General features: G+C 36.3%; 1 protein-coding gene across 3 annotated transcripts; it reads right to left on the bottom strand.

Annotated features, from left to right (window-relative positions):
- Window positions 1-62,761: 62,761 nt before the first annotated feature.
- LOC142340908 (uncharacterized) lies at window positions 62,762-69,271 on the bottom strand. Of its 3 annotated transcripts, none has more exons than XM_075391680.1 (3): window positions 69,134-69,271; window positions 65,690-66,524; window positions 62,762-63,388 (listed from the first exon to the last, which is right to left on the bottom strand). In XM_075391680.1, exons 2-3 carry the CDS (start codon window positions 66,318-66,320, stop codon window positions 62,883-62,885), a joined length of 1,137 nt encoding a protein of 378 aa, XP_075247795.1. In that variant the 5' UTR covers window positions 66,321-66,524; window positions 69,134-69,271; the 3' UTR covers window positions 62,762-62,882. The 3 variants fall into 3 exon arrangements, with proteins under 3 accessions (XP_075247795.1, XP_075247796.1, XP_075247794.1); XM_075391681.1 differs by having other exon boundaries at window positions 65,690-66,507; window positions 69,130-69,241; XM_075391679.1 differs by having other exon boundaries at window positions 65,690-66,507; window positions 69,134-69,226.
- Window positions 69,272-72,089: the final 2,818 nt, after the last annotated feature.

The following is a 72,089-nucleotide window of genomic DNA, read 5'->3' as shown; positions in this document are numbered from 1 at the left end:
CTGCTGAAAAATTTGCTATTCTAACGTACGAATGATATCAATTGCTTCATACTGCTGGAAGATCTGCTAGTCTCACTTACGGGTGATTTCAATTCCCTAATACTGCTTTTACATTTGCTATTCATACTGCTGGAAGATTTGCTTTTCCAACGTACAAATGATTTCAAATGCCTCATACTGCTGGAAGATTTGCTAATCTAACGCAGGGATGATTTCAGTTGCCTCATACTGCTGGAATATTTGCTATTCAAACATATAGTTGATTTCAGTTGCCGCAAACTTTCGGAACTTTTGCTATTCAAACATAAGAATGAGTTCCTTTGCATCATACTGCTAGAACATTTTCACTTCAAACACACAATTGGTATCAGTTGCCTCAAACTTTTGGACTTTTTGCTGTCCAAACATACAAATGAGTTCAATTGCCTCATACTGCTGGAAGATTTGCTATTCTAACGTACGAATAATTTCAATTGTCTCACACTGCTAGAAGATTTGCTAGTCTAACGTACGGATGATTTCAGTTGCCCCATACTGCTGGAAAATTTGCTATTCAAACATACAATTGATTTCAGTTGCCTCAAACATTTGGAGCTTTTGCTTTTCAAACATTCGAATAATTTCAGTTGCCTCACTTTAATGGAATAATTGCTATTCAAACATACGAATGATTTTTATTGTCTCATACTGCTGGAAGTTTTGCCATTTAATTGAACGGACAATTTCAGTTGACTCAAGCTATTGGAAAAACTGCTAAAACAAACGAATGATTTCAATTGCCTCATGCTGCTGGAGGAGTGGTTATTCTAATGTACGGTTGATTTCAATTGCCTCATACACCTGGAAGAGTTGGCATTCTAACTTACGGATGATTTGAATTGCCTCACACTGCTCAAAAATTTGCTATTCAAACGTACAGATGATTTCTTTTGCCTCATGCTTCTGCAACTTTTGCTTTTCGCAGTACGGATGGTATCCTCATACTGCTGGAAGATTTGCTATTCACTCGTACTGATGATTCCTATTGCCTCATACTGCTGGAACATTTGCTTTCACACATACAAAAGATTTCAAATGCCTCAGGCTGGTGGGATATTTGCAATTCTAACGTACGAATAACTTCAATTGCCTCACACTGCTGGAAGATTTGCTAGTCTAACGTACGGATGATTTCAGTTGCCCCATACTGCTGGAACATTTGCTATTCCAACATACAATTGATTTCAGTTGCCTCAAACATTTGGAGCTTTTGCTATTCAAACATTCGAATATTTTCAGTTGCCTCATTTTGATGGAATAATTGCTATTCAAATATACGAATGAGTTCAATTGCATCATACTGCTAGAACATTTGCCATTCAAACATACAATGGGAGTCAGTTGCCTCAAACGTTTGAAACTTTTGCTGTTAAAACATACAAATGAGTTCAATTGCCTCATACTGCTGGACAATTTGCTATTATAACGTACAAATAATTTCAATTGCCTCACACTGCTAGAAGATTTGCTAGTCTAACGTAGGTATGATTTCAGTTGCCCCATACTGCTGGAAAATTTGCTATTCAAACATACAATTGATTTCAGTTGCCTCAAACATTTGGAGCTTTTGCTATTCAAACATTCGAATAATTTCAGTTGCCTCATTTTGATGGAATAATTGCTATTCAAATATACGGATGATTTTTATTGTCTCATACGGCTCGAAGATTTGCCATTCAATTGTACGGACATTTTCAGTTGACTCAAGCTATTGGAAAAACTGCTAAAACAAACGAATGATTTCAATTGCCTCATGCTGCTGGAGGAGTGGTTATTCTAATGTACGGTTGATTTCAATTGCCTCATACTGCTGGAACATTTGCTATTCAAACATACAAACGAATTCAATTGCCTCAGACTCCTGGAAGAGTTGGCATTCTAACTTACGGATGATTTGAATTGCCTCACAATGCTCAAAAATTTGCTATTCAAACGTACAGATGATTTCTTTTGCCTCATGCTTCTGCAACTTTTGCTTTTCGCAGTACGGATGGTATCCTCATACTGCTGGAAGATTTGCTGTTCACTCGTACTGATGATTTCTGCTGCCTCATACTGCTGGACCATTTGCTTTTCACACATACAAAATATTTCAATTGCCTCAGGCTGCTGGGATATTTGCTGTTCAAACTTACGGATGATTTCAACTGCCTCACACTGCTAGAAGATTTGCTAGTCTAACGTACGGATGATTTCAGTTGCCCCATACTGCTGGAACATTTGCTATTCAAACATACAATTGATTTCAGTTGCCTCAAACATTTGGAGCTTTTGCTATTCAAACATTCGAATATTTTCAGTTGCCTCATTTTGATGGATTAATTGCTATTCAAATATACGAATGAGTTCAATTGCATCATACTGCTAGAACATTTGCCATTCAAACATACAATGGGAGTCAGTTGCCTCAAACGTTTGGAACTTTTGCTGTTAAAACATACAAATGAGTTCAATTGCCTCATACTGCTGGACAATTTGCTATTCTAACGTACAAATAATTTCAATTGCCTCACAATGCTAGAAGATTTGCTAGTCTAACGTAGGTATGATTTCAGTTGCCCCATACTGCTGGAAAATTTGCTATTCAAACATACAATTGATTTCAGTTGCCTCAAACATTTGGAGCTTTTGCTATTCAAACATTCGAATAATTTCAGTTGCCTCATTTTGTTTGGAATAATTGCTATTCAAATATACGGATGATTTTTATTGTCTCATACGGCTCGAAGATTCGCCATTCAATTGTACGGACATTTTCAGTTGACTCAAGCTATTGGAAAAACTGCTAAAACAAACGAATGATTTCAATTGCCTCATGCTGCTGGAGGAGTGGTTATTCTAATGTACGGTTGATTTCAATTGCCTCATACTGCTGGAACATTTGCTATTCAAAAATACAAACGAATTCAATTGCCTCAGACTCCTGGAAGAGTTGGCATTCTAACTTACGGATGATTTGAATTGCCTCACACTGCTCAAAAATTTGCTATTCAAACGTACAGATGATTTCTTTTGCCTCATGCTTCTGCAACTTTTGCTTTTCGCAGTACGGATGGTATCCTCATACTGCTGGAAGATTTGCTATTCACTCGTACTGATGATTTCTGCTGCCTCATACTGCTGGAACATTTGCTTTTCACACATACAAAAGATTTCAATTGCCTCAGGCTGCTGGGATATTTGCTGTTCAAACTTACGGATGATTTCAACTGCCTCATACGTACAAAAAAATGTGTGGTGAAGGCCCTTATTTTTCCCAAATCGAGGTCACAGACGTATGTCCAGACAACAACAGACAAGTCCCGTCCATTTTTTATAAACAGTCAGGACGAAATTCTGTTGCCTGAAAGTTGTGTGGCCAAAAGTCTCGGAGGTCTGGCCATAGGTCTAGGTGTTTTCTGGACATAGGTCTAAAATTTTGGGCATAAGTTTGAAAGGTTTGATGAAGAGACTGGAAACTATCTGAACATGATTCTGGGAGGTCTGGCCATTTTGTTTTCTTTTAATTTATTATTTTTGTTTGGGCTAACTGAGCTGACTCGGTTATCTGTGTTGTCTGGTAATTGGCCTGGGTTATCTGCACATAGGCGTTCAATTTTCTGTTTTGCCTATAAGTTGTCAGGGTTGTCGGATCATAAATCAGGCACCTCGGCCCGGGCATTAGGTAGTGGATTTATTTACCACCCAAAAAACAAGCATTAAGTTGCCACGGACAACCCTTGCTTAAATAAAGACATTAATTTAAACAAAGAGTTTCTGAGGAGCAATATATCAAATCCAGATGGAACATGAAGCGTGCAGGGTTAGGTCCAAGTTGCTCTCCAAACCGATACCCGACAAGCATTTCTGGCATTTTTTAGAGACTTCCAGATTACTTTCAGATATCAAATTGTCTTTACAAAACCAAAAGTCGTGTGAGATCTTACAATCTAAAAAAAAACTGTGATATCTTACAATCTTTAACAGACGAATAATCTTTAATAACCAAATTATTTCCAGATACATGTTTAAGGGCCTGCTCAAAATGAAGTCTTGGAGCATTTGAGAGCTGATTTAGCACATGACAATAGCTAAATGCCATAATTTCTAGTGCGCAACTGATATTCGTTATGGTTATATTTAGTTCAGTGAATTCGCCCATGCTAAATTTTCTCCAACAAAGTCTGAAAAACTACTTTTGCTCCGAAACGCTGTGTTAGCAGCACTTGTTCGTACTTTTGTATCCTATCACTGTTAATTACTACAGCACGACACCAGCTCTTTTTAACTAACCTACCTTCTATGAAATTATCATTAGTTTCAAAACATTAATTTTAGCTCAAATCGCAAACACCCAATTGTGATGTTTGCCAAGCTCGCATCGCGTTGAGTAAAACAAGATTTTTAGCGCGCCCAGCTCAATATTTTAATTAAAAAAAACAAGAATTGCGCTGAATAAAAAAAATTCACCGAATGTAGCCTGCATCTTCTCAGACTTTAATACAGCGGTCAGTTTTTGGCGGTCAAGCTTGCAGTTTTTAGCGGTGTATTATTTTTTCCACTGCATACTGGAGGTTACGATTAGACCATTTTAGAATCACCGCTAATTAAAAAAATGCTACAGTTTCAACGCTTCAACTTGATTTAAATCACTTATTTTTAGTAATCACATCCAAGATGAAAAAGTTAATTTTTCCAAGGCAACAAATATTGGACTAAAGTTTCTTGATGATTTAAACACTAGGTATGATGGGGATTCGCCATATACATTTTAGCTTGGTTTTCTTATTTCCTTAGCTTAAAACGTACAATTTTTGAAATTGTTCAATCATCTCTTAGCAACGAAAATAATGAAAAAATTATTTTTTTGCTAAACGTACAACGATTAAATAAATGATTTAAACTTTTGGTAGACTGGGAGTTCATCATTCATATTTCGGCTCAGTTTCAACTACTCTTTCACTAGATTGAAAAATACTTATTTATAAAAAAATCTATGGCTTAAATGCAATTAAAAAGAGATGAGCTTTTTAAGAGAAAAATTTATACAAAAAAAAACATTTTCTCAATTCATTTGTTGACCAATTTCCATCGAAGACCAAAATAGAAGCCAGTAAACTTTTGAGCTATCATTTGATATCCAACTCGCCATGATCGTTTTTCACAAAGAGAGAACTAAAAACGTTAAAAATTTCATCCGAAAAAAAAGATATTAGTGCTACTACAACAATTATTGGTTAAGGTTATTAAAATGCGAAAACGGTGAATCTTTTTTCAGCATTCTCGCATTCACTTCAATTCTTATATCTATCTTTTTACATTATTCCTAATAAATTCTCTTTAAGACCAGATCGGTGTTATTCCTCAAACTTTATTTCACCCAAAAACCACGACGAGCTAGTGTAAAATGTGAAAAGAACCGAGGACCGAAGAACAAGAATGCCTTTAGATTTATTTAGTCATCTGCTGGTCTGCCAGCACGCTCTGAGAGATTCTTTTTGTATATGAAGAGGAAGTATTACCGAGAGGTCGTAATCTTTCTCTTCGATGTAAACATTAAGCTACACCCACACCCTCTGCGTCATCTGTACCTCAATATTGTTTCACTTTTTTGCTAAACATTGGAAATATTTATCCTAGATACTTTTATAGTTAAAATTCAAATTTTTAGGGTACCACAGACTACCGTACGTGGTATAATGTTAGAACGCTCGGTGCGTGTTTACCTGCAATCATATTCTGGGAAATTTGCATTTTTGGGCAAATCTTTGAAAAAATTTTAGGAACATTTTAGTTGTTCTTGTGCTCGACTTTGGCCCAACACATGAAAACTGGATTTCAATTCTTTTCAAAGTATCTAGTTAACTTCAATTGTTTGCTCTCTAGTTTTCTTAACTGGAGATATATCAACATATATCGACAACTCAATATGCGTTTGCTCCGCATATCGACAGCTCAATAAGCTTGCAGTTTTTAGCGGTGTATTATTTTTTCCACTGCATACTGGAGGTTACGGTTAGACCATTTTAGAATCACCGCTAATTAAAAAAATGCAACAGCTTCAACGCTTCAACTTGATTTAAATCACTTATTTTTATTAATCACATCCGAGATGAAAAAAATAATTTTTCCAAGGCAACAAAAATTGGACTAAAATTTCTTGATGATTTAAACGCTAGGTATGATGGGGATTCGCTATATACATTTTAGCTTGGTTTTATTATTTCCTTAGCTTAAAACGTACAATTTTTGAAATTGTTCAATCACCTCTTAGCAACGAATATAATGAAAAAATTATCCTTTGGCTAAACGTACAACGATTAAATAAATGATTTGGACTTTTGGTAGACTGGGAGTTCATCATTCATATTTCGGCTCAGTTTCAACTGCTCTTTCACTAGATTGAAAAATACTTATTTATAAAAAAATTATGGCTTAAATGCAATTAAAAAAAATTATAAAAAAAACATTTTCTCAATTCATTTGTTGACCAATTTCCATCGAAGACCAAAATAGAAGCCAGTAATTTTTTGAGCTATCATTTGATATCCAACTCGCCATGATCCTTTTTCAGAAAGAGAGAACTAAAAACGTTAAAAATTTCATCCGAAAAAAAAGATAGTAGTGCTACTACAACAATTATTGGTTAAGGTTAATAAAATGCGAAAACGGTGAATCTTTTTTCAGCATTCTCGCATTCAATTCATTTCTTATATCTATCTTTTTACATTATTCCTAATCAATTCTCTTTAAGACCAGATCGGTGTTATTCCTCAAACTTTATTTCACCCAAAAACCACGACGAGCTAGTGTAAAATGTGAAAAGAACCGAGGACCGAAGAACAAGAATGCCTTTAGATTTATTTAGTCAACTGCTGGTTTGCCAGCACGCTCTGAGAGATTCTTTTTGTATATGAAGAGGAAGTATTACATAGAGGTCGTAATCCTTCTCTTCGATGTAAACATTAAGCTACACCCACACCCTCTGCGTCATCTGTACCCCAATATTGTTTCACTTTTTTGCTAAACGTTGGAAATATTTAGCCTAGATACTTTTATAGTTTAAATTCAAATTTTTAGGGTACCACAGACTACCGTACGTGGTATAATGTTAAAACTCTCGGTGCGTCGAGTTTACCTGCAACCATATTCTGGGAAATTTGCATTTTTGGGCAAATCTTTGAACAAATTTTAGCAACATTTTAGTTGTTCTTGTGCTCGATTATGGCCCAACATATGAAAACTGGATTTCAATTCTTTTCAAAGTATCTAGTTAACTTCAAATTTTCGCTCTCTAATTTCCTTAACTGGAGATATATCAACATATATAGACAGCTCAATATGCGTTTGTTCATTAAATTGTCTGTTTAAGATATGTCACTTAACTTCCCCTCTCTGGTGCCTTCAAAACATTAACTCATTAAGAAAGAACGCTTATTTCCAACACCTAATAAACTTGTATAAATTGACCTAAATTATCTAACTGACTCGCAGTAACTGCTTATGACAATTTCCTGCGTTCTACATAATCTGAAGTGGTAAATATATTTCAAATCAAAGTGCTCTACATTAATTAGGTTACTTGAGTTCATTTTTTTAATTTATTGTTTACTTTCTGATAAAATTCAAAGACATGTTTGAAAATATATACATACGTTTTAAAATTTTGCAGTATCAAATATGCGAATAACTTGAAGAGCCCTGGAGCTTTTTTTTGTTTTTGACTCACGTATGAAAAACTTCGAATTTTTAAAATTTCTTTTATAGTGCACTGTCAGAGTGGAAACTTTGACAGGTCTATGCAGCTTTGTTAAGGAGAATGCATTGCTCAATTTGGAATACGTCATTACAATTTAGGCTCAAAAAAATTAAATATCCTATCAGAGCTTGTTTTGAATGCAAAGTAAGCGAATGTAAATCAGGCAGCGTCTAAGCGTAAGCGTTTATAAACATAAAAATAAAAGCAACTGAGCAAGTCCGGAGAACGCAGATGTTAACGCATATCGGACTCTTGATCACATGGTCACTCGCTCAGAACCCCGATTATGACCATTTTGGCAAAAGAAAATCAGTACTCTCCTACATGTGGCTCTCGCCATAATTAGTTGAACAACGAAAACAAATCAAACGCGCAGCAGTTAGATATACACTTATTAGAATAATAGAAATTATTTAAAAATGAATTTTGACAACAAAGCAAGGCCAAATTACAAATCAAGGCCAAAAACGACAAAGCAAGGCCAAAGAGTTTCTCAATAAAAGTGCCACACTGATTGTCAGCAGCGAAAAGAACTTTGCAAAAATTGAAAACGTAACTCAGCACGTAGCGTATCTTAACTGAAAAAGCGCTCAAACCAATGGGCTGGGTAGCTTTTTACTAAACTGCTTGAAATTTGCCTATTGACTAAGTTATCAACTTTGGGATAAAGTACTACCTGATGGTATGATTGAGAAATTGAGTGATTGGAGTTTGAACTTGACAATTTGAGAAACCATAAAGATTCTAGAAGTTTTGCGTCCAGAAGATTCCACTTACCCAAGATTCACATTTTCGGAGATAGAAGAAAAGTTTCGATTATAAAATTATAGCTTTTAGTCAAAATTATTTAAAATCACCGCTTATCTTCTCCATAATACACCAATGCGCGCTCTTTTCTTTTCATCAGACGTGTAAATTATTCACTCCAGACAAACACCGAAATGCAGAAACCAGTCTTAATTTCTTTTGTCCAATCTCAGCTCTTCCCTGCTGAAAACACGCAATTTCCTGAAATAAAATTCCATTGACATTAGGAACCCAACTGCAATGTTTGGTCTTCTCAGCGGTACAAATGGCTTGCTGAGATTGAGCGGCCACTTTGGGAGCCCAGAAGAGGCACAGGACGACACTAAGCACTCTGTTATACTTGAAAACCGTCATTTTTAGGTTCCCAAAAATCGTTCTCCACCAAGGCAATAGATTTTTACCGCGTATTACGGCATGAGCGTAACTAATAATCTGATGAGCCTATGAGTACTGATGTACCCGTTGAACGTTTGTCTAAAGTAGACTGTTTCGGACCTATCTATGTGTAAGTAAAACAAATCAAAAGCGCTGTTGCTACCAACTCGGTTGCTGAACTACACGTGCCTTATATTATGAGGTTGTGTTTTCAATAGACACGAAATCTTGTCTGATGAGAATCGTTACGTTAATTGCTCAAGAGGAAAAAAACTAAACCGCAGGTCACTTTTTGTGGTACTATAATCTACCATCTGCCCCACAACTTGGCTTGGAATAAATGGACAGAAAAGCTTAAGGAAATTTCTATTTAGTTTTCATTAATCAACGACTGACTGATGAACTTTTACATACCACAGTTCACGAAGTGAAGATACCTTTGATGAAGCAAATGATCAAGCAATTACACCTATAAGCTACGACTCAACAGAAATTGGTGTGGGTTTGCTCAAACATTTTCTCCTCGCAAACCGGGAAAGCACGTTGCATTCACTCATCGAAGAAGATGAAGACTTCAACTACTGAACGAGATAAGTGCGTGGTCAGAACTACGCAGATGCGATTTGGAAGATATGGTTTGCTACGCACTTTGAATTGCGGAAACAAAAATTAGGTCATAATATGTGATGCGGGTGGACATACCTTTCACTGTGAACTCTGCCACATGGGCAAGATAGAAAATCTCCGTTGTGGCACCGACGGCATTGAACAATTGGTTGAGATAATATACAGCACTATTAAGCATTTGCAGCCTGTTATAAAACTCATTTATAGTTTTGATTTTTGAGAAACCGGTGAAAGCATTGAATACAGAAAAGCAACCCATAGAACTAATTAAATCTAGTGCATATAAACTTACAGTATTTATAACCAACATCCCACATTTGTTGCACAAAGTCAAAAAACTTTAAATTTTCAGAGAAGAGCCAAAAAGTATTAAATGTCTGATTATAAAGCCTCTTTACATTTATTAGATCTCAAATGTGGCAACAAAAGTGTCACACTGAGTGTCAACAGGGGAAAACTTTGCCAAAAATGAAGACTTAATTCAGCAGGTAGTCCATAAATTAATTGCAAAAATTCTCAAACCAAATTCCTGTGTAGTCCTTCAAAAAATGCATAAGTTTTGCTTAAAGATGTATGGGGAATAAGTTATCCCAATTGGGATAAGGTACTACCAGATGATTTTAATGAGAAGTTTAGTTCTTGGAGTTTGGACTTGCTCAAATTGAGAAACCATAGAGATTCTAGAGGTTTTGCTGTCAGAGAGTTGCACTTCGCCAATTCCCTTGTTCATTTTCGGAGATACATTACAGGAGTGTTTTTAGCACTGTAGCCTTCCTGAGAACCAAAATGAAGTACATGTTCAATTAGCAAAATGAAATCACCTCTGTTACAGAACAAGTGGTAGTTGAAACAATAAAGATTTTGACCATATCCAAATTTGCATTCCAAGCATTTCTTCTTGCATTGGTGCAAAAAATAAACATCCCTGCTGCTTTAAGAATGACTATAAACAAAACCTTCATGTGAACCAATAGTACCGCAGTGCTTCAGCTGCTGAGTTCTATCGACTAACAGCCCATCTTCGTTGCTAATAGAGTTGCTGAATTACTGAACTCCACAACTATTGAACGATGATTCCACGTGCTGTGACGTCTGTACCCAATCGCTTAGAAACTGAAGTCGAGAAGCACGAAATCACCCTGGCGTCAAATATTTTCCCTGGCAAAATATATTTTCAACCAATTCAAATTATGGATTATAAAAGTGTAGCTCGTACTCCAAGTTATTTAGAATCACTCCTCATTGCCTCCATAGTACATCAAAGCAAACTCTTTATCTTTCATCAGACGTCTAAATTTCTCGCCCCCAACAGACTGCGAAACGCAGAAATCAATCTTAAATTTTGTTGTCCAATCTCAGTTTTTACCTGCTGAAAACATGCAATTTGTAGACATAAAATTCCATTCGCATTAAGAGCCCAATTGCAAGGTTCGGTCTTTTCGGCGGTACAAGTGGTTTGCTGAGATTGAGGGGCCGCATTATGAGCCCATGTGAGGCAGACAACGACGCTAAGCACACTGTTATACTTGATAATTGTCATTTTCAGATTCTTAAACTTCTTTCTTTCATTATGGACAATCAAATTTAATTCTGTATTACGGCCCTAATTTTTCAATTTCTGGGGTAGACTGTTTTCGACCTTTCGATGTGTGAGTAAAACGAATGAGAAGCGCTGGGGCTGCCTATTCACGTACTCAACCACACGTGCCTCTCATTGTGAGGTTGTCTTTTCAATAGACATGAACTCTTGCCTTATGGGAGTCGATACGTTTATCGCTCGAAGAAGGAAAACCCGCAGATGCAATTTGGAAGAAATTGTTAGCTATCCACTTTGAATTGCCGCACTAAATGATCAACTACTACGAAAACATAGCTTCGGTCAGAATACCTTGTATGGCTGGTCTTACTTTTCACTGTAAACTCTTCCATTTGGGCAGTACAGAAATTTTTCGTTACGACATTGACGGCATTGTACTGTAGGCTGAGATAAAATATAGCACAATTAAGCATTTGTTGCCTGTTGTGGAACTCATTCTTAGTTTTGATATTTGACATTCGGCAACTGACAAGGCTGCAACTGCCGTTTCTTGAATCTTGTAGATTCGACAGTTTTGAACAAAGATTTACTGAGTTACGTATATTCCGAGTTTATGTTCGGCGCTGTAGCGCTCGAACAGATTTCATTTTCCATAAAAAACGCACTCTTTTCCTGTTACGTTGTTTTTGTTTATTTGTCACATTGTCACTTTTGAAGAAGTCATTTTTAATTTCAATGTTTAACGCGTGGGGCAATTTAAAACACAATTGTTCAGACAGCCAATTTTATTCTTTTTAACCGATGTTCTTTTGTACAAGAGATATCTTTTTCAAAAGAGAAGCTTTTCGCAATGTTTTTCCTTATAATGGTCTCTGAATTGAACGTTCTGTAAAACAATCCTTTCATGTTTCGAGGGCATTCTGTGTACAATAGTTTTCGCATTAAATTAAGGTTACTGAATTTTGTGAGCAGAATTGAAATGGCTATTAATGGTTTCAATTCAATTCTCATAGTAACCATGTCCTCATACTTTAATGAACCGGAATGTGAGGCTTGCCAGACGTTCAGTTAGAAAAAAATCAAGTGGTAATGCAGTTTAAAAGAATTTTTTCTTTCACAATATTTTATCTCTGACTTTCTGAAAAGCTTAGTCCATAGAATTAATGATAAATTCATCTACTCATCACATCAGTCAGGCAGGTTGCCGACTTCGTAGTTATTTCAACTTTTAGGATCTAACCTAATATTTTCGGTGCTAAAATTTTTTTTCATTCCACCTTGCTCTTGTTGTTTTTTCAACCATTTTTGTTAGAAGTGTTTGATATCTCTGGCATAAATTAGATTGTCTTTCCAATCAACCTTTTTTTAAAAAGCAGCTAGCAGATACTTAACAAACCTTTGCAAAAAGTTAAAGAACTTCACTGCTGTCTTTTCTTTTAACCACATAATCAAACAATTACAACTACTAAGAGTGAAGGTACCGGTTTTGTGTGCAGGAATGTTTTGCTTAAAAGTATTAGTATCAAACAAGGAATTGGAAATTACCGGGTCGAGGTTTTAGGGTAATTTTTCGTAAGAAATGCGGTGCATGCGGTGAATTTTCGTAAGAAATGCGGTGATTGCGGTGAATGCTGTGAAAAAAAAATAAATCACCGCTTTTCACCGCATTTCTTACAAAAATTCACCACAAAATTCACCGCATTTCTTACGAAAATTCACCGCATAGACTATTATGGCAAATAAAGGTAAGAAATGCGGTGAATGCGGTGAATGCGATGAAAAAAAATAATTCACCGCTATTCGACAGCAGGTCTTGGTGTCAACGCTAAAAAGCGTTAAATTATGTGAAATTTTGTTGTGGGCTGAAGTATCCATATTGTTTTCAATAAAATCAGTTGGATGCAGATGAAATTGAAAAGTGTTGAAAGCGGACAAAAGTAGTGAGAATATCAAAAGTTTTTATTTTTGAACAATTTTTTCTATATGATGGAGCAAATTATCGACCCCCCAACCTAAATTTTTGAACTCTTGCTGTAATCTACTTTCAAATTATTTTTGCAAATTTTCAAAAACAATAGTTGGATGCAATTGAAACTGGAAAGTGTTGAAGGCAGACAAAAGTAGTGACAATAACAAAAATTTTTATTTTTCCATAAACCATTTTTTCTATATGATTGAGCAAATTATCGACCCGCACATCTTCAAAGTGTTCAAGGGAGTTGTGGCAGTGACATTTCTAACAGCCCGCAAAAACCAAATTCATTTCAACGGTTGGATCTTCTTCGACTGGAAAATCAATTTGATGTTGGCACAGTCAAAAATACAACGCAAAAAGTCGAGAAAATTGTGCTATATGGAATTTATTAAAATTGAAATCAATGGGTTTGAACGGCAGCCACTATTCGAGATAAAGAAAATTTATGTAAAAAAGCAATGGAACAGAAGCCAAGTCCGTCTTGTAATGGAGAAGTTCAAAAAAGAAGAGAAAAGCGCAAAAAATTACAAACACTGGACACTGAACTGCAGAAATTCCAAGGTTGTTTGAAACATTCTAATTCTTTTCTGCGTCATATTTTTGCATTTTCATTTGGTGTTTGCCTTTCCGCTGTACATTGTCTCTTTCAATTTCTCATTTTGAAGTTTGTTTTACGAACGAATTGTACTTATTTATATTGCCGAATTTGAGTTTTGTTCGATTTGATAATTGATTGATTGATTGATTCTTTCGCTTTTTGAAAAGAGGAAAACAGTGCTACCGTTGTTGCGTAGAGGCTCAAATGGGAAATTAATCAAAACTAGCGGTTTTGTTTGAAACTCTTGAATAATTTTAAAAAAAAATGAGTAAAAGTTGCTGAACAGTAAAAAATTGTTGCTGATGGAGATTGTCTGCAGTGAGCTGTCTGATGATACCTGGTTTGACAAAAAATCAGCTGAAGCACTGATTCAGGTAAGAAAAGTTCAGCAGGGTGAATTCATAGAAGACACGGTGAATTTTCGTAAGAAATGCGGTGAAATGCGGTGAAAAAAATTAGTTTTCACCGCGTATTTCTTACATCTTTTTGCGGTGAATGCGGTGAACCGCGGTGAATTATTTTTTTTTCCACCGCGTTCTCGGTGGCTTTTAATTGTTTTTTTTCACCGCAAAACCGCTTAATACGATGAATTATTTTTTTCACCAGATCTAGCGGTGAAAAAAAATAATTCATCGCATTGAGCGGTGAAAAAGAATAATTCACCGCCACCGAGAACGCGGTGAAAAAAATAATTCATAGCAATCCACCGCATTCACCGCAAAAAGATGTAAAAAATACGCGGTGAAGATTATTTTTTTTCACCGCATTTCACCGCATTTCTTACGAAAATTCACCACCAAACCTCGACCCGGGTTGGTTTTCAATCTGAATACTCGGGTATCATCTTTACCTTTCTATTATGAATTTTGAGGTCAAAAACTACCCATTTTCTTAGCTGCCTGACAAACACAAAATTTCGTACTAATAGAAACACATATGCATGGCAAGCTAAATTGAAAAGTGAAACTTGAAAAAATATTGACCTTTGTCCTTATCGCAACCAAAACGAGTTGGTTGTTCCCGCCACTTAAAACTGATATAGCAAACTTAATACTCTGTCTATAACAATGTGATTGAATCCTTATCTACATTCTCTTACATTTTTTGATTTACCCCTCGTTCAAAGAACAAAACCTTCTTTCCCCAAAACAATTTCCCTGTTACTGGAAAATAGTTTTTTTGTTCCACAACTTGTGCGACGCATTGAAGAAAGCATCAGCGGTCAAAGCAATCATCGAGTGGCGAGCACAGTAAACGAAACCCAAACGCTGGCAGCCATTCAAGACAAAGAAGAGGACATAGAAAAGACACAGAAAAGACAAAAAAAGAAAAGACAAGCAATTTTTTCAGCGACGAAGCCAAGTTTGGTTTACAATATTCAACCCGACGAGAGGATCTAGTTTTTTTACTGGTTTTAGACGTCACCAGCAGAAATCCGCCCGAGGTCTCAGACGTTATCTCTGAAGTCTTGTTCCACGGTTAGAGCCATCCAAAATCTCTACTTCTTTTTGACAAAAAGCCTCCAAAAAATTGATATTTGTCCCCCAAAAAAATTTTTTTGTTACTATAACATCTCGATTGACAAAGCTTGACTATTTTTATAATTTTCAAAGCACGTAAAGGCAATTTTATCACTTTTACATAAAAATCTGCGAAAAAAGAGTACAAAAAGCAGAGAAATGTTCCTTAAATCAGAAAATTCAAAAAACACAATTTAGTTTTCTGACTACATATCCCTTTGAATTGCGCAAAAAACTACTAAACCAGTCTTCTGAAATTTTTTCGATCAAACAAAAAGCCACTTTTATCGATATATCATATCAGCATTATATAAATAAGAAATGTCAGAAAAAACTTTTGAATTCAGAAAATTCAAAAAACACAATTTAGTTTTCTGAATATATATCTGTTTGAATTGCGGAAAAAAACTTTTCAAGCACTCTTTTGAATTAGCGTGTAATCAAAGAGAACGCTATTTGCATCGATATATGCAATCAGTATCATATAAATAAGAAATGTCTGAAAGAAATGTCTGAAATGTCTGAATTTTTTGATTTCAGAAAACTCAAAAAACACAGGTTTATTTTCTGACAACATATTCATTTGATTTGCCAAATAAACCACTAATCAGACCCCTAAAACAAGTTATTGTCAGTCGGTTTGATAGTTTCACCTGTATAGGGAAGTAAATAGAAAGTCATTAGGCGCCACACCAAATATCAAAACTTTCATTTGACGAAAATAACTACAGTTTTAATTTTTTTTTGAAAAAACTTCCAAAACATGAATTTTGCAAAAGTCCTCGGTCTCAGACGTCGCCGTCTGCAAAGCTCCATTCTCTTTATTGGTTTCAGACCTTACTATCAGCAGCAGAGGAGTTTTCGAAAAAAAATGAATCCAGTAGTCACCAGAAAATTTGATGTCATTTTTTCCTACTTTCATTTGTTTTCAAAGGCAGATCTCAGACGTTATCTGTCGGAGAGACCTTTGAGAGTTTAGTACAGCCAATGCAATTTATAAATAACGAAGACAGAGTTAAAAAGAGGAGATAAAGTCACACAGTTTTAAAGAAAGCGAAAAAGTTTTTGCAAAACCCAAAAAAAGACAAAATCCGAAAGAGTTCTAAAGTTTTCCACAATATGACTCTGTTTATTTCTAGCATTCAGTAGCCCCTCTGTAGTCTTTGTTGCCTAAACGCATCGAATCGCCGGTTAGGGTTAGGGAGCTGAAAAAATGTTCCTTGGGTAGTTTTATAAGCTTTCTGGTTGGTAATTCATTCCTATTTGAGAGGAACAGCCGAGTGTTTTGGAGTTTTCAAGAAAAAAGAGTTCAATGTAACAATTATTTAAGTTCTGGTCTAATATTGGCTCAACTGCATAATTGTAGCAAAGCACAATTTTCCTGGCAACCAGAGTAGCCAAAACACACTAGTTAAAACAGTTAAAGTCAGCTATTTAACCTAAACTTGTGTTTATTCAACAAAAAACAAAAAAAAAGTTTGGAAAGGTTTTCAGGTTTTTTAGTGCAATAAGCTAAATTGAGCAAACAACATACATCCTAGTACATCAGCTTTGAGAACAATTGCGTCGCTGGTCTTTTGAACAAGAAAAAACTAGAATCATTAGCATTCAAACCTTGGAACCTTAGACAACTTTTTTACATAAAATTTGCGTCGCTCCGGTTCTCAAAGCCGTTTTTCAACTTCAGTAAGGAGCTTCTTCACCAACTTTATCAACAATCAGCTACAATAAAGCAGCAGCCACCAATATGTTGAAGCACAACAGCGCTGAATGTCAAATTGCCATCAATATGTTCAAAGCGACAGAAATGTCAATGAAGAAACTGCTCGATCTCCTTGAGAAAACTGTGGAGCAAAAAAAGAATTTCCGATCATTGTCTTTGATGATAAACGAAATCAAAGGCAAGGAAACAGAGTTCAAGAAACTCCAAGAGGAAGTGATGAGACAGCAGCCACATCAAAGCACTGCATCATCAATATTGAATAGGCAAACGACATTAATAACTCGACTCAATGAATTGGAACTGCAAGTCGACCTCTTGAACGATGATGTCCAGCTCAGTCAGTCTTCCAGTCGCATTAGAGATGATGTCAGCATGATCTCCAGTAGAAAAAATTTGTCTCAGCAATCAACACCTGTGCCCAGTGACGACAAGGAACGAATCCAGCATCAGCGCGATATTGAAGAAAAGCATACCAGCAGTAACAACATCAATCAGCCGCCCCCAATACCACCACGGCCAAAACAACCATCGTTGTTTCTACAAACCTCGAATGAACCAGGACTTCAAATTCAACATGTGCTTGAAGCCCACCAAAGAAATCCTAAAAAGGAAGTTCATGAAAGTCTTCTAAAATCGAAAAATAACTTAAATACTAACGAAAACCAAATATGGAAAAATAACTTAAATAAAATTGAAAAATAGTTTAAATACTAACGAAAACGGAATGCTCCCAATCCTTTTCCCTACTTTGACAAAGATACCAGCCAGGAATTCACATCTCCAACAAGATGAGGGAAACTCGAAATTGCATCCATCTGGTAAATAGAGATGTCCGCGAAGTTGAAGCACCTCAAATCAACTTGAGTGACAGCTTTAACACGTCGCAGAACCTTTGGCCTCCAATCCAGAATTTGAACCTTTCAAGTAATCACTCACTTTCAAACCGATTCTAGTTAGCAGATCCAACTATTCAATCACATCTAGATGGTCTATTTGCCCGAAATTCGGCGTTGCAGAAAACCTTTAATTTAAATTTGCCAAAGCAAAGAAACCATCAGGATTCATATGCCAACAGAAATCATCAATATCATAATTTTCCCAATCTGCAACAGGATCTTGGACCTTCTCAAGTTCACATAGGAACAAATGGATACCCCGATAGTCAACTGTTGAACTGTGATCTGCAAAAACTCCCCTGCTTACCCACAGTGGCAACCAGAACCTCACATCTTCCCAGTAAAACTGATAAAAAAGTCGCAGAAAACAATTGCCTCTAATAAAATCAATGTATTGTTTCTATAACTGGGGTAAATTCCGCAGATGTTCCTTAAATTACCGTGCAACTGATGGATCAACAGCATCAAAATACCGCCTTAAATCCTGCAGCTCCTAATTTTCTGCCAAACCAGGTAGCTTCACAATCAAACGTATTTGCAGCTCCTCTGCAATTTCCTCAACCTGTGAACAGTCAACACGGCCTCGTCAGCACAGGCCTCTCATTTAATCAAAATGTGGCACACCCCAGGCAGTTGTGTAACAGCCGGCTTGTTCCTGGCTCTCAAGTTGCATCGAACTTCCAAGCTCAAGTAATTTCCACGATCCATGCCCCAATGTGCATCAATCAATAGCTAAATTCTGTTGGGCAAAGTCAGTTAAACCAGCCTTTAATAAACCAGAGTTTAATACCCACTGTCAATGAACACATTAGCACAGTACACTCGAACACCAATGTAACACATGAAAGGAAATGTTGATTTCAAACATTCAATCAAATTGCCACCTCTGAAACTTCAGAATTTCAATGGTAACCCTATCCAAGTCGACGATTGGATCAATAACTTCAACACAATGATTTACAACAGCACTTCCATTAGAGAATTCCGTAAGTGGGAAAGCAAAGGACTTGATTCATACTTACTACTGCGATCCATCCTATTATCAGACATCACTGAATGAACTAATCCAAAATTTCAGTGATCGTACTATTACTGTTAATGCGTTCATTAACCAGCTTAAAAACTGGCAAACGAACTTCCAAAACAAGCAAAGGTTCTTTGCATTTTCCTCATTTTTGAAAAGACTTGTGCAACCCTTCCAATACCTTGGCTTTACTGCAGACCTCCAGTGTACAACACTCATCAGGGAAGCCAAAGAGAAAACTCCACATCATTTGGTTATGAAATAGACTGGGTATTGTCTTACCGAGCTCAGCTCAGATCTGACTCTTGTGGATTTTCAAAAATGGTTAGAGCTCCAAGCTCAAATCTAAGACAAAGTGAGTCGAGAAAGCAATCAAAGAACCATCAGTTCTCAAGCCTAAAAGTTTGTCAACTCGAACAACCTGCGAACCAAGCAATACAATAGCCACCTCTCAGTGTCAGTCAACAACGCATTAGCGGAAAATAATAGAAAACATTGGAACTTTGCACCTCAGCAAAAACAAACGTCAACTTCACAAAACGTTCCGAAAAAAACTTTTAACACAAAACAATCTTGTGAGAAGTGCAAACAAGAACACAGCTTTGCCACATGCCCTGTGTATCCGTTGTGCTCACCAGGTGATTGGTGCAACCTTTTCAGCCAAAAGAAGTTGTGTAAAAATTGCTTGAGCAACGAAGACCACAAACAATCGTGCCCATCGCAAAAACGATGTCAGGTTTGCAGCGGATTCCATCACACAACTCTTCATTATCCTGCCAAGCAAATCGAGCGCCCTACAGCAGTTTTTTCTACTGAAGTTTTTCCTGGTAGCAATCTATTAGCGTCGTCTAGTAGTAAAGCTCCAAGTCAAACTCCAACTACATCTACTCAACAGAAAAGTCAAACAAACAAAGTCCCAAACAGCCGTTATGGCCAAACGCGCCGAAAAATTGTTATGAGCAATTGCAGCTTATTCCTGTTTTATGCCTCAAGGGGGATAAAGCATTCGATACCTAAGCCGTCATAGACCCCGGTGGCTAATTCAGCTTTGTACTGTACGCCATAGCTGAATTTTTTGAGCTTCTCCGTGAAAATCAACAGTCAGTACCACTAAAATTTTTCAATACAGAGAACAGCATGTCCCTCTCAAAAACTGTTGAGCCAGTCACAATAACTCGATATAGGTCAATTGAAATTTCGTTTGAACTCTCCCGAACGTTCAGCACCCCGTCCCTGAACGTCGCAGCTGCAAAATTTTTGAAGTTAACCAAAATTTTGATGCCTTCAGCAGTTTGCGCCACTTACATTTCCCAAAAATTGCCGATGGCAAAATCGGACCCTCCTCGGTATTAATGCATTCGCATTCACCTACACTTCACATGTGATACCTGGCAATCAAAATAAACCATTTGTTGTGAAAACCAAACTTGGTTGGACCCTCGCTGGTGAATATGAGAACTGTATCTCACTCACCACTCAGCAGCCCCCACGTCAGGAGAAGAAATTTATTTTCCATGTGTCAAGAAACAAAACAGATGAACCCGGACTTGACGAACTTGTTCAACAGTTCTGGAGTATTGAATCAGATGCCATTCAGAGGAACCGTGAACAAGTTAACACAACGCAAGAAGAACAGTTTCTTGATATTTTGAAGAACTCCATCAATCACAGAGGTGAGAGATATGAAATCAAAATGCCCTGGAAATGAGAAATTAAGTTCGAGAACAACTTCTGTTCTGCACTGAACCAAGTCAAAAGCCTCAACAAACGCCTTCAACTTAAACTTTTGTTGCAAAAAAAATACATATAAACTCTTCTGACAGACCTTGAGAAAACTATGTCAAACCGGTGGAAACGCAAGATCCTCAACAAGACAGAATTTGGAACTTACCACACGATCCTGTGAAAAAATCAATGAGCCCGGAAAAGTCCACCGAGTTGCAAATGCCGCTTCAAAATTCCGCGGCCAATCGCTTAATTCAAACCTTCCCACAAGACCAGATCTCCTCAATACCTTTTAGGTGTCCTGATGAGACTTCGAGATCATCCCGTTGCAGTCCTTGCGGACATCGAAGGCATGTTTATGCAAATTGCCATCCATCAGATTGATCAATCTGATCTTCAATTTCTCTGGTTAGCAGACAATCAGATACAACAAAACCAATTTACCGGACTCATCTTTGGAGCAAAATGCTTGCCTTCGTGCGCAAAATACGTTCTTAACCAATGTGCAAAAAAAAGAGAAAAGTCAACAATTCCTGGAAGCCCTCAAAAGCGTCAGAAAGCACTTTTACATGGTTGACTACATGCAATCAAATGCAACAGAAGACCCTGGTAAAGCAGTTCTTGAAACAAAACATTGTCTGCACACAGGTGGGTTTCGACTCACAAAATTTTTTTCAAACAGCTCTCTAGTCCTAAACGAAATCCTTCCAGAAGAGAAAGACAACCGGACAGATATTGTTAGAGTTCTTGGTGTAAATGGAATCTTGCGAAAAACTGCTTATTTGTGAAACTTCTCACTGATTTCCCAAATGATGCCTCAGCGTACACTCAACGTAAGGTCTTTAGTCTTGTCTCCTCGATTTTCGAGGCAGTAGGGATAATGCCACCATCAACGATCCGTTTCAAAATAGTTCTTCAAGAACTGTGGAAACTTGGGGAAAAATAGGACGAACAAATTGCCCCTCAAGTAGTAAAACCACTTCAAAAGAGATTGGACTTATACTTCTCTTCACCAGAAGTGACATTGAACAGAATCTGAATAAGGGTTGCCATTCACCAGAAAGTGAAAATGAAATCCCTTTACTTGTCGACGCCTTAGCTGTAGCAGTTGCAGCCGTTGCATACTTGATAACAGTTTCTAACTTAGCCACTGATGTTGAAACTTGTTACTTAAGAGGCAAATGCAAAGTTGCCCCAATTAAACAGGTCAGCATACCCAAATTAGAGTTGGAGGCTGCAGCCATCGGAGTGCGCCTTTTTTCGACCATCATGAAAGAGTCATCGTTTTACATTACTCGGTTTGCACTCTGGACAGACAGTCAAGTAGTATTTGACTAGTTATCCACAACCAAGAAACAACCTGTTTTCGTTGCGAATGGTCTCAAAGAAATCCTTGCATCAACTGATGCTTACCAATGGAAACACGTTACCACCAAAGAAAATTCAGCTGACCACGGGAACCGTGGTCTCAATCCAGACGAAATTGTAGCCAAGTGGCTAACAGTGCCACCATTTCTTTCCACAAGACAGCTGGGCGCTCCTGAAAACTCTTCAAAGCATGTGTTAGCAACGCATGAAATTTCATGCAATTTGTTGGAGCAAATAATCGACGCGACACGGTTCTCAACTTGGAACAAGTTGCTCCTGACTTTAGCAACAGTCTTCAATTTGGTCTTTCGTATCAAAAAGCAGAGGCCTAAAGATCATCAGTATATAAAGGAAGACGTCATTCTTGCAAGAAATCGGCTGATCAAAATTTCGCAGCAAAATTTCTTCAAAGTGCAAAATCCGTTCGATCAACCCAATGTTGGACAACAATGGAATCCTTCGGTCATGCGAAAAATTGCAATTTGCGCCACATAGCCTCAAAGTCGAGAAATTTCCGACTATACTGCACCCAAAGGACAAGATAGCGAGACTCTATGTAGAGCTTGAACACAACATTTGCGTTCACCAAGGAACAGAGCCAGTGAAAGCTTTTGTGCAGCAAAGATAGCACATCATTGGACTAAAAAAAGACTTTTGAGTATAAAGTAGATGTTTTCTCTGCAGAGGATTTGCCGATCAAAACATTCAACCCGTCATGACTCCCCTACCTGCCTGCCGTTTCCCGACAGACTCTCTCCAGTATTCTTTCGCGAACAGCGGAGTCAATTTTTTTGGACCCTTTCATATAGAAGATGCCAAAGGACTGATTGCAAAATACTACGGCCTCATCTTCACTTGCCTGGCTATTAGGTGTGTCCATCTAAAAGCTTGTCCCGATCTCAACACTGACACTTTTTCAAACGCCTATCGACGTTTTGTAAGCCGCAGATGCCAGCCTACAGCAATGATCAGCGACACTGGCAAGACATTTATTGGTGCATCTGAGGAACTAAACAGATCTGTGAAATGTCTCGACAACGATAAAATCTACAAAGCAATGGCAGCAGCGAACACAAACTGGAAATTCAATCCTCACTATGGACCTCATTTTGGCGGTATTTTGGAGCGCTTGATCCAGACCGCGAAACGCACTCTATTGACCATTATAGGCTCCAGAAGATTGTCGCCTGATGTATTCAGGACAATGTTGGTCGAGACCGAAGCTATATTGAACTCCAGACCACTAACAATTGTCGCTGACCTTCCAGCAAATGAAATGCCTCTCACGCCAAATCATTTTCTGATCAACTCTCTCCCACCAGGAAAGTTCGACAGCGAAGAACTCACCAGTTTCAAGTCTTGGAAGAATGTGCAGCAAATGGTCAACCATTTCTGGAAACGACTCGTCAAGGAGTAAATTACTGTTAAAGAGGTCCAAATGGAGCGACAGTGACCAGACACAACTCAGAGTCAACGACATTGTTTGGATTCTGAAAGATATGACTCCACGTGGAGTTTGGCCCCTTGGACGTGTTCTCGAAGTCTACCCTGGACGAGATGGACAACACCGTGTGGTGAAGGAGAAAACGTCGTACGGCACGTACGCTCGCCCGGTCTCCGCCCTCGCACGCGTTTTGGCTGATTAGCCCATTTTCTCTTTACCTTTTTTCGAGACGGTTCTTGCAACAATCAAGTCAGAAGTGAAACTTGAAAAAAACATTGACTTTTGTCCTTATTGCAACCAAAACGAGTTGGTTGTTGCCGCAACTTAAAACTGATATAATAAACTTAACAAACTGTCTATAACAATGTAATTGAATCATTATCTACATTCTCTTACAAAGCAAAAGTGAAAAAATTATGTGAGACAAGTGGTGAATTTGGGTAAGAGCAACCCTAGGAAGCGGTGAATTTTTCTACGATCAACGCAAAAAATCGGAAAAATATGTAAGATAGGCGAGAAAATATTTTTTTTTCACCGCAAATTTTTTACATAATTTTGCGGCGAAATGTGGTGAACTTGCGTAATTTCACCGCTTAATCTAGTCGTGAAATTACTTAATTTAGTGGTGAAATGAGGTGAATTGCTGTAATTTAACCGGTTACTAGAGCGATGAAATTACATAACTTCACCACATTCAGCGCATTCCACTGCAAACTTAGGCGTTGAAACAAAACAACTTTTGAGCGCTTACCTTAAATATTTTTCCGATTATTCCTCGACCCAGGTATAACTAATTGTGTGATGTCAAAGGAGACTGTGAAAACAATCTCTGACACGCAACGAATCCGGCGATTTCTTATCAAATACTTTTTTATCAAAGAAACGCATGCTTTTAGTAAGAGCTTGTTAGCTGACCCTTGCATGCAACTACCGCTACCGAATATTTGTGCAAGTTCACTCATTTTTGATTTTTGTTTCTTAAGAGATTTCAAATTTAAAGGTACCTGCTTCTGGCTTAATCCTTTAAAATTGGTATTCAAGGCCCACTTTTTTTAAAGTAAAATTATTTTAGCGGCGGTAGACACTAGTAATGACCGCTCTTCATAGCTCTGGATGAAATTTCGGAAAGGGCAGGCCGGTTACGGCCCCACTCTGGTTGCCGCAGTAATATCCAGTCCATTTACGGTCATCTCATAATGCCATTTATTTCATCGTAAGAACCTTCGATTAAAGTTTACCAGCAAGACTCTAGATATATAAACTTAATGATCGAAAAATAAAAAATAGCAAAACAGTGCTACCCCAACGCTATATCTTTCCAGTCTGGCATAAAACCTGGGTATACCCGGAGATAATAGACTAAATGTACAGAAATATTACTTAAAAGGTTAATTTACATAGTTTATATCAGTTTAATGGGGTGAACTTTGTAATTATGTGGATAAGTTGATCTCTCAGTTATCGTATTGACATAAATTCAGTGGTATGACGACGTTCGAATCAAAACTACAGAATGCAATTGGAATTTCTAGAGGACAGTTTCTAGAGAACGATGAAATCTTGTTTAGGTTACTCGAAAGCCGATTTTTTCCGACAATTACTACCTATTATAGCTATAAAATTTATTAATTTTAATTTATTTAGTGATCAGAAATTAAAGCAGCGGAGGCAGCCCCTTTTGGGGAAAACAAACAATTCAATTGCATTTTCCGAGTTGTTGCCACCCAGTTTATTTGCAACAAAAACAATAGGTCATATATTTGACAACCATGACCCCCAATCAAATGAAAAACAATCTTGACATTCTTGACTCGACATTTCAACAAATGAAGCTCAGATGTGAAACTTTTAGCATGAAACAAGAGTTGACGGATTTGATCAATTAAAAGTTGATAAGGACTCCCAAAATGTGCATTTATGTGCAACAGTAAGTGTTAACTCTTTTCTGATGTTGAGCATTAACCAAAAGAACAGCAATACATTGGACATCAGACTGCAAAAAATCTGGCCTATTTTTTGAAACTATCTCAGTTGCATTTTTGAGCAGACCAAGCTTTTTTTTACCAAGTATGCATCTAGTTTTCCGGGAAAAAAACAATTATTGGACTCATTACAAATGGTTTGAGTCAGAAATTTTAACTTTGGTGAAGAAAGATAAATTACTTCCCGATTACCAGTTTTTAAACATATGAGCACATAAATACGATACAATCGCACCTTTAAAAATCAGTTTTTAAGTTTGTTGCAAATCAGTATTTACAAGAGCACAAAGAGCAAAAAATTGCAAAAATTGTTATTCCTAGTAATTTTTTTAATGGGAGACCACAGAGAAAATAAAAAATTGGAACATCGAATAGCTGCACACTGGAGCTTCATTACTATTAAAAAGCTGAGATACACAACTAATAATTTCCCTTTGTTTAATTCCCTTTAATTTTAGACAGGATTACGTAACCTCAGGGAAGCAGGCTTGCACACAAGTAGTTGTTACAAATTTATTAGGATAAAGCATTACTTTAAGGAAATTGTGACGAGAAAATCGGAAATTTACAGTATAAAGCACCTTTGTTTGATTTAGGTGGGCGTATAATAAACTCAGTGATGCCAACTTGTTCATAGTATAAATATCATAATTCAGCTTTATTCATTGAATTCAATTTCCTTTTAGTCCAAATTATTCAACACTTGCGTTTTTTTTATAAAAGTTGATTGACTAGAAAAAAATTGACACGTATTTTTCAGAAATCAATCTTTGCTCACTGCTGACATTGTTTGACCATCGTCAAGTTGATATAAGAAAAAAAATTATTTCCACCCACCAGAACAATGTCGTCTAAAAGTTAACGCAGATTTTCTTAATGACTGATTGGCACGAACGTGAATGACTGCAATACATAAAATAGAAATCTAGATATTAACTTTGAGTAAATAAAGAATTTCAACGTAAACTTCAAGACATTTTAATAGGTTCCAATGTTTCCCTCAGATCGGACCTAATTTTGGTAAGGTGCTACTTTTGGTTGTACAAATTATTGTAATTTTGGGGTTTCGGTTTGGCTTTCCACCACACTTCTTTTTATGCACTTCATTCGATTGAACTGAATTCAATTGAACTGAATTAAATTCTCGTGAGCCATGTGAGTTTGTCCTCTTTGCTCAATTTGCTCGGGTAAATCAATTTCACAACCAAAATCAATTTCAAGCTAAACAACGAAAAACGTTCAAATGATAACATTTGGATGTTATTTTCAAAAGTCTTTGAATTAAGATTTTCCAACTGTTTTTCTGCCCATTAGAAATCTCGGAAAATTGCATCTCAAACACAAACAAATTTTTGGTTGCCATGGTTCAATTATTAGAAATGGTGCTGACTCAATTATGGCTCTGTTGTATGTTTAAGCTAAACTATTCTGGGAATTCAATTTTTGTATACTCATTTTTAATTTTGTTCCTGACACAAAAATGCTGAACTTTTTGCTTTTCGTTTTGCCGCCCATATCTGATCGCAGATTTCTCGGACTTCAAGTTTCGGCCACACACTCTTTGAGACACTTAAGTACGTCAAATTTGTGCTAAATGAGTTTGATGGAAGTATAGACTTTTAAGTCACCAATTGAAGAAGCAACAATTTTTTTGACTGATACTATAGGCCCCGATATTTCCGACGACACTCCTCAGTTGTTGAGCTGTTCTATAGTCAATCAGTTTAGGTACCGGCTTCCTGGCTTTTGTACCAAGCAAAAAAGTTCATCTGGTTTGTTGTTTCTATCCGTTTGCATATTCTACATCGTGACCTGCATTGTTTGAGTTTATTTGACCGAGACTTCTATACAGGAGAATAATTTCAATTCTGAATTCACTCAAGCTTACAATGTGGGCTTGCAAGGTGGCATGGCAAAAACTATTCCCCCTTCTGAAAAAATCTGAACTGACCCGCAGTTTGAAGTTTCAAGAAACCGCATTTCGTGAATTCCATTGCTGAACGACCGTTATAACTTATTTTTAAGTTGAAACTAGATTGACTTTGTAACCTGGATCATGCCATACTTGTTTCAGTTTGTGGGCCATTGCAATTATTTTCCCTTCTCCCCTGCCCTCAAAGTTTGTTTTCTACTGTCTTACTGTGTTACTTACAAGGGAGTCCAATTTGCTATTGTTTTGGGTTACTATTTCTGAGTTTTCTGATCTGCACTGCATTAACCTAAGTTGGAAGGCATTTTGCTCTGACAACAAAAAGACTATTCCAGAGCTCAAAAATAACTCATGCTCAAATTGACGTAGGTTTTCAACATCAAAACGAGCATGAAACATGCAGTGGCTCAAAATGAAGCTCCAATTTGTTATGTGTGTCCAAAATCAGGACACGTGAAAGTGACATGCTTCAGAAAAGATAATAGACAGTGCCGAAAATACAACAGAAAACGCCGTGTAGCCCCAGTGTGTTTGAAGCGTAGACATAATAAGTGAGCAAAACAACTTCTTCGGAACTTGAAAGTTTGATCTAGTTGTCATTATTCTGGCAATCATGTTTGGTCTTGTCGAATTCTTTTATTCGTTTTCGCCACTCAGTAAAAATTTTCTTTGAGTTGGAACTTTCTTGTACAACAAATTGTTCCTAACGACCCGGAAGACTATTCAAGCGTGTCTGAAATGAACAGCGTGTCTGAAATATTTTCACCTGCTCGACCAAGTTGACTGAACAGTTATTGTGCTTTGAAGATATGCTAGTGGAAATGTTAATTGTCTTTCAGCTGCAATCGGGTCACTACAGTTGATGTCTCCTTGCTTTGAAATTGTTCTCTCCGAAACTTCCGTACTTTCTGTTCATCAACAAGTCCTTTATCGTTGAACCAGTTGTGTTTTATAGATATCAGGCTGGAAGATTCAACCATTACTGCCGCATAAGATCAAAGTTAGTTTTAACGTTTCCACTTTCCAGGAGAGCCCTTTCCTTTTATTAAACCAGTCTATATTGTTCCTAGACTCCATAAAGCCATAAAACCATTATTGCTGTCTTTGCGGCGCCTCTACGAATATCTCTGTTCCCACCAGTGTATCAAGAAGGTTCTTCATTTGGACCAAAGCTTCCAATCGAGTGCACTGCGTAGCAAAGTGATATAGAAAACAACTGAAGCTTATCAATTGCAGGTCGTTGGCTGACTGCAATCCTTGGCAGTTTGATCACTTTTGTTTTTACCATCATAGGAAGCTGAAAACAAATGTGAATTTTCAAAATCAGTGAGGCAAGAATTTACTAGCAATTGGAACTTTGGGCTCAAAAATTTTTAGACAGGATTACGGTATCTCAGTGAAGCAGAGAAGTTTACAAGTAAATATTTTAATATTGTTAAGGATTCAGAGTTACGGGCACTTTTGGAGTAAATTGTTGATTTAGGTATAGATAGGTTGACAGGTGTTCTTGAAAAAAGAACCTTAACTCACGTGCTGACTTTAGGTAAATTTGTCAAAAAATAAGAATTATTCTATCCAGTACGGTAGTAGTATATAGCTGGACCGAGGTGCCCGGGGGGGGGGGGCGGGTGGCGACCCACATGTATTAAGATTGGTTATAGCGGTTGTGGCTCGCTTCGGTCGCCCTTGAATTATTTTAGCAATGTATAAAGAGAGGAATCAGATATTAATGTATGATATATAAGGATATGAATAAAATTTTTTAAGATTAGTTGTATTAAGACAGATTCTACATGTATTAAGATTAGGTATAGAATCTACTTGTATAAAGATAACGTATAGCTTCTACATGTATTAAGATTAGGTATAGCTTCTACATCTAAAATTAGGTATAGTATTACATGTATTAAGATTAGCTATAGCTTCTCACACGCATTAAAATTAGTCTTAGATGCTCACATGTATTAAGACTGTTCTTGGATGTTCGCATAGTGGGATGATTAGGGAACATCCTAATCAATGTTATTTTTAATTAGTCATTGTAATTTTTTTCATCAAAAGGGAAAAAGCTTGATGAGTACGAAATGCATACTATTTATGACGTCACAAAGAACGCTATAAAATGGATTTATGACGTCACAGAAAACAATAACGAAAATTGATCAACGCTACTAAAGATTGAATAAATTCCTGACATTCCTTATAAGGAAAGTTAATTGATATAAGGAGGATGATCCGATTAAAGAACTCATTCGATTTGTCCATGTTTAACTTTGAATGAAAAATAAAGCAGCTTTCAAAGTTTTTTTCCCGAACGATAGTTAATCAATTACAATGAATACCAAGACTAGTTATACAATACACTACAAAATTACTCAAAACACTTAAAATCTAATCAGAATCTATCAAGTATCAGCGAAAATAAATAAAGATGACGGATGTAAAATATTTGAAAGTAGAGTTTTAATTTCAGATCATCAAAGGTTTTGTGTGTATTCCATCTGCCTCCACCATTCGCTTTGGATAGAAATAGGAAAGTCCCTTTTTAGTTTGTTCGTACGTGAGAACTTGATGATTTACTGTTTTGAATCCTCTGTTAATCGAGGATACATTCACTGCTTCATCCAGTACTTTTCTGTACTTCTGCAATGGTCCATCATTATTTTCTTCTAGAACATTCTTGTTGAGTCCCTTGCTGCTGAACTTAGTTTTCTTTGTTCTGGAGTCGTAACAGCAATAAGTTTTGCTGCATAGAGACAACATTTCAGTACATCGAAACTCCTCCTTGAATAATCCAGGTTCCCGCTTATCATGTTTCACATGTTTAGGGCAACAATTTCTCGGAAAAAATTTTTTGTTACAATCAGCGCGAAAATTTTCTACACAGTCATTACTTCGGAGTTCTTTTTAAGTGCTCTTCATTTCGGGACGAATGCATTCATAGAGAATCTCATGAGCTAGTGCCATATACAGAGAGTCAGTGTCCATCTCAAGCTCTTCAAATTTTTTAACATCACAGAATTTGTCAAAAAAGTTGTAGTAAAGCTCTAACATTCTCAATTTTGCATACTGAAGGATAAAAAATCCAACAATTATTGGTTCACGATGTTCAATTGTGCTTTTCACTAGTTCAACTTCATAGATATCTCTCGAAACGCTATTGAGTCTTCTAAAAAGACGGTTATTAATTGCTTTATGCGTTTTTTCTTCATTAAGATAGAGAGTTTTGGTGTGTCGACTTCGATCCATAATCTGATAACCATACGAGCTGTTCCCAAGTAACTTCATAGTCTCAGCAACAACGCTCGAGTCAAGATTTTCATCTCCCTTTCGTCTCGCATCAACAACAGATTGCACAAAATCAATGAAGCACTTTTGTGGCGTATGCTTAACAAATCGGTATATTTTAGTACAACGTAGTCCAAGCTTCAAGTAAATCTTCAGTAATGGCGTTATAACTATTCCATTATTTAATTTATAACTCGAAATCAACATTCGTTGTGGTTTCATCAATAGATCGTTTTTTTATGCATACTCTCTCATGAAATCTCCAATATCTTCTCTTCCAACGTTGCTATTTTTGAAAATTGGAGGAAAGTTTGCGAATCGTTCGTAGAGCTCCTCCGGAACTTCTAAGTCACATTGTACATAACCGAATAACTTATCATCATCTATCCGCTTCAGCAGGATTTCCATGCTTAAGGGTAGTTTGTAGGGAAAAATTTTTCTAATTTGATTTTTCAGAAAAGAGCTCATCTGAACCTGATCCCACCATTCACACTCCCTCATCTCGATAATTTTGTATCCCTTTTTCTCCAAGTGTTTTTTCCTTAACTTATCAGATTCTCGCTTCTGGAGACCATGTTTAAGTTCTTCCTCGCTAAGAGAGGGTTGAGCTTCTCTACAGGGACAGAAATGGTAGTAACATCCGAGAGCTTCAAAAATTGTATTGCAGTGTCCACAAAAGCCATCAACACTAAACCAATCATTTTTTTTCTGTTTTCCAGTTGTATAGATGCTCTCAATATTACAGTCTGGTCTGATTGTTTGATAGTAGGAAAAAACCATGTTTTCAAATTTTCAAATCTTGTTCTGACGAGCTTTGAACTTTTGGAGATCAGAATCGAACTCCCACCTAGTGTATAAACCCGTTGGCATCGCTTGACACATGGCGAAGGGATACAATTGGCTGGCGTCTATCCCAACAATCGCCTTACAAATGTTGTTTGATGTTCGGATGAATGTCTTGTCTACAACAGCTTTCCTCGTGAAGACAATAGAAGGCCCACTAGTCATTTCACTTCAAACTTTTTCATGTAAATCTTTATCGCTATCGACGAACGGATAAAATTTTGAACTTGTTGACTTGTGAAGACAAATATTAGCCAAATTTGGAAGTGTACAACCGCGCTTCAATATATCAATGTTCCGATTATGGTAAAACTCAATCATTTCACTCATTGCTGTCAACGTTGGTACAACGTCTTTGTTATTATACCATCGAAGGAAATCACGAAAAGTTTTCATACACTCCTTCTTCCACAAATCTGCTAAAAGGGTATAATTTTGTTTTCCTGACAGCGGCTTCTCTTTCAGTCCCATCTCCTTTAGGATTATCTTCTCGTCTTTCCCACGCTGTATTAACTTCTCGAACTCAGAAAACTCCTTCTCCAAAGGATTAAAGTTTTTCAGTTTGCTGAAAAATGAGTCATAGGGAGGAAGTTTGTCAAAGTCAAGTTTCGTCAACGAATCAAACCATTCATACGGAAAAAATTCTTTTGTCTCCTTGGACTGATATGCTTTCAGAAATAAATCCAGAGATGTAGCTCCACCGAGAAAGTTCAGAATATCGAGAAACTGAATGTCACCAAAACTAAAAGATATAAATTGGTTTGCCATCTTTATTACCGTAGGTTGAATAGATCTATCAGTTATTAGATGAGGAATGAGATAAGTTTTGATTAGGTTAAGGTCATATTTTCCACTGTTGAATCCAAAAACTGGTAAAGTGTCAACATAACTATCAAAATGACGCTGGAGATCTGGAGATCAAGGAGCTGCTTTTGCTGGAATCGTAAAAAGTTTTCAGATGCATTGCTATCTTCCGTTTTGTTACTGATATTAGGTTGAGTTTCGGAAACAACTTGCAATCTAGAGGAAATATCACTCCACATAGTTTTGATCTCTGCTTCCACCGCCAACAACTTAGGTCTCATGTCCGCTTTGTTTTTTGCTGCTAATGTTTCAAGTTGAGCTACAAATGATATGATGAGACAATTAGGATCATCTTCGCACAAGAAAAATGGTTCCTTCAACAGATTGGAGAAAATTGAAACAGATACTGGTACATGAGTTCCAATCCATGATGTTGTAGCAGAGCTACTAATTTCCGATGAGTTGTCACATACTGCTTCAAAGTCGAAGACGGCAAAATTTTTGAAGAGGGTACAATCTTCTGGATAAGCGATTGAGAAGTTTTCAAGTTTCTGAAACAATGTTTCCTTTAACGAATAAACACCTCTCGGATAGATATGTTTCACTCGTTCTTTGCAAGTTCGTAAGTGGCGATTAAAATGTCCAGAGTGATTGAAGAAGACGTCACAGCTGGGACAGCGGAACTTCTTGAAGAGTTTGTTGATATCATTTACATAACAGATATGGTTGTTATAGCGAAGTAATTTAATGTTTTCTTCATATCGTTCAATGCTTCGTCGAATAAGTTCGCCAACTATTTCACCATCTTCAATGGTAAAATCATAGATGAAGATATTTTTTTTGACTAAATTTTCAATTACTGGGATTTGATCCAGAGAAACTCCCATGAAGTTTTCAGGATCACAGTCAGTGGCCGAATTAAAATTGTCAAACAGTTACATTGCATGTGGTTCAACATCTACGGATCTAAAAAAATGAATGGAAATTGCGCGGAATAGACGTAAGTTATCGTTATAAGGTACATCATGTCCATTTGAAACCAGAAAATTAACTTCTGGGTTTCTTAACAAAGGTTCCGGAAGAACAGAATCCAGGCAACCCAAAGGAATATTTTTTAAGAGAGCTGCAAAGACGGTAACGTTCGTAATTAAAGCGAATCGCCACTTTGAGTTCTGGCGTTCCTGTGTACAGGTTTCAATCAAGTCAAACTTTCCAATTTCACTTTGAAGGTTGAGTAAATCGTTTTTATTGCTCAACAAATGCGCCCTATCCAGAAGTAAATTATTTTCGTGCGGATAATAATAACGGTAGTCGTTGTTCTCTACGTTCTGCAACAGGAACCCCAAAGCTAGGTTAACTTTTGCAGCACATTTGAGATTTTCAAAAACTTCATCAAGTTTTTTGTTGATTTCGTTGGTGTCCTTCTTCTTGTCTTCCATGCTCAGCGTGCACATCTATTAGTAAATGCTGACATGCTGCTAATTCCTCTTTCAATTTTTCACTGTTTTCATTCAACTCATCAACTATTTCACGGACACGGGTTGTGTTTAAGCTCCCAACTTTCGTGTTAACTTGGTGTATCTTCCTGCGATGAAGCTGCAGCGAGTAGAAACTTGGAAAATCTCTCTGACAAACAACGCACTTGTTTAAGGTGTTACGCCTTTTCGATCCATGCGATTTGGCAATATGGTACGATAGTTCTGCCGAATTTTTTGTTGCAAAATTACAGTTTCGTTTCTTGTAGTATAAGGTACCGCTAGAACAAGTCTTTCTATGGCGAGCAATGTGATATTTTACTAAAGATTTTCCACATTTTTCACAGCTGATCTGTAAATTTCGATCTTTTGCAGGCATTTCCCAAAAATTAGAAAGTGACTAAATATCGGATTAGGAAAGATAAAATTTTTTAAAAAAGTTAACAGTCAACGTTTCTTTAGAAATTCGGTAAACAAGTGATTCTCCTGTTCCCCAAAAACTTAATGATTTCTCATGACGATAAACAAACAGAAAAATTGAAACAATAAGTCTATTTATTAAAAATGGATTTATCATGTCGTCAACCAATCATAACAAACATTGCATAACATTGGAAAGTTCCGTCAACCTTTATTTTTTTACCTAATGTCTTCAGAAAGTTTGTTTACAAGCCATAAGGTTGGAACGATTAGTTATATTACTAAAAATAGATTATATCTTAAGTGGTCAATCAATCAGAACAAAGGTTACATAACATCGGAAAGTTCCATCAGACTCAATTTATTTACCTATTGTCTTCGGAAACTTTGTTTACAAGCCATAAAGTTGGAACCATTAGTTATGTTACAAATATGGATTTTAATTCAAGTCGTCACCCAATCACAGCAAAGTTTTAAAAACTTCGGGAAATTAAGACAGCCATTATTCGTGTACACAACTTCAACAAATCTGATTTGTTTACTTAATGTCTAGACAAATCTTATTTGAAAAGCAATGAAAACAACCCAAAATTTACCTCAGGTTAAAGATTTTGGAACTTCGGGAAAATGCGACAGCTTTGTTTTAATTGCTGATCTTCGTAGAAACCAGACAGCTATAGTTTGTTTACTTAATGTCTAGACAGAATTTGTTTACAAGCAATAAAAATAACAACAATGTAAAGAATTTTCGTATTCGAACGACCTTGAAATTTTGTTTACACCATGTTATCAACTCAAACCCAATAATTCATAGAGGTAATTCACTGTTTACTCACTCAGTTTAGTCTCTTACTATGGTTGAATCTATGTACGAAAACAGTCCTGAATACTTCAAAAAATTTCAAAAACGATTCAAACACACTATTTGCGACACAGAACCAAAACCTCAAGATTCTGCAATAGAAAATTATGCGTACGGTTATCATTCATCTTCGACTGTTATCGATGGTTGTTTGTTTGGTTCCAATCATTGGCATCTCATTTTTGAAGATACAGGTCCCAAAGATAAAATTGTTTTTTCTTCGTATGCTCCTGCGACGATACCTTGCCTTGTGACTTGTTTTAAAATCCTTATTTTGCCTACGGAGAAAAATTTTGTTGCTCATGGTGCTATTGTCTCTCGCTTACATGTTGCTGTGAAGTACTTGTCAAAATGTAATCATGTTTCAACCAACAAAACTAAAAAACAACTTCCTCTGCCTAACCTTGTGAAAAGACTCTCAACCATTACTACTAACACTTCTAACAAACGTGCTTCTACTATCCCCGATGTGACTGTAAAACGTTTTTGTCAACTAATGCTCGGTGAACATTCTTCTTCTCTCTATCAGATTATGGATATAATTTTAAGTGGGCAGGGAAGTTTTGTACGTGAGATTTCAGACTATTTAATAAACTTTCAGCTCTGTAAAAATTCTACTGTCTAAAATAGGACTGTGATAGAACAATTAATTCAATTTCACTCCATATGTTTTAAAAATGCCAACAATTGCAATTCATTTACATCAGGTACAAATGTTAACTTACTGCTATAGAAATAAAGAGCAATATAGATGCAAAGTAAACCACACAAATGCGAGTCTGCTGATTGCAGGGGAGACTGAATATCTCTTCTGTGCTCCATAATATCCATCATTATATGTAAATCAGTACATTGCTGTAAGCGGGAGAAAATGTCTTTATAGGCAGTCAGAGGTAGTGCTAACGGATCTGCAAAGTATAGTACGGGGTATGCGTAGCGTTTCGCAAGCATCACCCAAAGTGAACCAATAGAATCAGCTCGCGATGCATTCACAATTATAAAACTGTTAACTGGTAAATTTAAGGGATAATTGTCAGCCGCATAAACACCTCGAAATTTAAATTTGGGATGTTTGCACTTTTGAATATGAATATAAATTTGGTCTTCATCCATTAGTAAGGATTCATAGGTAGAACATTTTTGGATACGTTTCTTGCAGAGTCAATGTACACAGTAGACGATTTTTCCCCCAGGAAAAAAATTTCAATGTTGTTTGGCAAACCAGTATCAAATTTCAGTTCAACCGATAATGATGAGTTTGTTAGTTCGGGTTGAATAAAATCGTGTGTCGCCTCTTGCGTGCTAGTTAAGTCAAAGACCAGTATAAAGTGATGCGCAAAATCACTTAGGGGTATTCCATGACCGTTTTCAACATGAGCTAGGGCACTCATTGGATTGTAATACAGGCGCTTGTTATCATTTGTTAACATTGGAGTGCCAGCTGTTGCGAACCCGTTTCGATAGACCGTAATTTCACTCAAATCAAATTTTTGATAGTGGTAGGGATTGATATTGTTAGTTCCAATGAATGCATTGCTCCTGCACAATGCAACAATCAGCCGCCTTATTGGTTCTTTTGTAAAAATATCTTCATGTTTCCAACTGCGTTGACCTGCTGTTGCGAGGAATGTTTTTGTTATTACTTCATTGTAGCGATACATTGCCGGAATTTTTAGGAGTGTTTTTTCAATGGCTCCAACAACGTTGTCTGACACATAGGTTTGCTTCATCGATTTTAACTTTGTAATTTTTTGCCGCTGTCTCACTAATGGTAACAAATTCATCTTGCGATCTTCGGAAAGAAAGTCTCAAGGTAACACCACTTACTAGATGTTTTTCACAGGAAAAGAAATCAACAGCGAGCTTTCCATAAAAAGTAATTTGTTCCGATTCTCTCACAGCTACCTGCCTTGCATCCCTTGAAGCTGCAGCAATACCAGCGGGGTTTGGCTCATACTTGTAACCTTGACACTTTAACCAAGTTTTCTTTGCATCGGCTCCATGTGAAAATTCTGTTTCAATAAAACTTTTATGAGCATAGTGTCCATTAGTTGAGGAAATTTTTATTCCATTTGCAGAAACAGTACAGTCGGCGAACAGTGAATGAAGAACATTGTTGACAAAATATGCAGCATCGGTTGCGGTTGCAACGCCGGCGATATATCGCAAATCAGTTCCATCAGCATTTTGTATTCGACATTTTACTTCCAAATAAATTTTCTGCAAATCTATGAAATTGTTAAGATCGCCTACAACTTCGAATTCGAGCGAAGATCCAGAAGGAGAATAAAGGGGTCCAGTTTTTTGCTCAAATGAATGAGCAAAGGTGACTAGCAAAGGTGGTTTTTCAAACAAATCCAAGGAACTGTGAGTGGCTTCAGAAGGTATTACAATATTAGTTCGCATTTTTGACTCGAGAGAAAAAATCCAGTCGACTTCTTCTTGGCTGTGGTTTTCGAGAAATGATTTTATTAGTGGAACGTTTTTTGTAGGTTCGAGGTTTAGCATATTGTTGTCTTCGACGTTTAATAAATTGCCGGCCTCGTGTTTTGCGTGAATGGAGGGAACCACCAAATTGTTTTCGGGCTGTTTTTGCAACCGTGCTTTTCAACGCCTGCTTTGCCGACTTTCGTTTCGTTGCTACTTCAATCAACTCAGGTGCACCCTGCACTAAAAGCTCTCGACCAATTCTTTTGGCAGCGGGCCATATAATTCTTCTTGCCAATGGTAGAGCAACTCTTCCAATACCTGCTGCGAGAGCTCCAAAGCCACTTCCTTTTTGACGATAATGACCGGAGAAATGTGGCATTGACTGTGCTGCTTGGTTGCTGTAGTAAGCTTCCATTTCACTTGATTTTTTGAAACTTTAAGCCTACTATCATTTTTCCTGTACCATTAAATGGAATAAGTTTTCCGGCTTCGTTCCTCAACTCCACTTTAAGGTTCTGAATATTGTTGGAAAGTATGGGCTTGTAATCCAGAATTGTAAATGTCTTGTGATGAATGGGTGTAACAGTGTTTATGCTGCCGTTTCTTAAACGCCTTTCGGTCTCAATGATTTTAATTACAGGAGCTCTCACGTCGCCAATAATTTGATATTCTATAACGTCTATGTAGACAAATATTAATTGTGAGCCACAGGTTATATCAACTGGAAAATCACTTTGGTGTCTATTGAGTTTTGTATGATTTGTATCCAATATGAATGTATCCATCATTTGAGTTGTCTTTTATACCCTTGAAGCCGAGAATACTTGGAACTTCTTCGTTTTCAAATGAAAAACCCTCATTCGCTCCGAATTGTAAAACCAGTTTATGAGTAATTTTGTTAAAAGTAAAATAAAATTGTTTAAACTGAGCAATTCGCCTAAGTTCATCCATGAGTTGATCCAAACTAGTGTAAATGCTTTGCGAATTTTTCTAAGGTGTCCACTGCGATTATTTGAGGCGTCGAGTTCCACTCCCGAGTTTTTATAAACGACTAACCCATTTGAATTGACGTTGTTGATGTTTGATGGGAACGATATTGAAGATAAAGCTACTTGCCATTCTCCATCCAAAATAAGCGGTTGAGATAACTGGTTACGGAATTTTGCCATTGTAATTTCATCAAAAACTTCCATTGATGCGTTGGATATTAGGTCGATTGTGAATTCTTTAGCGGCATTCATTTTATTCGTCTAACACGTTTACTTGGACTAATTCCGGTTCATAAAATTTACCTTCAATTATAACGTTGTTTGCATCTATAAGATTGTACGTTGGTGGACTCACGGTAGCAGTTTTGAATATCGTAAAAACTTCGTCTGTATAATTTTGTTTATAACCTTTTCTGAATTTTTTGTCGTGCTTTGCAATCCTAACAAGGTCTCCTTTTTCGTATTTTGGTTTTTACTTTGTTGTGTTGACTGCTAATGATATTAAAATTGGTTCATGTTTTTTGAAAACTTTATTAGGTGCTAAATTGGTTACCCGGTTAACACAACTGTTTATAGTATTTACAAACTGGGGTAAATCTTCAATATATGTCCAAGTCCACTTTTCTTCCAAATATTTGTAAATGATGTTTTTAAGCGAGCGAATGTTCCTCTCTGCAAATGCCGACTTGGTTTCGCTTTCTGTTGTATATAAATGAATTCCTTTCTTTTCACAAAATTTTTTGAAATCTCCTTTGAACTCTGATCCCTTGTCTGTCCATACTTTTTCTGGCTGTTTCATCTTGATCATTTTTTTGATCGCTTCAACAGCATCTTTTGCATATAAGGCCTTCATTGGTTGAACTTGTAAGTAACGTGATAAAACATCCACAGCCACTAACAAATATTTTACACCGTTGTTGTGTTGGGCAACTTTATCCATATACGCAACATCGACAGACCAGATTTCATTTATTCTATATGCAACAGCTTTCAATTGGGGAAAAATTTCCCTGAATTGTCTGTATTTCGTGTATGGGGCTTTCGACTGAAGATAGCGAACAATTTTGCCTCTGGTGAAACCGCTAGCCTTCTTCAAGTTAGCAATACTACCAAATGCAGCACTGCCTTTAGTGTACAATTTGTCTCACTGTTTAACTTGATAGGAAGTAGTTCTCCCAGGGGCTGGTTGGTTTGATTTCTCTTTCTGCTTCTTCAAAGTTTCTCTGGTCGTTGTCAGAGGCTTTTGTTTTCTTTCGCTGGGATTTTGAAGCAACCTCTTTGTCCGACTCATATTCCAAAAATTGCAGCTTCTCTTCAGATGATAAATTTAGAAACTTTTTGGCGTATGTGTTACAACTCAAATGTGAACCAATATCGAGAAGTGCTAATATACTGAATTGTTCGAAAGATAGTTTGCAAGTGGTTTGTTGTAGATTGTAAAGAAATGTAGCAGCAAGAAGTTCTGTATTTGTACCATTAATAAGCAATCTCTTTGATGAGTCCAAGGACACAGAATCTGATTCCTCTATTATGTCCAGTATTGTATTCACTTTTTCAAACTTTATCCCCTTCAAGATTCTAATATCATTCAACACTCCTTTTTTGATAGTCGATGTGTTGTCTGTCGTAAATGATTTCGCCATAGACTCGTTTATTGTACTTCTATCGTCCACTGAAGCGTCAGTCTGTTGTTCTGTATCCTGTTGCGAGGCAGGAGCTGATGGTGACTTGTTTCTCTGGAGAAGCGATATCTGCTTGGCTGGATTTTGAATATTTTTGTTGCTGAGTAATTGAGAGACATGAGGTTGTTCTCTTGTATACATTTGTTTAGGTATTAACACAAACTCTTCAGTATGCATTTTGTTCCAGATACTCTATGCAGGGTATTGCTATGAGTTGGATGAGACTGATACCTGAGGGAGATTTAATCAGTTCTAATCGTTCCGTTTTCCCAACTTTTCTGTTCGAAAGTTGACGCAGAGTTTTTTCAAACTTTTTCAGTTCTTTTTTGTTGACTGGTACAACTCCAGAGAGTACGTTCATCACACAATCACTCAGAAACCAAATGAAGTCACTGTCACTGAATATTCTGAAATCAATGTTGGAGTTTTTGTTTGAACTATTTGCCCATTGCTTGAGCATAAGCAAGTGTCTCTTTTTCATTCGTAATTGGTGTAATGACTGCTTCTTGTGCAGGAATGTAAAAAATTGAAGGATCAGGTCCAATAATTTGCAATGCAAATCGTAAACCCTGACTTGTTTTTGGATCCAGATCAATGATTAAATGTCCGTATGGCTCAGCTGTTGCTAATTTGTATGCGTCCTTGAGTAATTGGAGACAGTTCAACTGTTTTCCAAGGTATTCAATCTGTTGAATGTCACGCAGTGTGTTGAATAAAATTATATGAGTGGTGTTTAGGTCAATTGTTCTTGACCATTTGCTTTGATGAAACAAATTATGCTTCACATATATAACATGAAGTTTACGATGGCGTCCAGACGTAGCTATTTTTACAAACTCTTTGTCATTAAAAATTTCCTCGCATGAGTCGTCAAATATAAGAAGACAGTTCAAAAGATTTTTCGTTATCTCCAATCCTGAATATTTGATGAATTCAATGCGTGCTATACTACCTCGCATTTCCCTGAACAGTAGTTGGAACTCCTTGTAAAAGTAAAAAAAATTTTCTCAAAGCGCGGATAAAAACTGTTGCCCTGCAGCATGTGAAACATCAGCTCAGTTTTACCGGAACCGCTGGGACCAACAATTGACATGAATATCCTGTCATGTGTCAGAATCACTTTGTTCATAGTTTTGGATTTGGTAAAATATAACCAACTAAGCTTGACAACAATGCAATCCAAATTGATTTTTCACAACTTTCTGACAAAAGAAAGAGCATAGTGAAGCAAAGGATGATCATTAGAACTATGATACTGACTTGAACAAAAAATATTACTTCAGACCGTGGCACCGATGAGTTGGAACAGCAACGCCATGGAGGTCTCTCTTTGTTGTTTACATCAAACACTAAATTGCTGACACCCGCATCAGCCTCGTCTCTTTGATGCATTTGAAATAATTTTTTGCCTCAAAAGTTAATTGCAACAAGAACGATACAAATATCAGATATGTAATTTATATACCAACTGTTTCATATACCAGAATTCAAACAAATTGAAACCTCTTATGTGACTTTTTATTTCTAGTTTATAACAAACAGTTGATGAGTCATTTTCTTTATACGATGGTTGACTGAAGACTTTCTCAACTTCGGGACGCTCCAAGACATAAACTCGCAACTCATTTGGCATCTCTTTCAGAGTTAGCTCACGTTCCGGTAGTAATTTTTTCAACCTAAAGGGAGGAACTTTTCTGTCCGCCCATTGTTTCCAACGAGGGGTTCGCTGCTCTTTTCGTGCCAGCGGTGGCTTCTCGGTTGTTTTGTTTGTAGCCATAATTGAATTGATTCTGCAGTTCGCGAGCTTTCTGTTTATTTTTCACATACAATTTGAAATGATAGAAGTTATCAATCACAGGGAGGAAAGCTCTGAAGCTATCTAGTTCTTCTGGAGATAGCGTAATTGTTGCGAAGTAACGTTTTGCTGCTGTGCTATACAGCGGGTTGTAGCGGGGGTTGTTGTGCAACGCCGGATCTGCTGTTGAAAAAATTTTCTCGCTTCTGTTGATCAACTGAATAATTGTTCTGTATTGGTACACAGGGATCTTGAACTCTGTTGAATAATACTATCGGCGGATCGTCAAGAGGAGTCAAGCAAGTAAATATCTTCAAATTGTCTGACAGATAGGTGGTCAGTGTTGCCGTCTCTTCTCTGTGCATCACTTTGTGTCCACTGTGAAAATATTCTGGCTTTACGTTCTGCACAATGATTGAATACTTGACAGTTTGCTGTAAAATTAATGGAATGTAGACTGCAAGAAGCAACTGTTTCCTCTAGAAGTATTTCTGAAATGCGGGGACAATTTAAATCTTCCAGATTGTAAACTTTTTTCTGTAACAACTTGCTGAGGACCTCACACTTTTCGGTGCCTTTTGCAAAAAAAATTTTCCGGGTAAATCGGAAACTGAAACTTAAGCAAACTGCTTTCAGGTCACTGTAAGGTGTATTGCCATCGTCCCAATCGAGGCCGTGCAGGTTGTGTGTCAACCAAATAACAGTTTGTTGATCGTGTGCCGGTAACTCTGCAAAGCTAACTGGAGGTTAGAAAAATATTGTATCGTAGTAACTGCAACACAAGCAGAGTTCTTTGATAATGCATCCAATTGACTTCGGTTTGGAACCTTCGAGATCGAGAACAACAGTATTTGCGGACTTGCTTCCAAAATTTTTTAGCATTCCAGCTCACGGAACAATTGAGAATGGAAAATTTTCACTGATAGCACAAACAGTATTCCTGTCAAATGTCCAAAAAGACCATTATTTATTGGTGAATAACGGAAAGCGTATACATATCCAGGACCTTTGTTCCTACAATCTTTTACGAATCCAGCTGCATCGTGTAAAGCCGCATGAAGTCGTAAAACTTTGCTATATTTCAGTAAAGGATCTAGTCGTGAATTATCAGCTCCTATTAAACCACCATAGGGTCTGAATTTAAGTGCTATTTCTCCGTCAATTTCTGGATCTAATACTGCGCAGGCTTCAACAAAATATTACTGACGATGTGATATGTGACTAGAATTTTGATTACCTATCAGTGATACAGTTTTTTCGTGAATCAACTTTATGTCTTCTATTCCAATTGTAGTCATTACTAAATGTATACTGAACGCATGGTCCTGCAGCTAGAAAGTTTTATTTATTCAATTATGATTGGCTGTCAACTTGAACTAAATCCTCTGTTCTGTTTGTCGGTTTTGTTTCTCAAACTCTTAAGTGTTTCTCACACTGAACATGTTTGAACACGATCTTTTCTTTCTCTGCTTACTCCATCCTCGAGTATATCATTTATTAGTTTAAACATCTACACACAGGTGAGTCGAGTTATCTTTGTTTTAGTCTATAATATGTACTCATTTGTGAACATAAATTTGCATGACCACAAGTGAGTACATACTTATACAAGAAATTGTTTGCTTTTTCCGCCCAAGGTTGAAGTACATGTGTGAATTTGTGTGTGTGTGTTTGTGTGTGTGTGTGTTTGTGTGTGTGTGTGTATTTATGTATGTATGTATTTATGTATGTATGTATGTATGTATGTATGTATGTATGTATGTATGTATGTATGTATGTTTGTATGTATGCATGTATGTATAGGGTAAAATTTTTTGAATTTTTTCCGACAACTTTTCTCACTCAAAGAACAAGTTTCACACAATTTCACATTGATTAAAGCCGAAAAAACGCAAAAAAATTTTTCAACCCCATTTTTCAAAATTTTTACAAGTTCTGATCCTCCTATAGGGTTAAAATTTCAATTTTTGAAAAAAAATTTTCCGACAATTTTTTTTACTCAAAAAACATGTTTCACACAATTTCACATTGATTAAGGCCGAAAAAACGCAAAAAAATTTTTCAACCCCATTTTTCAAAATTTTTACAAGTTCTGATCCTCCTATAGGGTTAAAATTTCAACTTTTGAAAAAAATTTTTCCAACAATTTTTTTTACTCAAAAAACATGTTTCACACAATTTCACATTGATTAAAGCCGAAAAAACGCAAAAAATTTTTCAACCCCATTTTTCAAAATGTTTACAAGTTCTGATCCTCCTATAGGGTTAAAATTTCAATTTTTGAAAAAAAATTTTCCGACAATTTTTTTTACTCAAAAAACATGTTTCACACAATTTCACATTGATTAAGGCCGAAAAAACGCAAAAAAATTTTTCAACCCCATTTTTCAAAATTTTTACAAGTTCTGATCCTCCTATAGGGTTAAAATTTCAACTTTTGAAAAAAATTTTTCCAACAATTTTTTTTACTCAAAAAACATGTTTCACACAATTTCACATTGATTAAAGCCGAAAAAACGCAAAAAATTTTTCAACCCCATTTTTCAAAATGTTTACAAGTTCTGATCCTCCTATAGGGTTAAAATTTCAACTTTTGAAAAAAATTTTTCCGACAATTTTTTTTACTCAAAAAACATGTTTCACACAATTTCACATTGATTAAAGCCAAAAAAACGCAAAAAAAATTTTTCAACACCATTTTTCAAAATTTTTACAAGTTCTGATATCCCTATAGGGCAGAAATTTCAAAATTTGAAAAAAATTTTTCCGACAACTTTTTTTAGTCACAAAACATGTTTCAAACATTTTTACGTTGATTAAAGCCGAAAGAACGCAAAAAAAAAATTTTCGACCCCATTTTTCAAAAATTTTTACAAGTTCGGATCCCCTATAGGGTAAAAATTTCAACTTTTGAAAAAATTTTTTCCGACAACTTTTTTTATTCACACATTAGCGGTAAATTCTCAAATATGAAAAACTAGATCTGAAAACTTTTATCATACACAAATTATGTTATAGCAATGCTAGCAATAGCAGTGCTTAATTTATATCACTGTTCTAAACAAACAAACAGACGACACAGCAAACAATTAGTCGTAACAAAAACTGGGTCATGCTTGTAAACAAATTGAACCAAGTTACAATCAGCCGAAAGGTAAAATAGAAGAATTTTTTCGAAAAAAAAATTCGGAGCTGAGCAGAACCTCAACGGGGGGGACACTATGTATTAAGATAGGGAATGCAGAAATTGTTCCCCTAGGGGGACGCTTAGGGGGACATTTAGTGCGAATTGCATTAAATGTCCCCCTAAGTGTCCCCCTAGGGGGGACAATTTCTGCATTCCCTATCTTAATACATAATGTCCCCCCCGTTGAGGTTCTAGTCAGCTTCTTCTTCTACTTACGGTATCGAACAATTGTTTGAGCACTTTTTCATTCTCACGGATTGACAGTGATATGATTTATTTGATTCCATAGAATGCATATCTAGATATAGACTTAGAGATATTAACGATAAATTTCATTTCAATCAAAAAATTTTGGGGTTTAGGTTGAAATAAATATTTTTTTCCGAGTCAACCTAAACAGCAGAAATGGACTAAATTAAGTTTTATCTGTCGTCCTTCTAACGCTTTGCTTTGGTCGGCAACTAAATTTTAGCTAATTTTTTAAATGTATTGATCAAAGGCACCTTTGAACCAAAACATTTCAGATTTTAAGAGAAACTGATCGTTGTATCCATTAGAATTGAAAAAATGGGATGCAAGCATATCAACGCTTTTGAGCAATTTGCTAGTGCTTGAAATGAAAGAGGAATTAGATGCTTACAGTGTATCCTGAAAAAAATAGTTGTAAATAGTTGTCCTGTAAATAGTTGAAATGTTTGAAAACGATAAATAGTTAAAAATTGCTGTCGTTAATGGGCTATATTGAAAAAACTAGAGCATGCCTGGATGACTCTGAAGGAAATAAAAGATAGATATCTTGCTCTGGTAAACATGTTTAAATGTTTTTCAGATGTTGATTATATTTTGGATAACAAAAAACATTTTATATTAAAATTGTTTCAAAGTTAAATGCTCGCAAAAAAACTGTGAAATGTGGGGATTTTTAAAACCGCAAAATTGGTCAGTCGCAAACATTACTTAACCTATAAGCAATTCAATTTGAGTACTCAATAACTTTTGAAATTAAAAAATTTTCTTAAAAAGCCTTTAGCAAATTCTGTTTCTATTTTTTTGGCGGTTTTTGGCGGTTCTATTTTTTGTTTCGCCTGGCCTGATCATAGCAAAGAGCGTGTGATTAAGATCCATTAAATGAGGGGTCAAATTCTGCTTCCGTTAAGCAGTCTGCAAAGCCGAGCCCTCAAAAAAGTACAGCTTCGGGTTGACAGCAGATGAAAGGTAAGTTGTCATCGGCACCATAGTAGGGCAATCAAGCTCGCAAAAAAACTGTGAAATGTGGGGATTACTAAAAACAGTCTGCTAAGAATAGACTGCTAATGCACTACCAATACTCCGAAAAATTTGTTCTTAGATACTCATTAAAACGCAAGTAAATATCCATTAGAAAATTGCGCACAAATATTTTTCCATAATTATGTAGCAGTGAAAATACTGAATGTGCACCTTCAACCAATCAGAAACTGAGAAGACACTATTCTTTTTTATATAGAAAGAACTGAACTAACAGTAGTCAGTCTTTTAGTTAGATACGCCATGTGTATACCGTTGACTCCGGTGCTATACTTCTTAACCACCGTAATAATAGAAGTTTACTCTCAGTGTTGTACAGAGTCGGTTAGTCTTAGAGATATAGGAAAGTCTACTTCGCGCGCAGAAACAAGTAGCCCTAACTCTTTATACTTTAAGGCAGTAAAAAGAACCCACGTCGGGTCTGCCTCAACTGGTGCGACCAGTGAGTTAACAAGCTCTAACCGTAAAAAGAACTCACACAAAACACCCTTTTCTCTATTGAGAAAGAAACTTAGAACTAGATTACAAGGCTTTTTACTCTTTATTTACGTAAAATTTGAGAAATGACCAAAATGGATCATCACATTGATCAACCCTCTTCCCACGTACCGACGTACTTGGAGGAATTTTAACTAGCTGTTCTTACACAACAGAACAAGCGTTTAACACGCAAAATTCTAGCCTTTCAGGTTAAACACCATCAACACCAAGATGAGTCAAGAATACTTTTAAAAACAGCAAAACAGCTTAAAAACCACTACTTCGCAGTAGAACAACAACCTCACATTTCTCTACCAGAAAAGGCATCACAGGTTTCACGAACAGGCTTTCTTTCTTATTTAGTTGAAATTTACAGAACCCAACTCACAAAAGGTTTAGTTCTTTTCATTTGTGATTCACTCACAAATAGTTATATCTCACTATTATACGATACTCTGTTTCATCCATTATTAGACAGACTATTTGAATTTCTTATCGGAATATTGTCTGAAATACAACCCTCAGACAGAGAAGGATTTTTAGAAATCTTCCTTCGAATTTCTTACACGCCTTGCACCGGCACTAAATACTAATGCTTCCCACTCTCGAAAAAAAGCGTACACAAAATTGCCAGACAGGAAATAGAAGGATTTACTCAACTTCTCAAAATATATAAAAGCTCTGTCACAGATGCAGATTTAAACGGAGAAGAGAATTTTGATTCTCCTAAACTTCTATCTTGGTATCTACACAGATTCTGGAAAAGTTTGGTTAGACACATCTTTCCAGTCACCAACTTAATAGCAGAAGCTTATTCACAAATAAACAACAAATTAGCAGAAACACTTCATTACATATATGACCCAAATTGGTTCCAACAGATTTTGTAAACATCACGGATTTTTCATCGGAAACAATACAAAATTTATCTATTAACCCTCAAAACATAGAAATTAAAAACTATAATGCGGAAATACAACCATTTACTTGTACAAAAATCCTGGAATATACAAACACTTCTTTGAAAGTCTCGCCCATTGAAAATATGGAAACAAAATTTCACTCTCAACAATTAGAAAGCCGTATAAACAAAACTACAGAAACAGATTTCAACTCAACATTTTTAGATGACGGAACACTCTTTTCAACACACACGGTAAACACATTAAATGATCTAGAAGACAATGATCAAAAAATTAACTCTACTGCTAATACCACCAAAAACACGAATGTTTACCAAAATCATCAACAGCGACAACCTGTGAACTCAATTCAATTGACACTAAATTCAAACCCATTGAACACAACTACACCACCAATACCAAATGTAAACACACCTTTACCACGTCTACACAGAAAAAAACTCCGTACACTTTAATACCGAACCCATCATTATAAATAATTGAACGCAACCCACACAAGGGACTAATCAAAGTATACAAATCAATCCTCATCAGTTAGTAAATATCGTTAGACAAATAAATTCACAGAGTACACAACAAAATACAAATGCACCGACTCCTTACTATTCACAACCAGCGTCTAAACAAACGCTGTCACCTGTAGTCCGTAGGAATACACAACTGATGTATCCATATCTAGGCGGCTCTGTACCAATGCAATAATCTTTACGACCGTTTGATGGTACTGATCCCACCTATACAACAGAAGATTTTTAAAATGCTCTCACAGCAAGTATGCTAAGGACTGCAGGACTAGAGCAGACTTATTCACCAAATCATGAGGCCTGGATCTTGAAAGGGATTGTTATGATCCAAACGGCCCTAATAGGACCAGCACAACAATGGTATTCACATCTCCCACTAAATTTTAAAAGGAATTCGCAAGCGTTTTGCCGAGAATTTCATAAAACATTTAATAATCAGCAATCGCAAACACAAGCGAAAGTTTTACTAGAAAGCATAACACGTGCTTCTGGTGAACAAACTAAAACGCTAGCACTTAGAATAGAACAAACTACTCGAAAAGCATATGTTAGCACTGCCTCGGATATGCGGATGGCACAATTGAATGACGCACTCGTCAAAGCACTCGATCCACAATTAGCTAGAATAGCACTGAAAAAAATTTCAAATCTTCAACCAATCGCCATGGAACCACAACTTCCATTCGCACAAGTTGTTGAAAAGATACACCAAGAATACATTACAGGAACACATATTGATAGACACAAAATTAAATACAAATTCCACCTTTTCACCCTCAATTAATTACCTCTCTCTTGAGACAGACAATTTCACGGTAGAAGATATACACAAAATGGAACAAGATATTGCCCACGGAATAAACGCAGTACGACACAAGTACTCAAATGACCCTAAATTTAAAGGAAAACCACTCTTCCTAAAATTTAGCAAAAAACGTTCACGTTCAGGACATATTATTTCTACGTGCACAGAGAAAATGTAAACAAAAACACTGGGAAAACCTAATTTACAAAAACAAACTTTTAATCAAACAATGAAAGGTAATCAAAACCTTCCCAATAGACGAGTCACATCGAATAAAATGACAAGTGAACCACTACCACTTTCACATCGCTCTCGCAGCAATAGCAGAGAACAAAGAAATCACTCGAGACACAGAAGTCCAAAAAAAGTTCTTACAAAATAACCCAAAACCCTATTACGGAAAAAGTAATTTCAAACCACCGTGTAGAAATGGTTCACCATACCCAAGACCAAATTTCCAAAATAATTACATTCTACTTCTAGTTCACAATCACCCCATTATAATCGAGACAGAAATCGTTCACGACGACCGTTTTATTGATATAGAGTTCGTAATGTTGGAAATTATATTAATTCATTGCTGATCAAGAGCAAACAGAAAACACTACGTCAAACACTGAAAATACAGACACTACAAATGTATCCGTGGAAACACTCCTCGAACAACAATTTAATGATTTACTTTTAGAATTGAATCAAGATACTCAAGATGAATATTTTAATTGCCAAGAAGAACGTTTAACGTTCTCACAGAAGATTACATTCTCTCCACTTCTTGTAAAGATAACATATGCGTACTACCACTAACAATATACACACCACAAACACTCGAACATAAGAGAACAATCTCTCCACCACTTCTGGAATTAGATTTTCTATTAGACTCTGGTGCAACACTTAATATACTAAATACTGACTCCTGGAACGAAATCAAAGAATATCACAAATTAAAACTGAAAGCATCAACATTTGTTCTTTCAGCAGCAAATAATTCTAAATTCAAATAAAAAAGTACAGTAAAATTTACACTCTACCCAGATGTAACTGAGAGTCGAACTCTCAAAACACTTAGTTTACACTCACTTTCCATGTATCGAACACAAAATTTAATATTCTAGGCACATCTTTCCTAAAAAAAATACGTAGATTCAATAAAATCTTCATCTCATACACTCGAGATTAAACATAATGATGATACGAATTCACTAAAAATCTACAATTCATCAATTAAACCACCCCCGTATTATTCACGATTATTTCCTGTAATTGGAGATCACTCAGTATATTTTACACCATCTGAACACCGTATCTTAACATATTCCTTAACCGCATATGAATGAAAAAACAAAAATGCGAGCGGTTCCATCCTTTATGCATCTGATTTCTTACTTATACCACTACGCAAGAATATGTTTTTCTCTGTAATGGATATAAACAATCCCGAATACCCTTATCAATCACCTATTCAAATCTTTTGAATCTTTTAATACAAAATCCTTTGAATCACCCATTAACACTCGTAAAAGGAATAATCGGATATGCACAACAAGATATTTCACTCAACGAGTACTGAACCACAAAATATTGCATAAATGAACTCACAGAATTCATGAATGCTTATACCCAAAATTAGCTCACTCAAGGTACGTCAGTAAACTACAAAACTTACAAAACTATATTGTTCAAACCTTAGTAAACAACAAGAACGCGAATACAAATCACAACAGAAAAAGCTCACCATACCCTTTGATGTCTCAAAATTCACCGAAACAGATAAAGAATTTCCCACCATGTTCAACTTTGAACACACAAAAATAACTCAAGCACAATTTGAAAAATTAGCACAACTTCTCATACAATTTCAAAAGTGCTATGAAACTTCGAATTTCGATGTTGGAAAGATTAAAGTAGAACCAAATTTTCCCCTTAGAGCAACCACTATTTTTAAGAAGCAAGGAGCAACTCGTACTCCAATCCAATTACAAGACAGAGTACATCACTGACTCGACATTTTAACACACTTTGATATCATAGCACCCAAAAATACAGATTTTTTAACCCAATAATCATTCTCAAAAAAGGAGAATCTCTGAATATTCTCTTAGATGCTCGTAAATTGAACACAATGATTGACAAAACAAAATGTAGTTGGCCCATAGAACCAATCCAAGCTATTCTAACACGGATTAAAGGACCAAATTTCTCTATAACTGACATGAACAGCGCATACAACCAAATGCCACTTGATAAACCATCCGAGAGACTCACACATTTTGTGGTTGCTGGACTACAATACTGTTTTAAGCGCTCATTCTATGGTACTTCAATTGACCCAGCAGCTTTCTCATCTTTCATGAGCAGTATTTTCAAACCATTAATTAGAAAAAAACAAAACAATCACCTATTTGGATGACGACGTTTTCATCCAAGACAGAACACCAGACACAATGTTGCAACCACTTACACAATATCACACTGTTTTAGCGAATGAAAATCACAAAGCCGCTCCAGACAAATCTTTTTTTCTTAGACTCCGTTAAATTTTTAGGACACCAAATTCAAAACAATCACATATACCTACTCAAGTCAAAAATAGACGGATTTCATGAACTAAAACCGTCCAAATATAAAAAAGAAATTCAAAATTATGTCGGATTTCTCACTTTTATTTCAAAATATATATATACAGTCTACACGTCATCTCTTGACCTCTTTATCTCCAATTCAGAGATACAACAGGTTTTAAATGGACTCCTGAATTACAACAAAAATTTGATAGAGTCAAAAAATAACTTACGGACGAAACACTCCGACTCACAATTCCTAATTCAGAAAAACCTTTTTATATTCTGTGCGATGCCTCTAACTATGGCATTGGAGCAGCACTGTTACAAAAAAATCAATTTGGAAAAACGGAGTTAGTATCGGCAAATTTTCGTCTATTTTTGACCACAGGACTATACACCATTCTTCGCGAATGTTCAGCTATCATCTATGCACTTCCAGAACACTAATTTCTTATTCAAGGATCTGACAACACAAAAATATTATACACTGACCATAAACCAATTTTGTTTTTATCCACACAAAAGAATAAACCAAACCACAGAGATTACAAATTCCAATTAATTTTAGTAAAATTTCCGAACTTACATTTAATTTGAACGGAAGGAAAGAACGTTTCACTTCCAGATTGACTCACGACTACAACACAAGACGAACAGCGTTTTCGCACAGTCGAAATACCTGTTTCAATTAAATTCTTAATTACACATAAACAAAATACACAACCTATACAGTGTCACTACGCTGTTTCAAAAGAGTATATTAATTCAGTATCTACAGACACTCATGAAATTCAAACCAAAGCACAGCCTTTGGAGAATATTCACCAACAAAAACTACAACAATTTAAAAATAACTAATCATCCCCAAAAAATTATCCTATTATACAACACACTGAGGTCACACTGAACATAAACAAAACAGAACCCTTCATATAATCCAATCACGACGCAAACTACGCTGAATTAATAAATAGTATAAATTTTTCACTCCCAGCAATGGACGACTTTATATAAAAGTCACACACCCTTTATAACTACTTCTACGAAGAACAAAATGAAGTAAACGGAACACTTATCTATAAAGCACAACAACAGCACCCAGTCCTAAGACAACTTTTACTTTGCAAACAGTATAAAAATTCCCCTCCCCCAACACCTTCACTCACTATACGAGCAAATAAAAGATTATTGCACTATTATTGACGTTTCCAAACCTTAAGCATTAACGAAAACAATATTCTCCTATGTTATATTCAAGAAACAACATCACCAAAAATTTGCCTACCACTCTCTCTACTTCTAGTTATTTTAGTTATTTTTTATAAAGCACACTCTCATAATCTTCCAGGACACCCTGGTCGTGAAAAAACACACGCAACAACCACGGAAAACTACAATTTTCCAAACATTAATACATGGATAGCAATACTTACACAAGATTGCTTAAGTTGCCAAACGAGCAAATCCATGCCAAACCTCTTAATGGCATCACAACAGCCATTTCTAAGTTTCACCATACTTCAATCACCGTATTTCCATGGATACAAAAGGTCCAATCTAACCGTCTTCTGATGGAAACTCTTACGTATATGTTATTGTGGCCGCATTTTCACACTATGTTGTCCTCCACCCTTCACCCAAAAATGATGCCACTAATGCACTCACAGTACTAGTTGATCACTGGATTGTTAAAATTGGCATTCGAGATAATTTGGTAACAGATAACGGAAAAGAATACATTAACGGAGAATTCACACATTTCTGCCGTACGTATAATGTACAATTCAAACCACGTACGCAATACGCACCGTGGTCTAATGGACTCGTGGAAAATAGTAATCGCCAATTAAACACCTTTCTTTGAACAGTCATAGACTCACAATATGACAAGTGGTCGCATAAAGTAACGTTTGCATTCAATTCACAAGATAGGACCAACATGAATCTTTCACCATATGAACTTGTGTTCTGTCAAAAACCAAAGAAACCCATAATGTTCAACCTATCTTCCACTACAGATAGCTTGGGAAACTGTAAACCCACAGATAAGTCGCCCTGTATTTCATTCCCAGGTCATACACATACTGACCACTTAGGTCATCACCCAGAAATTAAAAAATTACAGAATGTAACCTTTGCACATTGGTTTCTTAATCGTGAAAAGATGCATTCGGAAGTATATAACGAAGTACATAATTTTTTACACCAAAATAAACATTCACGCACATTTATAAATCGCCGCTTCGGAACGGCGATTTATATGAATCGCCGCTGCTCAAAATAAATACTTATGTTTTAGTTGTAAACAAAACCACACAAGTTTGAGTATCAAAAAATACTCATCCACAAAAAATTGGACTTTATAAAATAGGGAATACTCCTACATTGGTTACGTATAAAATAGAAGATTTCTCTGTTAGTTAAACAAATCACCCGTCATAGAATTAATATAGTACCATATTACCCCAAAGAACTCTTCGTTCAAGAACAAATGGAGAAATACTTCTCGGATAATTCACTTTTAAAACTCCATGCAACGAAGCCATCACATACCAAGTCGAAGACTGTCTCGTTTATTCTGGACAATTTAAAGAAGCCATCCACAGATGACCTCCCCCCACCCGCCCCCCCCCCCCCCAACTACCTAGTAACCTGTCTGAAATACCCGAACACACTTCGCAAAACTACACTACAGGAAAGATTCGCCTTCGTTGACAACCCTTGAAGGACTAAAGAAACTTTATACCACAATCAAAAATTTCGGCTTCACGAACAACGCACACTTAAAATTATTTACAATTCGCTGCTAGAACACACGTTAAATCACTCTTCTCGCTTTCAATAGCTGAATACAATTTAGCATAACGCGCTGAATAGCTACAAAATACACAAGGGATAAAAGTACAATTCCCTCATTTTCTTATACGAGATGAATAATTCAGATAGTTCTTTCACTCCTATTTCCCGAATACAATTACTTTTACTGGGAAAGTTAACCAAACCCCTTAACTCAAAAAATAAAGCACACGGACTATCTTTTCACCTGCTATCCTAGCAGAACTACAAAACGCCCTCTATCAGGAAATGAAAAGAAGGGAATTTTAGGCCATTCTCCACGATAATAACAAGAAGAGAATTAACTAAAATCTAATCGCATTTATTTGCCAAGATTTGACTCGATAACTTTTTTGTACCTGTCAGGCAAAATCATATCGTCTAAAATCACTTCTCAGTCCACCGCTCTTGAAACATAGCTGCTTCTCTCTTTCTCTCTTTTCTTTCAACACTATTTGAAAATCTCCTAAGCTCTTCTCTCCACTCTTCTCTAATTCAAAACTTAGATAATCTTTCATTTTCTAAGATACCTTCACCTTTCACTTCTTCTCTCTTTAAAAAAAAGAATTGTCTCACAGTACAGTTCTTCATTCTTTCTAACTTTCGAATTCTGACTTCGCTGATAGCTCCCAGAAAGCTCTCAAATTTGCTCAAGAAAAAACAACGACAACAACAACACTCAAATTACAACTTTCACTCCCACAGTACTGAAAGGACCATCTTTAAAAAAAACTTATGTGTTATGGACATAACTTCTCAACACAATCTCGAAGTATTGTATAAAATAACACCGTACGCTGATACTTTTAGATATATTCAGATTTTTAAACCTAGACAGGTCCGCTTTCAAGATATTTTCTAGATCACATTCCATATTCACACACTTGTTGTGAATGGGTTTTTTTATATTAGAGAATTTAATAACGAACACATCGCTCTTTTCTATCTCCCTATCTTCCCACCACAAACAACACCAAAACTCTCTGAAACTCTATATACAGATATTGTTTACACTGTTAATCTTGATGCTATCCCAGCATCATATGATATAAAATATTTTAAAGAACTCCCAAGATTGGATGAACAATACCAACAAATTCTCAAACAACAACAAAACAAATTAATTTTTATAACCACAAGTTCTCTTTTCATGCGAACGAAAAGACTATACATTCGATGAATTATTAACAGTCTTTTCTTCTGACTTTAGATCTCATCTACCTTTATAATGTCATCCCACCAGAATCACCTTGAGCAGCAATCCGAGTAAGTGTACTCACTTTAAATCTCTTAATAATTGTTATCCCCACCACTACAAACTACAAAATTTATTATTGCGAAAATTGGGCCACTTTGGGCCACAGATTATCATCACAATTGCGTCCTCTAGTCAACAATCAAACACTAACTCAGGTGATCCCCTGTCACGGAATTGCCTAGTTGCTCATACAGTGAAGCAACTAAACAGTAAACTACCAAAAAGTCATCATTTAAACTCTTTATTAAAAAACTAAAAACACAAATAACCGAGGAACACCCATACCCAGATATTACTACTGCCAAATCTACAGATAGACCTCGTCCTACTGGACACTCCCCCAGTTTACCCCACAATCGATAATCCCATATTACCCCATCAAAGTCAAACGCAAATACACCAAACGCAAGCACAACAACAGCAACAAATAACAGCACAAATTTTACTACAATAATCTGGTTTTCTTCCAAATACGACACTCCTTCCCTTCACATCTATACTAGCTCCTCCAAGAGCACCACAACCTGAAATACTTAACTATTCAAACACTCTACAATTTTCCACTCAACCAATAAGTTTTGCAAACACCGATAAGGCTAGTAGCTCCGAATTGCCACAGCCAATTCACACTGTCTCAGGTATTCACGATACCACAAATGATACTAGCCTACTTTCTGACAGTTCTAGTTCTGATCCATTAGTTGTCAATTTCCTTCACCTACTGCATCACAAATTGCGAATAATCCTTTTAAACCGCAACAAGGACCATTAACTAATATTGAACGTTTGTTATCACAAGCACACTGGAATCACTCCTTTAAAATAGTCATTTCATCAATTCATCACCTTCATTTGAAAGCTCACTGCCACTTAATTTTTCGGTTACATCACCCATTATCACCTTACGCTCCAACTCGCCTATGTCAGACGTTGATCAACATTCTGATCACTGTATTGGGAAACAACCAGATACAACACGAACTTACCCAACTCTACCACTAAAATTAGATCCCAAATTTATTGTTCCCCCACCCGTCCTCTTTGGACACCATAACAACGGAGAACAAAAACATAATTGGGCTAAAAAAAGAATTTCTAAATATTGTAAATAACACCAGTTCAAAAACAAAGAGATCACGAATTATTTAAACAATCAGAAATCACATTCTCGGTTGAAATAATTGTTGAATAAGACAAACTAATATTTCACCCACCAGGTGAGTCAAAACAAATCCATTACCCTTCTTTTGTCAAGAAATACACTATAAATATGATAGATACACAAAAAACGCCGCAGGCTTTTTTGTCTTCTATAATCCACACTCTGGACTCTCCTACATATGTCCACTAAAAATTTAATTCTCATGTTATTTAATTTATTCTTTTCTTCTCCAATTCCAATAAAACAACCAAATAAAGTAGACCAACATATCTTTTCAGGCATACAAGATTTTGTGTCACCAACTATGATTGTTTACCAAAGCATATCACAAATATGCAGTATCATAAAATCAAAAAAATTGGCGATTGTAAAATTAAGCAAGCCGGTTTCAAAAATCTCATCGCACAAGTACAATTTTTTCACAAATCCGAACACTCCAAGTACGCGCTTACGCCATACACGCTAAACTTAGCGATAAGGAAAGCTTTTGTCACAAAATCGCACTCAAAAGAGGTCTTCGGTTTGATCACGATAATTGGTATGTTAATAATATGGAACGACCTTTCTTTCCAACAGAAATTGAAGCTCGTCGAAAAATTGTACGCGTTGGTCTAATAAGCAAACACTGCTACCGCCTTCAAATGATACAATTTGACGTATTCGACAACCCATGCTGGCAAGCTAATATAGAAGAAAAACAAGGCCGTTTTCGTTTAGATCGTTATAGAACTTTTTCTTTCCAACACGGAAGCATGGTTTATAACCCACGGGATCATAACTGCATTTCTAACTTCAAAGATGGTCCCTGGGCTAATTGTCCCGGTAAAGACCCAGAACACGAATATCATGTCATCCGCTCACCAGGATAATCACTTCAATTAACTAACATCACTCTCATTTTGATGTTGCCTCAAAACACATGTACTATAGCAAAGTTCGCATAAGATGTGATATAGAACGAGGTCACTGTCCTACAAACCACATTACTAAAGCCACAGTATTTTGGGCACCAGAAAACCACTGCTGTATTTTTGACGTTGGACGATCATATGCAGGCATGATTGAATTTAAAATAATACTTTATTGAAACACTTGAAAAGAATGAAACTAAACCTGGCCATAAACACACTGAACACATGTATTCAAGTCGCTTTCAAGAACACCTTTATGATGAATCTGCACTCTCACGTTTTGAAGTTCTCACAAAACCTATTTACATATGTAATAAAGACCGCCCATACTACGCCACACAATATCAAGACATTTTTATACAATACCAAGAAGGATTTTATTTTGTCTCGGGAAAAACGTCGCCCGACTTTGATGACATACACATCACAATCCCTGGCGGACCACCCTCTTTAATACCCTACACAAAAGCAAATATCCGTGATCGATATGTCATTCGACAAGAATCACAATTATACCACAAATCAAAAAAATACGAATTGCTTAGAAAACAAAATTGGTTTGGCGCTGTTCAACCTAATGTCCAGACCGATGCAAAACTCGATTACATGATTATTCGAATCTTGCTCGAAATGGATCAAACAAGCTTGAATATTTATAAGAAACTCTGCGACTTAGACCGCGATTTTAAACAAACCGCTTTCATTTTACTCACCCGGAAATTTCCTTTAAATGGTTATATAATTACAGGATAGCGACACACATTCGCTACACTTGAAAATCAAAATGTATGTTCACTCTTTCAATGTGCAGTTGTTTATATAATCCTTGTTTATCCTTTATGTATTAGAGAATCAATGTTTCGAACGTGTTCCTATATACCATCAAAACAAATTACAATTTGTAGACGAAGTCACCCGTATGACCTTCCCTTGGTCCATTAAAGCGCCATGTGAATCTGAAAACTTTGATCAACAAATCCCACTCGATGCAAACGACGATGACACATATTGCTTAACACCCTATACAATTAAGGCGCGAAACCCCGTTAAAACTTTCACGCCTGAAGAAGTTGAAAAACGTTTCACCCACATTGATTCTACTGCACAACAACTCGGAGTTTACAGTCAACACGCCTGGACCAAATCGATAGCTAAGATGGAATTTAGTCAATTAGTTGATGACGCAGCTGAAAAATTTGAAGAAGCACGCGCAGTAAATTTTGCAGATCTTACAAAACAGGAACAATTACAAGCACAATTCTCGCAATTACGCACCGAATATAACGATTATTTTAACAAACTTTTTATTAGCGGCAAAGAATTCATCCTCCGCCGACTTGATTGGCGTGACTTAATCATTGGCAACTATTTAAAATAATCACTCATAGAAATCTTTGGTTACCCTTGGTACGTATTAAAAGAAATAGCCATAATATGGAATGTATTTAATTTTGTACAGTGCCTTTTCGACCTAATTCGTAGTGCATTTAACACCTATAATTTAAAATCACTTTTAGGACCCAATATCACATTGGCTAAAATTATAACCTCTGGATTTTTTGGAGTATTTTCACAAACAATATTCCATGTGTTACAATCCGACTCTACACTATACAAACAACCTTCACCTAAAAAACAACGTCGACACTCAGTCGACAGATGCACTCCACACTCACAACAAGAATTGAATTTATTACACAAAAAATTTGAAAATATCTATAATTAATTCTCCTCCCCCGTACACAATAATTCAAATAAACGCCATATATCCAGTCTACCCGCTTCTATTTATCAATGCTATGAAACACCAATTGATTCTCGTACGAAACAAGATTTTCAATCCTTACACCTGCACAATTTTCAACCTAACAAGCGTAAACGCTCACGTGAAATTTCTTTTTCACGCGACTCTCTTAATAAAGATCCTGATTACCAAGAAATTCCGGAGGACCTTTTCCTTAACCTTCCAATCACTCGTTTTTAACACTCTTTTTGTTTTAGTGACTCCACTGCAGTCTCTACCCACCAAGAAGGAGGCTCACCGATCCCCCCAAATGTCGAGCCTACGGCATACAACCTCATCATGTTGGAGGTTGATGACATTCTGCCATCACCCCTCACTCCGTTGGTACTGGCACCCACAGTACCCGAGCCAGGTTGCGAAACGCAAACACCCGCTCTCTTCACGATGGCGCAATTTTCCACACAGCCACAGTCTTTGGACACGGCAAATTATGCGCGGGTGAACCCATTGTCTTCAGTAGCCACTTCTTCTTCGAGTTCAGGTGAAATTCACCTGTACATCGATAGCGACACGAGTTCACCCTCAGTCCCTACAGGATCCCAAAGCTCGTCACATGAGCTACTTCAAGGAACATGAGCCACAACCGCCTCCACTATCTTCAACTGCGCACACCGCAGTCTCCACAACACAATCACCAATTCAGCCTACGAAGCTTCCATCTTGGGCTGATGAAGTGGCCACAGCGGAACAATCTGGTCACTCTACACCAGAGACGGTTACCCCCAACTGGGCGTACTCTGGTAGGATCCGTTGAGCACGACAACGATCACAGCCACTGGTTTACCCACTGCCAGTGAATCCAACACCGCATACAGAACGCCCGCCGGTACCCTCACCGCAGTACGGCCCGGCTTCGCCACCTCTGAGACCACAACAATCTTTTCCTCAGCCACCCCTCTACGACCGACCTACGTCAACTGACAATTACCCTTGCACTGACCCCCCACCCAGGAGGCGTCCATGGGCAACAGCACATGAAATATACACCGTTCGCTCCTCACTGATACAGGCTTCACAATCGCCTGCTCGTCACACAGCGAGCCCTCCCCGAGGCCCAGAGCCCTCATCATCTCTCGGACAGCCTAACCATTTTGCGCCAACAGACGGCATTTCACACAGGTCACAAGGACCCAATTTCAGATTCCACGAGTTTTCAAACCCTCTCGGCATTAATACCATCCAAGGTATACACGTGCAAGAGAGAATCAGCTATACATCCATCCCACCACTGCACACACTGAAACCAACAGCCAGTTTTTGTTCTATCGGACAATCAGAGAACGAATATGTCCAAGAAGGACGGGACAAAGACCTGCCTCTACAATGCCTACACTGCCCCCTCAATTTTCGCTTCACGGAACGATTTTGGCATCTGTCGAAGTACTTTTTTGCACTAGCAGATCGCCCAAATGACTACCTTAACACCTTTTTTAGTCGCGACACTGCATCCTACAATCTATATGCCAAATATGACCCTATTTACAATTTGGTTTTTTACATCCTACACAGATGGATGTAAATAACACTGCTCACAAAGTGAATCGGGTGAACATGCTTCACACAATGCACAATTACTCATTTGTGCAGCACAAATTTCAACACACCAACCCGATCATACACATGAATTCACGCGTCCAATATGCTGACACAAAGCTGACCTCACCAAATTATATGAACTACAGCTACATAATACAAAGCAATTTGTGAAGTCACTCATCGTAATTTCGACCCCATTAAGAATTATTTCAAATTTTTTCCACTCTACGCCAAGACTAATCGCCCATTCCTCGTCCGAATCGAGTAACTAAAATGTGAAGAAGGAGGCGCCACGAACTGTACCTATGGCTACACCTTCAACCTCCTCTACAGAGACTGGATGGCTGATGAGCTCGAAAATCGCCAGCCTTCACAAGAAGAACTACAAATCTTTAATCACCTTCTTGCGTTACACCCACACTGTAACGTTGATCTGTATCCACGTGCCCTTGCTGCTTGTCTGGAATGTGATCCGGAATTCCTCGCCTTCTTCTGAGATCCAGACAATCGAGCTCCGGATTTCGAGATCGAATACCGGACGTAGGCCACAGCCCTACAGAACCACACTGGGCTTACAGACCCACAAAACCGAGACTCACTGATCTCAAAACCTCATCTAAAACTATTTTTTTGTTTCTTGTTCTTTATTATCTTAACTTTCTCGTCTCTACCAAATGTATATTTTTTACATATTCTTCTCTTTTTCCACAAGACTGAAGATTAGGATCAGTTCTTTTCTTCTTCTTCCTGGTCGGGACTTACAAAAGAAAGTATTAAATCTCACTAATAGATTTAATAGGAAAAATAGCTCACACAGAAGCTAAAAGATGGATTTCCACCAGAAGGTAAGCTGGTAAATCGGACTGGTTCAAACCTTGTACCAAGTTGAGATAAACAGAATTCTCCTCGTGCAAACGAGACAGAGACTACAGACTGGGAATAAAACCTCCCTACAAGACAGTGAGAGCAGTTGGGCATACTCTCAACAGGACTGACGTTACTGGCCAGCACACCTTGTAACTGGCACCCTTACTGGTCTCACAAGACAAACCTCCTCACTGACGGCACTAGTCACTACTTCACTGACAGGGACTTCAGACGACGACACAAGTCACAATCCACTTCAGAGAGGACACAACTCGTCACCCACTTCACCCTACTTTTCAACGAGGATGACACATTCAACGTATTTCTGCAACGGTTCACAGAATCGGATTTGAAACTCTCAACCCCGGATAGATGTAGCGGTGAAAATACTGAATGTGCACCTTCAAACAATCAGAGACTGAGAAGACACTATTCTCTTTTATAGAGAGAACTGAACTAACTGTAGTCAGTCTTTTAGTTAGATACACCATGTGTATACCATTGACTCCGGTGCTATACTTCTTAACCACCGTAATAATAGAAGTTTACTCCCAGTGTTTTACAGAGTCGGTTAGTCTTAGAGATATAGTTAAGTATACTTCGCGCGCAGAAATAAGTAGCTGTAAAAGGAGCCCACATCGGTTCTGCCTTAAGTATTCTTCACAAAAAAACAAGGTAACATTCATAACAAATAAAAAAATTATTCTGGCATCATTTGCTTTATGCAGCATGTAACTTTAATTCGCAATTTTTACACACTTATGTTTTATTCAACATCTAATAGAGCTCTATTTCTGTCATCGATCACTTTGTTCAGATATTTTTAATCACTGGAATCATTTACTCGAAAAATTTGTCACAGAATTCTCTATACGCAAAATACTCGTTTAAATATTGATCTCTGCACTGTAGAAGTTTACTTTGGTTTTCATTCGGACTGTCAATACACTGATTGGCTCGTTTTTGATTGAACCGATGAAATAGCATGTCAACCATTTCATTTGTGAGATTCAAACTCGACTTCATCAAATTTTTGGATGATTGTTTGTTTTGTTCACGTGTGCGCTCGAGCGATATTGCCCCCGCAAAAAATTGTGAGTCGAGCGATTTCAGCTGATTCTTCAAAGCCTTCAAAGCAAAAACGTACATTCTACACTGTGGCAGCATTTGTTTATCGAAGCGACGACGTAAACTCGAAATGATAATATCTTCTGGGTTTCTATCGAGAAATAATAATCGGAAATCGTAACCCCACTTCTCGAAAAGTCCAGCAAGCTGACGAATATCGGGCACAAATGTACAATTTTTGGGTCGGGCATTTGGATACGAATGCATTAGTGACGCATCTAAAACATACAAAGTCCAATCTCAGAACAGGACATGTTTTTTTTCATCCAGATCAGATTTGCTGAAAATGTCCATATAATGATAAAATGTCTTAATAATGAATTACATTCCAAAAAAGATCGGATTCAATTACGGAACTTAACCTCCTCACAAAACTACAAGAACTATAGGCTTACGAGTTCATAATGCATCATATATCTAGATAGTTTTATGCTTTCTGCAGATGTGACTTTTGTTCACTAATTTGTTCATGCTCATGAATACGTTGAACACCATTTTACATGGGCTTTAAAACATTAAAAAATAATACCAGATTCAGTGATAAACAAAAAGTGGACTAAACAGATTACAAAACGCTTTTTTCCAAATAAGCAACCACCAAACCTCAAACCCTAAGAGAATAAAAATGAGTTTGTAATATTTTGCTCAATTAACCGTCGGTTAAGAACGTCATATGCGTACAAATTTTATTTTGTTATGCTATCTTGACCAATCGATATCATATGGGCGGCGAAACAGAAGTGCTAATTTTGTGAGGATCTCAAAGAACTGAAATAATTACTCAAGAGACAATTTGGTTTTTTTTTAATTTTTTTCTGGAAATACCGGTATTTCACAATTTATATTTCTCACGCCGACACGGCATTCCTTCCGCTTACATTTTTTAAATATTAGCTTTTCAGAATTTTTAATATGTTTTTTATTGACACTAGTACGCCTAAATTCTGAGAGACGAAACTTTCAAAAATTTTAGTTTACTATTATGGGAAAAAGCAAAAACTTTCACCACAAAACCAGTGTCAATTTCATGATTTTTTCAAAATGAAAGGCTTCCAATAGAGAAGATCTAAGCTGTGATATCATTCAAAAAAAATTGGCTCTCAGGCTTTTTATGCCAGAACAACTATTTTGTTACGCAAATTTTGCACGTTCAAAAATTTTAAAACTATTTTTTCTCTCATCTATTACTAATTTTTCATAAACTGAAAGAATACAGACAAGACAACAGAAAACAAATCGGTTGCAGCTGCGTCTGATAGCCTAATTAAAATAAGATGACAAAAAGTTCTATGAAACTGTTCAATTCATCTGTGATATCAGATTATTTTAACCATTTCTGAACCAAAAAGCTCCTGTTAAATCAGAACCAATATCTGTATTGTTCGTTTTCCAACATATTCGTGTTTCTAAAAACTTCTAATTGTTTCAAGGGTTGACGAAAGAATCAACTCAGTTCTTGTTTTCTGACAGGCTTGCTTGTAAATTGTCTGCTAAACCCTCTTTTTTCGTTGTTTGTTTGTAATTTATTACTCGAAATATTATTAAAACCATTTTTATCGAAATTATTTCAACAACTAAAAACTTTCTTATAAAGATCCAAAATTTGTGGCTCAAATCTGTGTGGAGAAATTCTCTGTTGATTACTAGCTTGATTGATTAATAATACAATATAGACATAAGCAAAGAATTATAAACTTTGTCAATAACTTTTTAAATTGAAGAGTATCAGCAACGAAACGATAAACTTAAAGAGCAAAGAGAAAACATTTTTTTTTGAAAAATGAATGAGGAATAGCTTGAGTTGATACAAAATTACTGAAAACCTTTTTCATTTAACAAAGAATGACTCTGCTATTATATATGCATGTGAAATAAATAAAATTTAACTTCTGATTTTCCCTTTTCTGGATTTTGTAAAGTTCAGATTTACAAGTTTTTTGGTAATATTTTTGTCTAAGTCTCTAAAAATTACTTTTTTGACCAATCATCTGACTCCAATCACCTCAAAAAATTGATAATGTATGTTTTGACTTTTTTCCATTTAGTTGAAAAAATCACTTTTCACAAGAATCATAGAAAAATTTATTTTCAAAAACACTCTGAAAACTTTAACTTAAACACATAAACTAAAAATCTTCGCTTTTTGCAGAAAACACGACTCAATTGATACTGTGAGAGAAAACAGTCAAATTTTAGCTGTGATTGAACTGCTTTTGAGAGAAATTTTAAAGTTACTAGTGATACTTTTGAGGAATGAAATCCCACTGGATGGTGTCAACTCGAAACAAAGTTGTGTTGAAATTGAAAATCTGTCGGAATTGAGAACAACATGTAGATCCAGCAAATCATCTAATGGCGCAAATCGAAGTTTTTTTGGTGTAGGGACAAAAAAAATCTCAATATCATCCTTAAAAACGATTTAGTTTTCGTTACAATGGTTTTGCTTTTCTGAGGTTCTCTGTTTTTGTATCTTTTGGAGATAGTTTTGGATTATTCCAAACTATGGCTCCATCTCATACCTGGATATGTGTTAAGGATGAGCAACTTGAACTTGTACAACTCTAACTGCTGCTTCAATTGTGCTTGCGCTGATGGACCCAACAGTCTCTGTCGTTGAGGCCCATCAGACACGATTTGATTGAAAGTTTTCTCTGGCTCACACAATATTCTCACCAACTTGCACGTTCGAGTCCATGCTTCCCAGAAGAAATGGTGGCCTGTGGACTCCAAACCAACTGTAAAAACAATCTGAGGAGTCGATTTGAAAACTCGTTTTGGTAGAAACCTGTATCTCTGGAAAATTTCCAGCTCTTTTGACTCAAACTTCTCTCTTTCTTCATAGTTTACAAAAATGTCCGAAGTTAGGTTTGCTTCGAACTGTATGCATGGGTTTCTGTATGATCTGCCGTCCAGAAAATATCTCCTTTTTTCCGTAAAATTCAGATCCTGGAAAAAATGATGATTCATAATCTCCCCAAAATTGGAACCATTCTGAAGCACTTCAGTATTCTGCATTTCTCCAAATTTCAGAAACTCTCCAGAATTTAAAATTTTCTCTGAAAATTGCTCTGTTGGTTTGAAGTAATTATAAAGAGGAAGAGTGCAAAGTATAAGGAACACAATTATAAATTGTTTCAAATATATTGACATTTTTCAGAGGGCATATGTGTAGTAATCGGCAGACGCTGAAGAGAGGAGTTATTCTATGAAAAAAATAGTACAAAGAGCATGATAACAATTCTGTTGTACTACTGATAATTGCTAAATAATATTTAGTAAGATCGCATTCAATATTTAGTAAAATTTGAATGAATTGTAGCTACTTTGCGTTGTAAAACTTCAGAAATGTGAACTCTGGTAAATTTAAGGGCGAGTAGTAGGAGCTGCTTTAACCGGTAACCCGTTCTCAAGATTAAGATTTTAATTAACTCGAATTATGATTAAACAAAAAAGCCGTTATTGACGCTTCTTAGATCAAAAGCAGCATCGGTTCTAAGAATCCACCAATTATCGGGATTTTCATAGAGTTCGAGCATTAGTACTATTGTGAATTCTATCTTTGTTACTCCGGTTTTGGGTATTTTGAAACTAGATTTTATATTAGTGTATTACGCTGAGGACATGCACACTTGTAGATTTTAATAACTGTTATGCATCCCCTAAAACTTCCTTTATGCCAGAAAGTCAAGATAAGTTTCCACGATTTTATATTATGCCGGCAGTAATATTCTTTTACTTATATCAATACAATTTATGTAAAAACTACTTAGCAATCTTTGTTTTGCTGTTTTGTTCAACATAAAATTTAAATTTCTTATAAGCTGAAGTATGTTTCACTGTCTTGGATATGGTCTCGAAAATTTCCTCGTGAAATATTTTATAAGCTAAATCCAAGCATCATAAAGATGGTTTCGAATCAATCATCGCGAATGTTTTTATGTAGGCTCTCAGATGCTGTTTCAGAGAAATCAATAAAGTCCTAGATCAATTAAGCTAGGTTTTTTTCAACCAGTTTCGTCAGAAATTTTAGTGTACAAGAAAATTTATCGTACGAGAAAAGTATTCAAAATAAATAATGTTGCGAACACTTCTGCATTGAAAAACATTTATGCAAGATAAAGCAATTTTTTTTTGAGAAAAGATTTATAAGCACGAAAAAAAATATGAGTAGTGACCTGCCATAAAAAGTGCGAACAATTAAATTCTATTGATTTTTAATTACCTGCTGCTGAGACTTCACATTCCATTATGATTTCTGAAGATTAAAAGAAGTCAAAGTGCAGATAATATCTAACTAATGTGCTTTTGCTGAGTCCTACAAGTAACCATCATATTTAGGGGAAACAAGACAACTTACTCAGTACCAAAATGGCGGTTTGACTTAAAATATTCCAATTACCAATTAGCATCGTTGGCTTTATAATAATGCTATATCATATTTCAGTGGATCGTTCGATCTCATTTTCGGTTGCGATAGTTTGATAGCAAGTTCTAGAGGCCGCTGAGGTATAGTCTTAACTATAGTCTTAACTTAAGTACACTATAGTTTATCCGACTTGGGTTTTCATATTTTACTTGAGTTTTTTGTTAAATTGAGTACCCGGGTATTGTTTACTTAAGGTATTCAAAAGCTAATTTGGGCTGCAAAACAACGAAGATTTCTTCACTTATTATTATATTTCAATTGCACTACCAAGGCAATAAGCACCCATCCAAAGGTCAGCCAGCTTATTTTTTATTCAAAAACATGTTCTTCATTTTGAAAAATTTATTTGTAATTAATTCCACGTAATATTTTACACTGCCTTTTGAATGCTGTTTCTTTTGAGTCAACATTTTGATTGTTTTGAGTCAAAGTTTGGGAAGCTTTGCTCAAATTGGCTATAATTTAGCAATTTTTTGCCAAGACTTGACCAAAACTTGACGAGTTTTGATTGAATTTTGATGTGTAAAACCTTTGATCAGAACATAATCTGAGCACAGATTTTCAAATTTCTTGGGATTCTTTCTATCAAGTCTTGTAATTAAGGAAGTTTGTTGGTAATTGGTCTTAAACCCAATTTGAAGCAATTTTTATAGATGTGTTTACATTTCTAAGACTTGAAGAAGGGTATTCGTATTACAAAAGGCTTTTTTTTTACCTAAGGAATATCTGTTAATGATCCGACATATGACATCCTTTTTCTAACAGTGACTACTACAAGGTGAGCATTGACATTTAGTGCACTTTTGCTGCTTCTATTTTTCCGTAGTTAGTACCCTTTTTAGTATTCGATGCGAAAAGATTATTCCCAAAACTCTGGATACTTTAAAGCTCCCCTCCTACACAATTTCATTGCCCTCCCCCCCCCCCCCCTCCCCCGCCATTTATTATATCAGTTGCCGGCCTCCCCGTCACCCGTAAATTTTGCCTCACCCTTCCCACCTTCACTTACCCCCCGTACCCCTCACACAAGTACCCCAGCGACTCATCCCCCCAATAAAACTCCAAATTACCTACTGATTTAATTCTTAAATCCCCTCACAATATCAACCCCGTCCCCAACTACATTCGAGTACCATTCTCATTTATAATATTGAAAGTTCGAAAAATGTTTGCAATTTTCTCGAACTTTCTCTTTTTTTCTCTTGCCTTTTGATATGTCCTGTTCTGGGCATAATTAGTTCTACATTTTTTTCTGCTCAAATTTTCTACCGGTTATGTTTCTTCTACAACCTTTTGACTAATTGATTAACTTCTGTATCCATGAATTTCTGCTTCTGTGTCATCTAAATTACTCTCCCATTCACAGTTTTCAGCAGCGGGTTTCAATTAGTGAGAGTTTAATCCTAAAAAACAAAATGGAGAACGCCCTAAAACAATTTTCCTTTTTTCTCGAAATCTAACTCGTGAACAATATTATGAACTGAATAAAAACTATTGCAGCGCTCTACTACTCTCCGGGCTGAAGAATAATACAGACGAATCCAGATTTCATCGGTCGTTGGTGAGCATATTGTCCGACATTAGTTGGTTATGTTGAAGTCTACGGTGAAAAATGAACGGAGGAACTTAATAATTTATTTTGTTTAGTAACTTGAGTCCGATTGTATAAAAAAGATGACACTGTTTTTTGTTTGAATGGATGTCAGATGAAACGCTGCGCAATAAAAAATTTCAATGGAGATTTGCTTTTATTTAGAATTTTTTTCTTTGTTTAATCTCAACGGCAATTTCTTAAGTTTGCACCATATGATCATGTGATACAAATCCTATTCAAAGATCAGTTGGAGTCAGCACAGCAGGGTTTTAAAACAATAAGTTACAGAGTTGAGAAGTGCGAAAGTTTTTAATGTCTGGCTGGATTAATTTTAAAGAAGCTGCAAGATTTTAAAAACTCTTTTTTATTTACTATATTGATGTATTGTTACTGGCTGTTTTCGTTAGAATTCAATTCAAAATCCACAGTAGGAACTTCAAACGTACCTTCCTTTGAAAACACAAGAAACACAAGTTGATGGCATGTATCAGATTGTAAACGACTTAAAATTTATGGTTGTGTCATTTTCTTGCTCGATACCAAACATGCCGTTTTCCAACATGATTTCTAGTTGATTTTAACTTGCTAACCTAAAATCAGAGATCAGACTCAAACCATAACCCAAGATAGCATCAAAGTCTCTATTACGACAATGTTCAGCTTGGGGGGTTGGGTACTGAACCATCAATCAAAGCTTTTTTGGACTCCGTACAAATTCAAAAATCAACCAGAAAAATACATTTTTATTTGCTCTCCAATGAATTGATTGCACTTAAATTTATAAATTGAGAAATTTGTACACAAAACGTATTCGAGGAACTTCGATTAGTAATCATGCTTACTCCCACTACAGGTTAAAAATTAAGGCGTGGATGATGTCAGCTGTCGATTCAAGAATATGGTCTCCAGCTGAGTTAGCGAAATTTATTTTACAGTTCTTTTGAACGTTAAATTGTTTGTCAGCATTCTAAGATCACAGGATAGTTTGTTGCTGACAATTTTTCTATGAGTGAACTGTTACCATATTTGCCCTTTTTCCATTTCTGTTATATTAATTGTTTGGTTTTGTTTTGTTAAATTTGTAAGGGCATTCGCGATTTCGTCTAAAATTTCCGAAGTTCACATTGCTTCATTTCTGTGTGAAGATTCAGTGAAGTACATTTTGTTACGAAACAACTTATAGTGAAGGAGGAACTATAAACTCAATTTAAATTTTTTTGTTGTCATCTTCGCCGTCCGTTGTATACAGCGTATATAGATGTGAGTGGTACTAAAAAACTTGTCCAGCGTAGAATCTGAAATGAAAAACGTTTTTCGAATTTCGCTGTTTCTCAGGAGCTACGGAGGTTTAAATTTTTGTTAACCTGAGCCTAATTTCCGTTGTTTCGTTTTTGCTTAAGTTTTGCTTTAAAAAATATGATTGAATTGTCAACGATGGTGTCATTGTTGTTAATTTTAAAGATAAAAGAGTTGCTGAATTGTTTGAATAATCTTTCTTGGTTAAAATTTGTGAAAAGTCAGCATTTCTTCTTCTTTTCATAAAAATGGCATCAAATGAGCCTACTTGGCCAACTTTGTCCAGTTTGATTGGCAGTACAGACATAAAAACTGCTGACACAATCGTTTTTTACAGGGACAAGGCCTTTTTTTCTGATATCCAAGTAAATAATCTGGATGTAAAAATTTAGCATTCTTTCGACATTTGAATCAGTACTTATGAAAAAAGGCTTCATTTGTTTTTGTTCCAATAAAATTTTATTGTTCTAATAAGAGTCATTGTTCTACTGAGATTGTCAAAAAATTTTACAATTATTTTGAAGCCTTTGCATTTTGTAACAACTACGCAACGGCAGCAAGGCCAGTTTTTGTTTCATCAATGATTTCTGCGATGAAAAATTGTTCGGATGGTAATTTGGGCCTGTCCCTTTAAAACATTTTGTCCACTTTTCACAACTCAAGTACAAGCAAGTCTGTTTTTGTTTAAAGATGCAATAAACGTTTTACTCATTTAGTTTCCAGAGAGGAAGACTTGAAATAATTTTGTGTTTTTTGAAAAAAATGTCGCCGTTTTTAATGACTCCAACAATTTGTTCTCGCCAACTTTAAAAAGATTTTTGAGTTTTGCAGGCATTTGATGTTCTTTTTGTTGTCTGATTACAAGATCCAAACAATCAAATGTCCAATGCTGCTCTTCAGTCAATTTAAAATAGTTCTTCGCCAATATATATCAATAAAGAAACAAAATTGTTATTTTTCTGATATAAAGATTTTTATGACCGAATTAGTTGTTTGAGGAATATTTTTAAGCTTTTTAAAATTTTATTGGACCCACAAAAATAGCAAGAGCAATTTTGGTCTTATTGTTTAATTTAACAAATGAATGCAACACATTTCGAATTATAATGGGATGCTAATTTTTTTTAATAAATTAAACCATTTTCTTATTTTAATAAGAGACCAGAAAGCTTTCGATTGAAAAACCAAACTTGAAAGTTTAAATTTACATGTGAATGAAGGCCAACGGACAGACATGTTACGAGTTCTGCCTGTATTCATTTATATTGTATTGTCTTCTAAAATAGTCTAACTAATGTGCAAATTGTGCCGTTTTTTGTTGGAACTTTTTTGTTTTTATCACTTATTGAATAAAAAATGGTTGTGAAAAAAACGCATTGTTTGAAAATTGCCATTTTTACTCTTTCTTCTACTCCAACATTAAAATGCAGTCTCAGTAAAGAGAGAGGTCGCATTACAATATAGTACTCGTTGTTTTATCATTCAAAAATTATTTTTTGCCGTTGATACTACGTTGTTATAACTTTTTTTCGTAAGAAGACGCAATAGATTGTATTTATACTTTTTGAGCGGGAAGCGGTTTCGAATCTGTTTCCCGCGGAAT

The sequence above is a fragment of the Convolutriloba macropyga genome, chromosome 6 (genome assembly GCF_964194025.1).
Source record: "Convolutriloba macropyga chromosome 6, txConMacr16.3, whole genome shotgun sequence".
Lineage (NCBI taxonomy): Eukaryota > Metazoa > Xenacoelomorpha > Acoela > Convolutidae > Convolutriloba > Convolutriloba macropyga.
The sequence above is the reverse complement of the archived record's forward strand: the minus strand, read 5'-3'. Positions and strand labels throughout refer to the sequence as shown.

What these genes read in the sequence shown, in the direction of transcription:
- LOC142340908 (XM_075391680.1), bottom strand. Translation starts at nt 66,320, where the DNA reads ATGTCAATATATTTGAAACAATTTATAATTGTGTTCCTTATACTTTGC. An exon ending in CATCCTTAACACATATCCAG is followed by an intron (nt 63,389 to 65,689) that starts GTATGAGATGGA and finishes TGTATGTTTTAG; the next exon opens with ATGCGTCACTAATGCATTCG.